Below are 72089 nucleotides of genomic sequence, written 5' to 3' on the forward strand. Positions count from 1 at the left end.
TCCATCCAATCAAAATTTTCTTGGACATATTTCTTCTCATATCTTTCCCCATCACTCCACTCCATCAAACATGGCATCTTCATCGAACGTAGCATCTTCATCAAACAGGACACCTCCGAAACTCATCCCTGAGCAATCATTTCAGGCCATGATGGATTCCAATACTTATGGACTTCATTTCCGTGATTGCATTACTAACATCGGGTGGTCTTCCCTTGTTATTTAATACGACCAAACTTATTCTCCAAGTTTGGCGGCCTACTTTTATGCTAATATGGAAGATACACCAAAGATTCAACGCTTTCATGGTTTTTCTTAGACGGATTCACAATCAAAGTTGGTGGCACAAACCATGTCTTTCGTGAGGCAACACTTGCCCCGACTTTAGATCTTCCATATCGCGAGTCGGCAACAACATGGCCATACATTTATCACAACTCTACTCGTTCCTTTTCATGGCCTCGCTTACAAGCAAAGATACGGTGACGGTCTTGAAATTAAAGATGAAGGAACTAAACTTGGCGGATGGCGGACATCACCATTCCTTAGCCACATGACCATGAACATGGGAAATGCGATGTTGTTTGTCCTTCTTAACATCATGGGAGATTGGCATTTTTCTACCGCCAATGATCTTTGCGCATGTAGTCTTCACGCGCTTGCTTTCGAGGTCATACATTCTTTGATATCTTAAACCGTGGTTATCCAATTTGAAACGAGCTCGTACTTTGCCGGGATCGGTATATACTTTTACACTACATCGAGAAAAGGCCAAAACGACGGAAATTGGCGCCTAAATCGAGATTTTGACGGAAATGGTGTTCTAGAGTTCGTCGCGAATATTGGTCGTTAATATTAACGACGGAAAATGCGTTGCAAAAGCGAATTAGAAATGCGACGGGTGTCGCGACACTTAAAGCTGTCGTTAATTATAGGACATTCAAAACCGTCGCAAATTTTCTTTTTGTTAGCACTCCATGTTTTCAAATCTAGAACGTACTGAACCGTCGTAAATTTTCGTCCAAGTAACAAATTTTCATCCAAATAACGATAGTAATCCCCGTCGTATTTGTTTAAAGTAATTTTTTTTAAATAATTAATTTTTTTAGTAGAACCTATTTTCCCCCGACACCGCTACTAATTACTACATGATTCTCATATCATAAAATCAATTACACAAACATACTAAAACAACACATTTCAAAATTTGATATATTATACATTGGTTTTCCAAAATTTACAATGTTTTCAAGCTATTGATTGCCAATAAATAAGTAGGCTTTTAAAGTACACAAGGCATAATAAGAACATAATGGAAAAAAAAAACAATTTGTGCTTTGAAATTCCTATCTTCATCACCTTTATGCAATTTGGTCTTTCATTGAGTCACACAACCTTTCATGACTAAACAATCTCAAGGGCATCAGAAGTTCTATTTGATAAAAGAGAAGCCTAAGATCCGTCTCCGTCCTCTTTAGAAGTTGGTAATGGAGTCACACTACGGCGGCGAGCACCCATGCAGGACCACGACGATAGAGATGACGGGTCGCGGATAAAGATTACTGGAAGTACCCAACATATAATCATAATGACAACATGAAAAACAAAGTTCATACTTTAGATCCAAGTTAAACCTAATAATAATAACAAACAAGAAGCCTCGTGATCGGGCATCGGGACAAGAAAGACATTTTGTTTTCGCTATGTAGCAAAAAAAATTATAGCCTAGCAAAAAAAAAAAATTGTTTAGCCTAATTAATATCGAGAAACATTTGACATGGTGTGTGTTGGGTGTGTTGGTTTTCGACATGGCGACCTATATGAAGTAGGACATAGCTAGGTAAAAAAATATTTCAATTCTCTAGTTACACAGATATTTCTTGGGGTTAAAACCTTATAAAGCGCCTCCTTACAAGAAAATCAATGCTAGGGGCATCTTATGGAATTGTGACTATGTTAACAAAGAGTGTTCTTAGTCTATCAGGGTAACCACAATTAGAAATTTTATGCATCAATGTGTTTGTGTCCACACGGATATGCGGATACTTATCTTATTGGGCACAGATTAGCATTTGTTTCGGAGACACAACACAAACCTTTCCCTACTAGAAAGATTTTTTTTTTTTTGTAAGAGTCAATTCATTATTGAGGCTTTCAAAATATGAAGTGTCCATGTCACATAGCTTAATGTGCTACTAAAGTACCAAAGAGAAAGGCCAAACCACCAAGGCAATGCCTTGCAATTTATGATCTCTGCGGCCTAATACTTGTTCGGCAAAGACAATATTATTTCCTCAAATTCTAACAGAAGCATAAGAAGTTTGTAACATCAATTGTTCGAAAAAATCATTTAGCACAATAAATCACATCCCTAGCTCAAAAGCAAACATAAGTTCTCAAAGTTGCTACATAGTTACCTCGAGTACTCACCGAGATCGGAAGCAAAATGGCACCTGCCCCAAAGAACCCTTTGCTCTTGTGCTAGCTATAGAGGGTAGGCGTGATCCTAAAGCGGATGCGGTCGATAAACAACATTCAAAATTCTAGTATGCTTGACTTGATCCCGCAGATCACTTAACTAAGATGATGTAGTGACCTGCAAGAAATTTAAGGATTCTGATGTTAGCTAGCATGGTATGATAAAAGACAATCACAAAAACCACTCGCCATAAGCAGTTATTACGTATGAAGAAGGGCACCTCAGAACGAAGGACATCAATAGAAGCAGTTGAGAATGTCGGCACCAGATCAAAGTCGTTGATAATTGTTGTAATGAAGTGCTTCCCGGATTCTGCCAAGTCCCACGTCATACAGGCAGCTAGAATTTCATAAAATGTTAGCACAACACCTTAAAAGAGCATGGAAAGCCAGCTCTTCCGCAAAGAACTGGACTTGCTTCCCTAGGATAAAAACTTGCACTAGTGGTTGGAGCTATCCACTGACAGAAAGGGGAGGAGCACCGGCCGAGCGCCCTGAATGAATAAGAAATGTATAGCCAGGGAATCCATGATTCTTATAATCTTATCACAATTCATTCAGCATCCTCTCATGAGCTAAGAAGAAAAGCCAAACATGAAAATTAATGATAAAGAACCATTGCTCACCGTTAGAAACAACAGGCTGGGAGAAAATATCGATCCAAATCCATGGCCTTTCTTGAGATCTTCCAGTTACTCTTTCAGATCCAAAATATCTTCCGGATCTCTGTCGTGCTCTTTCTTGAGATCTTCCAACTACTCTTTCAGTAGGTCTGATTCTTTTTCTACATTACTAGTTCTGCATTCCATCCGTTCAAGCTAGAACAAGAACAATCAGCTATAAATAATGATGAATAAGATAATGTTTGTAGTTACTCACATTTGCACTTATTTGATACTTAAATACTATAATAGTGAATTCACTTAACATCACACCGTACGTAATAAAATTATCATTTCATGTCATTTCACATGCTCTTGGCATGTCCCCTATATGACCGTGAACTTAAATAGCAAGAGCAATTGACTTCTTAATGACCAGGGAATCCTGCGTCAAAACTGTATGTGTTGTTCAGCTATAAGTTGTAGATGATGTAAAATAACATAGCCATTAGTACAAGGTAAATTGGGTTTGAAACATAATTAAATTACCTACAACTAATGTTTAGACCATGAAAGCAGATTCTTAATAGAAAATTCACAGAACGCGACCAAACACAGAACTTAGTCATAAAAATCCTGACGGACTTCTCTGTAATAAAACAGTCTTAACTTACTGTGTAGATATTGAAACGAGGTGAATCCAACTGTATTGGAAAGAAGAGTTGTAGATCTAAAACTCTTATTCAAGCCCTGAGACCTCATTCCCAAGCATGATTTTTCAGGACTCTTCTGAACCGACCACAGAAAACTAAACCAAGAAAACTACTGCTTACATACAATATTATCAATTCATCTTCCTACACATATATGTTATGACGAATAGAAAAGCATCATAAGATAAAAATAAATCATACACATAGTTAACATAAACAAAATACTAAGTACTCACTAGTTTCACTTAATAAGAATCAAAGAGGGGTTGTTCTTCACGAAAGTGACCACGATTGTCGAAGTTTCGCCATCCATCCTCTCTCTTTTCCTTCTTCTTCTTTTTTTCCTCCTCTCTTATTTTCTCTCTCTCCCTCTCTTTTTCTTTTCTCTTTCCTCACTTCTCTCTTGATCTCTCTCCCTCTTATTTCACTTTTTTATCTCTTTTCAATCTCTTTTCTTTTTCTTTCTTTCTCTCCTCACTCCTACCAGTCAACTCTCTCTGTCTCTCTTCTGTTTTCCCTTTCTTCTTCTCTTTGTACACCATCTCTCTATCTATCTTTCCTTCTTTTTCTGTTCTCTCCCCTCCCCCCCCCCCTTCTCCACTCTTCTGTTTTTTCTATCTCTTTTTTTTTGCCCAAAAAATCAGATCCGAAATTTAACAAAAACCCAAAAAAAAAAACAGGTTTTTCTAGAAAGGTCCCTAAAACAGTTTTTGGGATTAAGTACCTGAAAACAGTTTTCACATAAAACCCCTATAATCAAATTTTTAACGCGGTGACTCGTCTTTGCGACAAAACCATCCCAACACCGAGTTTACCGCTTGCCACCTTTAATTGGAAAGTACATACCTTACCGTTTACTCATGTAATGGTGGAGCAACTGAATTTCAACATGCACCACTAGAATACCGAATTATATCTCAACAAGGCAGCCATAATATTAGAATGGAAAGAAAACTATGAACCAAACACCCATATCCACTAGAGTAAAGCCATGGACCTTCTACTGGTACCTAATGACTGCCATAGCTTTGCTCATGGTTTAAAGATACTTATATATTCACTCAGGTAACAAAAGTATAACCTTGAAATTTGGTTTGGAAATTTTTACGAAATGTTTATGTTGTTTTGTTTCTTTGCATAACAAGAATTGGTGTTTGTCCTCTTCTCTAGCCAAACTCCGGTTTTCCATTTTCCTTTGTTGCTAGCTGCTCAAGCCTCATTTCCTTACCAAAAGAAAAGATAAGTATTAATTCACCCCACCGATCTTACTTTTCTTAAAGAAAGAATGTCCCTTTTATCCAACCATACGACCTAGGAACTCCTTCATACAAATATAAGAAAAAAAATAAGGTATTAATATTTCATTAACATAATGAAAGATATGAAGGCCGAATTCATGCAAAAACAGTAAGGGATTCATAGCTTTTCTTCAACTACTCATTAGTAACACCAAATACAAATCAATATTTCCACTATGTTATTAAAGCTACTAAAGAATTGATAGGGCAAAATTACTGGAAATCTAATCTGACTTTGCCAATTCAATCAATCATATACAATTTCCACCCATCCAACTAGATAACAAAGATACTAAAAATCAGTTTACAACCAAATGACCAATCAACACAACATGCCTATATGAGAACCAATCAGTTCGCATATATGGTTCTCTTCGACACTTTTCATCAAGTGTTTCAGATGGTACACACGACTAATGGGGTCTACTTAGCCTGAACAACATAGAACAACACCCACAATTTATATTACACAAACTAAATTAGCTCTTGCTTCCAGTACCACAGTCTTGGCACTTGTTTCAAATCAAGTGATAAAGAACTTTATGTGCGACAAGGATTTAATGCACAATAACAATCTAAAATTCAGCAATTGTTCAGCACAAGGTCTTTTTCTTCCTTAACATACAAATTAGAATAGTTAAGCTTCTTACCAAGTCAGCAAGGTAAACTCCACAATTGTGATTACGCCTTCTCCACTAAATTCCTCAAACCACTATATCTTAATACCCATTGTCACAATCAATTACCCAATTCAATCCTTTGAAATATATCATAATCTAACGAAATTTAACACTAATTCAATCTAATCTAAATTAACTAATTGAGAGATAATTATTCTAACCTTTCGACTAACTTGACGAAGAGAACAAACTCAAATTTTGCTCGTGTTGAAACGATAAAACTCGATCTGTCACACTATCCACACGTACCACTCAATCCCAGTAGCTTATAAAAGGGTTGTTGAATTAAAAGGTGAACTACGGAAGAAATAAAGAAATTTAAGTACTTACACTATAGTACTGGTGCTACTGACGGAAGAAGATAAAGATGGTTCATATCTTGTCTTTTAGTCTTTGCTTCTTGGTAAGTACTAGGTAAACAAAAAGAAATATGTAAGGCTTGACAATAGCCAAGGCCCAAACTTACCAACCTACTAAATAAGCTTCAACAAAGATTCAAACTTATACTTATCAACAGAGAAAAACTATCAACTCGCAAGCTTGTATCATGACATCGATATCTAAGGAAAAAAGAGATCTTTAACATTCAATTATTATTCTTACAAAATCCTTGACGATTTAATTAGGTCTGATAAAATTAGCATGTGAACAATCACATCAAAATACTACAACAAAGACACAAGCTGTATACAAATTGCTTTAAAATTCTCAAACAAAAAAAAAAACACAAAGAGTAGAACATACCAATTTAATTGACACCTCCTCTCCACTTTGTATGCTTACAATAATGCACAACCCTAGAAATTGGGGTTCATAAATGATTATCCAAACAAAAAAAAATGGGGTTCAGAAAATGAGGTACTGAACAAAAACGAAAATTGATGAAAGAGAGAGAGGGATACAAAAAGTTGAGATAGAGATGAGGGGGTTACCAAACTTGAGAGAGAGATAGATGTAGCTCTTGCCGATTTTGCTCTAACTTACAAATCATTCCCACCAAAGTCTCATTTTCCTTTTACACTAGGGTTACTAAAAGAAAGAAATATTGGGCGGAATGGTGAAAATCTTGGGCGGGATAGTGAAATATTGGGTGCGTGAGCAATACATTCTCTCAAAATAATCTACGACGGTCACCAAAACCAGGAAAGACAACTTGTCTCGTCTCGTATTTGGGACGAAAACTAATGTCCTGGAGTCAACTTTAGTCAACCTAAAAAAACAACTACGACGGATTAAGACAATTTAAGACGGCAATTATCGTTTTTAATTTAAGACGGGGTATATAGTCCTAAGAGTGTGTCCTATTTCTTGAATTCTGGTGTAGTGTTACCTATAACTGCTTGCCGAATTATGAAGACACATTTCCCACAGTTTTTAGCTACTTTTCATGACTGGGTCAAAGTAGATTCTATGTGCCCAGCAAACAAGATAATTCGTTCATTAAGGTTTAGGCAATGGAAACGTCCTGCACGATACTTGAGACATGTTCGTTGTTATCCAAGCGATGATAAAATGATGAAGCATTTGAAGCGAATCGGTGAACAAGAATGGGCCACCATTTGGGAATACGTTATCTTTTGGCGATACTAAGGAAATGCATTTCATTTGAAGAAGAGGCCGGACCTTCACCACATCCCTGGATGGTAAACTTGAGTAGGGAATTGTACATATATCTAACTGTATATAATTGTATATAGTGTGCTACTTGTTTTTCTTTGTTTTGTTTTTCAGATAATATATTATGTTACCATGAACTTTTGTTCCAAAGCAATCCAACTCTAATTTTGTTTACGGTTATCGTGTAATTCCTTTCTTTATCTATTTCTATTTCAGAAGACTAATCATCACTCTGTTTGAGTTATATATATATATATATATATATATATATAGGTATAAAAAAAACTTGTAGTGCGTATATAGTTTCTATTTTCTCTTGTTAGTAAATGTAATTAGTGACAATGTCTTGTTTCTTTTCAATGATGAAAATTATCTAGAAGTCTCACATTAGCATTTGAATTATGATTCGCTTTTAAGAAACTTAAGCTAATACGCATTACAATAGTTTTATATCTTTTATGAGTATTCATGCACCGAGTATCATTGATTGTACATGACAATAAGTTTTCGAAACCACGGTTAGTCTACTTAAACTATCAATCCGTGGAGAATCTAACCAAAAGCCTCGATATGAGTGATTTGTGAGTAATGACCACGAGAGGAGTAGTTTTTCGAATAGAGAAAATCACGATCGACTTACTTGATCACCATCCCAACCTAACCTAGAATTTAGGCATTCTTTGGATCGACATAGCTATAAATTATTACGTTACAAATTTTACCGCTAGTCACTAATCGAACCTTTCATCAAACCTTTCACTTTCACCAAAAATTCCTTACCCATATATTAACCCCAAATAAAAGAACCTACCTAAGTGATGATGAAATGAGAAATAGGACGAAATGTAGAAAAATAAAAGAAGACTTGTTCCAAATAAAAGTTAGTTACCTGCTTCAAAAATAAAAATAAATAAATAAACAGGATCATGTTTCTAAAGCCTAAAAAAAAAAAAAAAAAAAAAAATGAAATAAGGCTTAAGAGCAAGGTAGGAAAACTCAGGTAGGAGCAGGAAAAGAAAACAATGATTTCTCAAGTGTAAATATCTTGAAGACCTTATTCTCTTATACTTATCATTTTTTATCTTCCACTTCCATTTCTTTCTACACTATCACCTAAGCCCCATAATACCTAATAAAGACCTCTAGCTCAATTAGGAGTAGGATGGTGTGATAATAAGTAGTAGATGTGATTGATCGACCTCGGCTCCTCTATTGACTGTCATCGAGTATGTGAGGAAAAGTGTGCCCACGCATTAATGGAGTTAACAAAACCCGAGTGGGAAAATTATGGCGAATTTGTGTTTCTACACATACATGTGAGAACCCATTTAGGTACACTCTCCAAAGAATCTAGAAACAGCCCCGCTTGTGCAATTCAATGTAAATTCAATGAATCGCATATTCATATGTAGATGTTTTAATTATTGTATGCATATTAACTTGAGTTTGAAAAGAATTAATCCTCGTTCCCCGCTAAGGAGATGTATAGATATCCGAGATTAATTTAGGAAACAAGCTTTTGTTACTAAGTCATTGTAGTATAAATGAAGTTTGTGAGTATCTTCCGGAAAACTCTCACGAGGCTATAACTTCGTCCACTAGGGAATTCCTAGTGGTTTAAGGCCTTGTTGCGTATACGGTCAATGCAACCAGCTCTGCTGAAAACGAGACTTAGCTTAGAATGCACGTTTTGGCCACTTATCTGTTTTAATGTCTCTTCTTTGCAGCGAGGGACAAGCAAAATCTTTGTTTGGGAGTGGTGTGATAAGCACCCAAAAGCGTATTATAAAACCTGTAGAGACATAACATTTGGTCAATTTTGTGCTTAATAATCATGAAATAATCGCATCTTCGTGCTTTTGCGGGTTGGAGCAACTAATGTAAAATTATGATAAAGCCAAACATTTAAGCCGCGGAATAGGAGTATACACATGCCTTCCGATCAAGCCCATGTGAAGCCCAACAAATTCGGACTAAAGCCCAAAGACTCAAAAAAATAATCCAATCGAAAACAGGATTACATTACGCGAAGCATCAAACTTCCGAAGCTCATATCTCTTGAACCGGGACTCGAATCGACGAGTGAGTCGCTCCGACGATCGGTCGCGATGAACTCTACAAATAGGCGGGAAGTTGTAAAATGCCAAAAGACCGGATCGCCATTGGACATCAGACGTGGACCCACTAAGCGGGCCCATAAGATTTGATGAGTCATCATGCAAGTCAAGACAAAGGTGCAAATAATTGGTGCAATTTTGACACCTTGCATGAAGTTAATGAGTTAGTTGGATTTAGGTGATGATTATCTAAAAATGAAAGGTGTCAAATGGGAGTTAGTTGTGGATAAGTGAAAAATAAATGAGAGGAGAGTGTTTCACGTGGGAGAAGAGAAAAAAGGCTCTCTTATGTAAAGGGGGCTGATTTTGGGAGTTGGGAGCTTTTACTTCCTTGACTTTTACTTTTCATTTACATCCATGTCTTTAATTTTGTTTTTAGTTCTTAGTTTTTAGAAAAGCTTGTAACTTGTTAATGGGGAACTCTCTCTAGTTTTAATAAACTCTTCTTCATTTAGGTAAGCAGGTTGTAGTTTTCTTGTTTCATTCTCTTTTTTTTTTCATTTCACATATCTTCTTGTAGTTTAATTCAATCACAGGATCATGAGCTAAAACTCTCCCGAGGGGAGGGTTAATGATGCTCATGTGAGGATCATCTTCAAATTTAGGATTCCAAAATCACTACTTAAAAGACTTAGGTTCTATTTTTCATCCCGTCCCAAAATGACGGAGATTGACAATTATCGATCAATTATTGTAAAAAGTAGAACTAGGAGTTGGAATGATATTTCCGGAGATGAAATATCATTTCAATTCTACATCTTAGCATGATATGTTTAGAGATAGGTATATTATGTTAGGGATTTGAGATGGTAGTGACTGCTTTTAAAAGACTTGTAGCTAGGCCTTGCATGAGTAGGATTAATCCTTCCCTATCTCTCTCTCTTTCATTTAACTATAAACAAACTTACAAATTTTAGATAACTTGTGTAAAAAAATCTATCTATAAAATCCTTCTCACTTAGTTCTCCAAAGTGTAGATTAGGTTGTGATCATTTAAATTCTTGTCTTAGAAGTTGGAGCGAAATCCTACTTTCGAACGGGGACCGACATTCTCAAAGAAAAAAAAACAGTGAGTAAGGAATTATTGAGTTTTAGCACGTAGTAAGTCAACTTCTAAAAACACTGAAAAGTGCAAAGATCAAATTACCGGCATTCAGATAATCTCAAAAACCATAATTCCAACAGATTCCAATTTAATATATTTCAACACTATCCATTCATTGAAATCATTTAACCAAATTACTCGCATTTAGGGGGTGGCAATTGGTCATGTTGGGTCGGGTTCGTGTCGTGTCATACTCGGGTCACGTGTTAGGAGAGCAAACCCAAACCCGACCCAATTACTAATCGTGTCAAGTTTGTCAAACCCAAACCCAACCCGCATATATAATGGGTGGCCTGCTAAGCCATCGGGTCAATTTCGGATCGGGTTAACAGATAACCCGTAAGTTATATTTTTTTTTTGGATAAAGAATATTTATTAATCTAAATAATAAAATAACTTGTAAAAGTGCGCAGAGTTGTTGAAGCACATGCATTTATTGAACGCTTGAACCAAACAAGTGAAACAACCTATTAGCCAAACAAAAAACATAACCAAACTAGAAACAACAACTATGCATGTCCAGTTTGTCCACTTTGCTACCTCGTGGGCAAACCTATTATTAAATAAATGCAAATATTATTGTGACTTTGACGGTTCATTGTTCTCTTAATATAATTGAGACTAGAGTAAGGGTTCAATGTTAATGTATGTGATCATATATTTTATTGAATGAATCTATAATATTCTATATGCTGGATTGCCAGCTGATCCTTCTAAATCTAGTTGATCATTTTATGTTTAGTATTTTCTTTTAGGTAATTGGGATTATGAGATTTTATAAAATTCGGAAACATATATGTTTAAGGACTTAAAACAGGTCATGGGTTGATGACCCAACCCATTGGACCCGAAAACTAATCGGGTATACTAATAGGTTACCCGGGTTAACATGTGTGACCCCAATCCAATCCTTTTATTTGACAGGTTTGGCGGGTCAACTCTTAAATGACCCAAAAGCCTTTTTTTCCAACCCAAACCCGCTAATTTCGTGTTGGGTTAGCGGGTCGTATACAAAACTGTCACCCCTACTCGCATTCAATTAACGGCAAATACATTTAACGGGTACGAAATCTAGTACATAAACAAAAGTCTAAAACAGAAAATTTACAAAAAAAAAATCCAGCTCACACATACGTGTCACATTCTCAATCCTCAACTAAAAACATAAAAACTTACTCCCACAAACCACCAGATACAAAAAAAACAAAAAAAAAATTCCTTTCTAATAAACCAGCCGAGCCACTCAAAGTCTGAAACCCAAAAAAAAAAAAAAAAATGAGAAAAAAAATCCCCTCTCCAAATTATTAAAACCAAAAAAAAAAAAATTATTCGATCAAGGATGCAGAATACTCACGGGGGGGATCTGGATCGACAGATCTCACATTTAATGGAATGTAAACCGTTAGCAGAAGGTGATGTGAAAGGATTATGTGAACAGGCACGTGCTATATTAGTTGAAGAATGGAATGTTCAACCGGTTAAATGTCCGGTCACCGTTTGTGGAGATATACATGGCCAGTTTCATGATTTGATTGAGTTGTTTAGGATTGGTGGGAATGCTCCTGATACTAATTATCTCTTCATGGGTGATTACGTAGGTTAGTCTTTTTTTAATTTATATCACCTCTAATTAATTATATTTTCAGGATGGTGTTAGATAATTGAAAATGAGGTGATGGGTCCCCTCTCCACTTTGTGGGATGATGATATAATGCTCTATTTGGGAAATTTTCTGCAACTTAGGCTGAATTTAGATATTTTTTATCCAACTGTGTATCATTGTTGATACTCCATTGCGTATAGTTTAAGCTGAATTTAGGTAATTTTTGTTGTTTCTTTTTATCCAAGCGTGTATGATTGTTGAATACTTCATTGCTTATTTGAATAAAGGTGTGGTTATTTAATTTGTTTTGTTGTTTTTCAATGGTTTATATTTTTATTGAATTTTGAGTCTGGCTATGTTTGTATGTGATTGTGCACCCAGTCCTGTTTATAGCGGTTTCTTCGTAATGAATTAATTTTAAGAGATGAAAGTGTTAGAGATACTCTTTCATGGTTTCCGTGGAAACTCCGTGTAGCATGTACTCTGCTTTTGTAATTGTAATTCAGAATAGTTTGTTATATTCATTGCTTTGGAAACTAGAATTGACTAGCTTTTTAGATTGGATGGTGTGCAGCCCCCCTACCCCAAACCCCCATTTCAGGTCATCGTAGGGAACTAGTGTTGCCTTGTTTGTGTTTCTGCCTAAACTCCTTCTGGTTTTCACCCAATTAAGATTTTTAGATAAGTGAGCAAAGTGAGGGTTTCCCAGAGGTTTTTCATCTACCATACCCTTCACTAGGCAAGCCCAAGTGACAGCAGGCGTCCCAGGCTCTTGGGCGTAGGCGAGCCTAAGTGACACTAGGTGCCCCCAGGAGCGGTCCTAAAATGCCGTAGGCGCGAGGTGCTTGAGGTGAGCCTAGAGCCTAGAGCCTAGGTGATGGGCCTAAGCACACTTTTTGAATGGATTTTTTTGTTTTCTGTCTTGCAAATGTCACTAGACGAAAATATAGTTTTGCTTCGGGGTTTTCTTTATTCTCCCTCTTTTAGAGTTATATATAGTTATATACACTAAAAGATGGGAACTGGGTTTAGATGGAGGGAATGGATCCGAGTTTGCGTGAATAATATGCTCGTTTCTTCAATTTATCAATGGTTCTTTTGAAGGATTCTTCAAAAGTTATGTAGAGGTACGGCAAGTTGATCCAGTTTCTGCATTCCATTTTATTATGATTACCGAGGTTTTCAGTTGAATCCCTATAAATAGGTGGAGGAGGGGGGTGATTGCTGGTTTTAAAGTGTCTCCAAGAGAGTACTTGGCTACTTTCTAGTTGATGATCTTGTATGGTATTATGTTTTCTGGAGAGAATCTGTTGAAAGAGCTCAAGCATTAATGGCGTGTTCGGAATACCAATCAAGAACAAAACTTCAAATACTTCTACCCTGGTCCTGTCTGGAACTTGTGAAAACCAACAGTATTCAGTGACTGATCTGAAATGTGTAGATTCAACTATTGTTGAAAATCAGTGTCCATTATCAACAGTGTCTTTAATATATTTTTTTTGATAATCATAAAGTAAAACTTTGTAGGTTGAGATATCCCACTCCGATCCAACAAAGGGAAATACAAATACAAGAGTGGTACTAGACAAAGCTACAAGTGTGAAGGAAAACCTTAATGTTAAGCCTGTATTATCTTCTGACCCATATGTTTGGGGCGGAGTGGAGGAGCAGTTTTAAAAAAAAATTGCGGTCTGCAAATTTTTTTATCGTCTGAGCCATATGAATATAACTTCTTATTCCTGTTTCCTTTGTTATATCATCTTGACCTCTCACTCTTTGTTTCTCCATGTTTCTATCATCTCTTTTAAGTTTCAGTATATTGTGCATTCCGTGAAAATTTCTTATAGCCTTTTAATGATAATAACATTAGCACCTCTCCTAATATTTTTCTTTTTTTGTATGCAGATCGTGGTTACTACTCAGTGGAAACTGTCACACTTTTAGTAGCCTTGAAAGTTCGATACAGAGATAGAATCACTATTTTAAGAGGAAATCATGAGAGCCGACAAATAACTCAAGTGTAAGGCTAAAAGTGTGTGTATTTGTGAACTAATTAATCATCAAGAATTGTTTTAGAGTCTACTATTCAGCAACTTCTGTGAGGAATTGTGATTGTTACTCGGAAAAATCGCATGGATATTGACTTAATTGTGGAAAATTTTATTTCAGGTATGGGTTTTATGATGAGTGCTTGAGAAAATATGGAAATGCCAATGTCTGGAAGTATTTTACTGATCTTTTTGACTATCTACCGCTAACAGCTCTGATTGAGAGCCAGGTCTGATTTATTAAATGATGCTAACCATTTTTACAGATATCCAGCTTGTATTGCTTCTAGACTTCTAGTGATTATTTATTATATTTGTTGTGTTACTTGCAGGTTTTCTGTCTGCATGGTGGTCTCTCACCATCATTAGATACATTAGATAATATCCGTGCCTTGGACCGCATACAAGAGGTTTGCACACTCTATTTCCTTTGTTCGTTTCAGTTTGGTCATGTCTGTATTTTGAAAGATGAATGATATTAAAGTTGAGCTTGGATAAATTTGGACATCTTTGTCACTTTGTTGCGACGTTTTTCTTTTATCCTGCCCAGATTTAAACACTTGTACAGACACTTGCATGGGACATAGGATGCATTTCTTAATTTCTTCATATCTAGAGCAGATATCAAATATGAAATATGTCAATGGTATGCTTTATTGATCTTTTCATATCTAGAGCATGGGAAATAGGATGCAACTCTTATTCTCTTCATATCTAGAGCAGATATCAAATTTGTCAATGGTACACTTTAATGCTTACCTTATGTAGCCATGTCATTACATTTTTACTCTATGATGCACGGATACGGGTACGGGTGGGTACCGACACGGCGACACTGGTACGGGGTATGATACGGCTTTTTTGAAATATTAAGATACGGGTACGGTCTATGGGTACGGCTAATTAATATTGAATATTTTAAATATATGTGTATTTTGAAAATTATGTTAGTAGTTCTTTGAGTAAAGTTATTCAGGAACATGTGAAAAATTATAACACATGTTAAAGTCAATACAGCTTGAAGCCTCAAGAACAATTTACATTTTAATGGAGTAGAACTATGGGATCAAGTCTATTTCAGGGATTCCAATACCCTAGAAGTATCTAGTATCCGTATCGGTCAGGCTTGATGCCTCAAGAACAATTTACATTTCAATTGAGTAGAACTATCACATAAAGTCTATTTCAGGGATTCCAGTACCCTAGAAGTATCTAGTATCCGTATTGGTATCGTACCCGACCGATACGGGTGCAATTACATTTTAGGAGTATCCGTGCATCATAGTTTTTACTATATTATGTTCAATAGATATTTCCTTATGTTGAATAGACCTTATTTCTCAGCGCTTTATGACCATCTAATATCTCGACAATCTGGAGTAAAGTTTGTTGCAAGATCCCATTTTGGGCATTTAGTGACAAGAAAAGCTGAAAAGTTATCACATCGTAACCGAAATTTTTAAGTACTGATGGAGTGATATAGATAGGAAATAGGATGGTGGAAGTGTTTAAGTATCAATCGCTTGAATCTCTGATCGGTAATCAGCTGTCTGGATATCATGGGCTTCAATGGCCTTTGCAACTCGTTGTTGTAGATGATTAGAATGGATCTCAATGGCTCTAAACTGCTAAGAATACCTAGGTTCTTCTTTGGGAATGACCAGTATTTGGAAATCAAGAAATTCATTTTGGATCCTCTGTGCTGTTGTCTATTAGTACTGCGGCAGGAACACAGATAGTCTCAAAATTAAGGTCATTATATTGAACTACGAGTAATCCAACGTAGTATACCTAAAAAGGAGATGATTTAAAGCTGAGTTTAGTTGCTGCTTGTCTGGTCAAAGGAATGAGGAATTTCAGCTTTTCTTTGGATTAGAGAATTAAAACAGTCAAAGTAAAAAGCTGTGTTAAAATAAATAACGAGAAAGCCTGTTTAAATCGCAGGTTAAATGGAGAAAGGATGTCAAAGGAAATTGTAGTCTCAGTTCCCATTGGTTTTCTTTGTTTGAAATCTTGTTGGGGCCTGTACCGACAAAGACATATTTGTGTTACTAACATATTGGTTAATGTCTTAATGACATCTTATGGATTTATTTTTCTCATGGGAATGTTTGTGATAGTAACTACCATGGTATGATATGGTCAAGACTTTTCAGAGTAATCCAATGAATTCAATCTTTAGTTTGTACCAGATTATATCTCAGATGCTATTTACTAGTTTTAAGCCATATCTTTTAGACACTTGTTTAAAAAAAGTTAAGATAGATTGTAGTTGCTTATTGAAATTCTAAATGCTAATGAATAGCATTACCATAATCTGAAATTAGTCGTGGCTTCTAAAATTGATTCCGTGTAAGATTACGATCATATGGAATGGGAGTTACCTAGACTTTATGCTTGGAAACAAGATTTTGATAGAATTCAGGACGGTAATTCAGGACGGTATTTACCAAGCAAAAAAATAGTGTACCTTTATAAACCCTTAAAATTTGGTTAATTTGGTTAATGATAGTGTATGGTGGGACTTCTAGGCATTTAGACAAGGAAAACTGTTAGCCCATCTTTCCTGGTTTATGGTACAAGGCTTTTGGTAGGGTAGTGTATAGCTATTTCAGTTGGCGTATTATGAAGAGTTTGAAGTCTGTTCTGATTGTCTAAAGAATCAAATGCAGGTTATTGCTAACTGATTTTTAGTTGCTGGATAAAGGAATGAAGGATTCTGCAAGGGTACCATTCCTTTGGTGATAGAGGCATTAGGCAAGGGGATTTTTTGTATTCTTGTTAACGGCTCACCAGCGGATTTCTTCAAAAGGCAAGGGGATCTTTTGGTCTCACTTCTTTTCCTGTTGGCAGTTGAGGTACTGGAAAAGAATAGTACTTATTTTGGTCCCACTTCAAAAGGCAAGGGGATCTTTTGGTCCAACTTCAAAAGGTACTTATTTTGATAGAATAGTACTCTTTGATAGAGCTGACCGATGAAGAGCTGTTGAGGGTTTAAAGTGGGCCGGAATAAGATCATCATGACAAAGAGTACTATTCTCGGAGTGTGTGTGTTTGGGGTTGAGATGAATAGTATGGCCTCTGCCGTGGACTGTGAAGCCGGATTTTCCTTCTGGTTGGGTATTCCTTTGGGGGCTGCCAAATAGGTCTTCAGCCCCACACTGTTGAGAGAAGATGCTTGCAGGTTGGAAAGATTGTTTCCTCCAAAAGTGACCAGGTTATTTTAATCAGAGCACTCTATCTAGCATCCCTATCTACAGTGCATGTCTTTTTCCGCCTGCCCATGAGTGTGACCCATAAAGTGGAGAGATTTTCTTTGAGATGGCACTGAGGAATAAGACAGGTTCCGATTGGTGGAAAAGGCTCTGTATGGTCTACGCAGGCAGGTGGTTTGGGTGTTAGAAGCTTACTTGAGTTCAACTTGCGTTTTTGGGTGAACGGTTATGGCGTTCAAAGAGGAGAGGGAGAATTTTTGGAGGAAGGTGATCACCTCTAGGGTTGATCTGGGTTAATTAGTGATCTTGGCTTTGTTCCTTGTGGTTGTGAGTTTTGGAAAGGCAACTAAACAACGGGGGAGGTTTTCCAAAAGAACACTATTGGGAGCGGTGAGAGGTTCTGGTTCGGGGAGGATGTATGGTTAGGTGAGAGGCCTGTATTCCGAGTTTTTCTAGATTGCGTGCCATATCTGATCTTAAAAATCGCCCGCTTAGCTTGTTCATGTGGGAGGAAAATGGACATATTGTTCGGGGTCTGAGAATTTATAAAGTTCTCTCTGATAGCAACATAGCGAGTGTGCTCAGTTAGGAGTTATTTAGCACCTTAGAATATGTCCCCCATCTAACAAACATACAATTCAAGTAATGTTTTGTCTCACTCTCGCTGTCCTTCATCTCTCTCTCACAGTATTTGTTAGGGGTGTGCACGGGTCGGTTTGGGTCGGGTTTGGGTTAAAACCGATCACCGAACCGACTCTTTCGGTTCATGTTTATCAATAACCGAACTGAACCGATAATCTGGACTTAACTGAACAGAAACTGACCCGACCAATTTCACACACAACCTTTACCCAATCCAAACCAGACTGTGTTACGGTTTAACTGAAATTAACCGACCCAATCTGATATCTAGTACCTTCTTCTTGCCAGCAACTCCAACACCTTCTCGCCTGCAACTTGCAATCATGGAACTTATTGAAGTTTCATAAACAAGTTTTAAGGAAACCCCACATACTCAAAAGCATCCAGAAAAACATTCAATCAAAGAGCAAAATACAAAGAGTGGGTAATCAAATCCATTCAACCCCATTAAATTAGATCCAGAAAAACAAAAAATGGATTTTCGAAAAATGCAAAGAATGAGTAATCAAATCCATTCAACCCCATTAAATTAGATCCAGAAAAAAAAAAAAAAGGATTTTCGAAATAGTATCATTCCAATAAATAAACATCAAATAGTGAATCAAATAAGAACCCCATTAGATCAAATGGGGGAGAATCAATCAAAAATCAAAGAATAAAAAACAAAAGAATATAATGGGTAATCAAAGAAATGGAGGTCTGGTGGCGGCTGTTAGCTGTAAACAAAGTGTAAGCTATAAGTTATTAGGTTAGGACGTAGCTTCTTATCATAGTATATATACTTTTACATTAAATTAAATACTTCTATTCTAATATATTAGTATATAGGCGGGTCGGGTCGGTTTTTTCCGGTTATCACAAATATAACCGACAACTGAACCGACCTAATCGGTTTTGCCATATTTTTAACCGATCCGAACCGATCTTAAGTAGATAACCGACCCGTATGGCACGGTTCAGGTCGGGTCGGTCGGTCGGTTTTGTCGGGTCTATCGGATTTATGCACACCCCTAGTATTTGTACCTCTAAATTGCTATCCTAGTATCCTGCATAACAAGAACCTAATACAGTACTACTAATATGGATATTTGATGCAGTCCCTCTTCCTTTCAAACATCTCTAGTTCCTTTCTATGAAAGCCTTCACTCCTCTATGTAGAGAACCATCTTTCAAATCCGGTATCCATTAGAGAGATCTTGTGAAAATCCTAGACGTATTGTACAAGTTAGAGTATTCTGTAGGTAGGGATGGACCCAGGTAGTGGCAAAGGTATTCAGTTGTATACTGTCAATTTTTGGGGAAAAATCTTAATATATATACTTGAGTCGCATCCTTGCATCAACAAGCTATGCTTGAGATTGGAATCATCTTATTTGTGTTTCCTTTTGTTTCTCCAATTGATCACATGCAAATTCATTGCATAGTTCACACGTTTGTATTTATACATTCAAAATCATGCATGGTATTTATCCAACACGTCAACAACTTAATTAAAATTGATATTCCAATCCTGCACAAGCTAGATACATGCTATTATGATCGTAATACACTTGGTACAAAATAGTCCATTTTAATGTTTCGTCAAGATGTAGTATAATCGTTTCATCAACGAAAAGCTAGCCTTACCATAAGCTTCAGCTACCCTGGTAAATTTTATTGAAGATTTTCTCCTTCACTATTAAAAATGTATAAAAAACGAAATACTTCATCAATATTTTTTTAATGAAGTTTACCGAGATTTTCAGAAATTCGACCGTTTTACTTGATTCTTGGTTGCAAACTTCTTAAGGTTGATTTGAAATTTTGTATACCCTCATGAAAAATCCGGGTTCCCTCTGTCTGTGGGTGGATGTAAAAACTTTAATCCCCATCAGAAATGGAACTTGAAGAAGCACATGAACGTATTATTCCTCATTGCTGCTTTCCGTGGAATAAATATATAGTGATATGTGTCATTGCTGTCTGTGTTTGTTTATGTGATTGGAGAGTGGGGGGGGGGGGGTTACTGTGTATCATAGTGTTATTCTTTAACTGACACCATTTACCATCTTGATACAATTTTTCAACATGCTTAAAATAGCCCCTTGTTTTAGTGACAAATTCTGGTTTTCTGTTTGGGGTATTAGGTTCCTCATGAAGGTCCAATGTGTGATCTCCTATGGTCTGATCCGGATGACCGGTGTGGGTGGGGAATATCTCCTCGAGGAGCTGGTTACACATTCGGGCAGGATATTGCCGAGCAGTTTAACCACACCAATGGACTCACTCTTGTCGCTAGAGCGCATCAACTTGTGATGGATGGTTACAACTGGTGTCAGGTTCTGATTGAGAACTGTGTTCTGAAATTTGGGATTTTATTTAAGGTAACTAGTTGTTTCTTACTATTGTCTTTGTAATATATTGCAGGAGAAGAATGTTGTGACTGTTTTCAGCGCACCAAACTACTGTTACCGCTGTGGAAACATGGCTGCAATACTTGAAATTGGAGAGAACATGGATCAGAACTTCCTTCAATTTGATCCAGCCCCTCGACAGATTGAACCTGATACCACTCGCAAGACTCCTGACTATTTTTTGTGATCTACCTATATCTTCCACCTGTTGTTAATGCTTCTTATATCTTGCTGTGCGTCTGTAGATGTGTTTTAGAAAAGAGTTTTGGTGTTTGGTGGGTGAAGAGAAAGAGAGACAGACACTCAGACAAACATAAAGATCTTCTTCACTATTCTTTTGTTTGTAGTTATCCATCTCTTGCGATTGTTAATGCTCTGTTTAGTCAGGGAACTTATGAGAGGCATTATTTGTATGGTATATACAAAGAAAGAAGTTGCAATAACAGGGTGTCTTGTTATATGGTGTACTTGTACTTTCCAACTTAGTAAACCAAACTTTTTGAAAGGGAAGTCTAGACGACTATTCCCGATTGATCCTTACCTCTTTAGTCAGATGAATTCGCCATTCTGTAAGTAGTACTTTCATTGAGACGATTTCAGCTTGTTTTGTGAAGAATGAAGAATGTAAAGCAGTCACTTCAAATTGTGGATGGTTTATCAGGTTATCTAAATATGATATAATATAAACACATGAAATATAAGTAGATGTATGGCATGGATGTACAGTGTATATGCACATAGAACTGATAGAAGAATAGCAACTCTTCTGCTACTAAATCTCTCCAGTTTGGCATGTTGGCTACTTGGGTTGAGCTCATCTTAGATTTGAGTATTCAGGGTTCTAATTCAACAGAAGCCCTCATACAATTATTCATAAGGGAGCGACTCTAGAGGACAAATCAGCCAAAAGAGAAACTCTAGAGGACACGTTATTTTTGTAATCATTCACAATGACGAAATAAGAACGGTTCGGGTAGATGAAAGGCCAAGTATACTCCTGAAGAAAAAAAATAAACGGCCCGACCCAACTGAAACAATCCGGTTATGAACATTGATTGTTCATACCCACAATATTGTTCATACCTATCCATATATGAACAATAGCTATGAACATTGATTGTTCATATCCCAAATTATGAATATTAGCTATGAACAAAACAGATATGAACAATAAATGTTCACACTCAAAACAGATTTGAACATTGATTGTTCATACCTTATTTGGGTATGAATAATCCGTGTTCATATCCAAAAAAAAAACATGAACCCAAAACAGATATGAACATTGATTGTTCATACCCAAAACAGACATGAACATTGATTGTTCATATCTATTGGAGCTATGAACACTCATTGTTCATACCTTTAAAAAGGTATGAACAATAAATGTTCATAGCCCCAATTATGAATATCAGTTATAAACAATGATTGTTCATACCTATCAATGTATGAACAATAACTATGAACATTGATTGTTCATACCTATCTATGTATGAACAATAGCTATGAACATTGATTGTTCATACCCCAAATTATGAACATTGGCTATAAACAATATGTATGAACAAAACAAATATAAACAATAAATGTTCACACTCAAAACAGATATGAGCATTGATTGTTCATACCTTCTTTGGGTATGAACAATTCGTGTTTATACCAAAAAAAACATGAACCCAAAACAGATATGAACATTGATTGTTCATACCCAAAACATATATGAACAATAAATGTTCATACCAAAAACAGACATGAACATTGATTGTTCATACCTATTAGAGCTATGAACACTCATTATTCATACCTTTAAACAGGTATAAACAATAAATGTTTATAGCCCCAATTATTATGATCATCAGTTATGAAAAAGGATATAAATAATATGAAAATTAGTTATAAATAAACAGAATATAAATAATAATAAGAGAATACATTAAGAACACCAATATTTAACTTTCATAAACAAAATATCATTGTGCACAAAAAAATATTTGTGCACAAAAAATACCACAAAATATCTAGAGTCGCTCCCTGTTTATAAACAAAATATAATTGTGCACAAAACACACCATAAAATATATTGTTTTTTGCCTTCCTCACATTAATTCAGTAAAACATTTCCTTTCTAAAATCTCACATTCATTCAACAAACATTCCCTTCCTATAATTTTCTTGAAAATCATGATTTTCTTTACTCCAACTTCTCGGCAAGTCTGAAAGCATTCTGCATGCAATGTGAGGGCGCAGCTTTTGTATTTCCTCTTCATTTATAAATTGATAGAAATCCATATGACCTTGTTCATACAAAATTTTCATCATTTTACAGACATGGAGCCCACAATCAACGCTGCAATTTAGAGAATACACAATCAGTGCTAAAATATAAGGAATCATTGTATTCATACGTATTGGAGTATAAACAAATATTGTTCATAGTTCTTATGGGTATAACTATGATTGTTCATAGCTATCTGATGCATGAAAAGTCATTGTTCATACCTATTGTATACCTAAATTTAGAGAGTACACAGTCAATTTAGAGAATACATAGTCAAATCACAATCATATCTAAATATGACGAATCATTGTATTCATACCTATCTGAGGCATGAACAACCAATGTTCGATTCATAGCTATCTGAGGTATGAACACTCATTGTTCATACCCAATATGTATGAACAATCATAGTTCACACATGTAACACATAAATAAATAATTACCTATTGTTTTGCTGCGGATATTTTGGTGAAAGTATTCTTCCTTTATTACTGACAAGCTGGATTTTCAAATCCCCCTTTCTGATAAGATTGTTTATTGACTCAACTAGTATCTTCTTTTGCAAAATTACAATAAGTTATTTTTTTATATTTCAACATATAAAATTTTATATAATTTAAGTGTTTATTGTCGAACTCACAAATTCTTTTGCAACTTCCAACCCCTTTTTTGTCTGGCTTAGGGAGTTGAAGTAATACCATCTTGCTTGTTGTCCGTCTACCAACTCCAAGACAAGAAGAGTCCAATGATTGTTCGAATGAATTGGAATGACAATGAATTTCATATTGAAGTCGATGCTCTTCAATATGGTTTCCAATCCTACTTCTTCCAACAATCTTTGTGCAATAATTGTGTGAAATAATAAGAATGTGACAATAATAATAGATGACACAATATTTTTTTTTTAATAAAAAATTAACCTTAGAGTTTGCAGATACTAGACAAGTCTTTGCTTTTCCAGTCTTCCTCTGTTGAAGTTCTATCGCCCACCAATCAATGACCTGTTGAATGGATAAGTTTTTTTTTTTTTTTAAATTGGCATCACATAAATAGCTTATGACTATGAACAATGAATGTTCATACCCATTGCTGGAGTATGAACAAATAATGTTCATAGTCCAATTGTGGTATGAACAATGAGTGTTCATAGCTACCAGATTTTTGGCAAGTTGCTCGAGTATGAACAATGATTGTTCATACCCATTGTTGGAGTATGAACAATGATTGTTCATAGCTAAAAACTATGTTCATAGTCCAATTGTGGGTATGAATAATCAGTGTTCATAACTAAAGACTATGAACAATGAGTGTTCATAGTCCAATTGTGGTATGAATAAAATTTACATGGTGATCAATTTCTCTATCAAAGAGAATATCTTCAACTAGAACACCTTGAATTTGTAATGTTCCATTTGACCAAGCAATAGCTCTTCAAAAACCATAAGAAATAACCATTAGTCAAACAACATATTTACTCAAAATATTATTTTTTGGCATCTTAAACTTACCCACTGTCCGCAATTTTAAAGAACGTGTCAATGACTTCTTGATGGTTTTCTTCCAAACCCACATAGTATTGACACGTCTTCAGGTCAAACAGAGAATGAACGGTATTGTTATCAACAAGAGTTTGCTTGCCAGTGTCACCTTTCTTATTCTTTTTTCGCCCATCTCCAGTGAAATCCTCGCCAATCACTTTACTTTTCCTTTCTTTATTTGGCTTCACTCGCTTTACAAGTGAGCAAGGTTTCTTGGCTCCCTCGACATCCTTCCCCTCATCTTTATCTGAAGGTGACAAGGTTAGGCGTAGATCAAATGATGGACCATCAAAGGGTTCTGCGACATTCTTACTCTGCTGAACTTCATCCGCAACTTCAATTGTGACTTCGTCGAATGCCCTGCACTGCGCCGCCATTTGATCCGTGACTTCATCAGGATGCACCTGCTGCAATTCTTTAGATGGGGGGACTTCATCAATTACTTCAGTTGTGACTTTGTCAGAGTGCCCCTGCTACACTTCATCCACTACATTCATGACTTCATCAGGATGCACCTGCTGCAATTCTATAGGTGGGTGGACTTCATCCATTACTTCAGTTGTGACTTCATCAGAATGCACCTGCTGCACTTCAGCCTGGTGGACTGCATCCGTGACTTTATCAGGATGCCCCTATTGTACTTCTTTAGGTGGGTGGACTTCATCCATTACTTCATTAGGTTGCAATTCAACCTCATCAGACATATCCCTCTCTTGCTGCTCCTTTAACTTTTCAATTTCATCTCTGGAAGACATAATTTGCTTTTCAAGCTCAATGACCCTCTCCTTCAGTTCTTTGTTCTCCATTTTCAATGCATCAATATTTTCTATAGTAGCCTGGACTGTTACTTCATTGTTTGTGACTAAATCACTATACATGTCATGAAGTAAAGTCTTTTCAGCCTCCGTTGCTGCTTCAGCATCAACAATAATCTGACTTGCAGCTATTTCTGTTATTGGTGTCTTTCGAACGCATCAAGCAAGGTCTTCAAATTCCACCTTGCACACCTTGGGAATTTGGTTTCATGGTTCTCTACCTTCTTGATGACTACAGAGTGCTCACAAAACCAAAACTGCAACGCATGTGACGAAAGCCATATTAGTTTACACACCAATAAACCAAAACATTAAACCAATCAATGTTCATACACTAATAATATATATGAACATTGGTTGTTTATACCCAACAATAACTAGAACATTGGTTGTTCATACCCACTAATAGCTATGAACATTGGTTGTTTATATCCACCAATAGGTATCTATGTATGAACAATCATTGTTCATACCCACCAACAGCTATGAACATTGATTGTTCATACCCACTATTAGCTATCCGCCAATAGGTATCCATGTATGAGCATTCATTGTTTATATCCACCAATAGCTATGAACATTGAGTGTTCATACCCACCATTATCTATGAACATTGGTTGTTCATGCCCACCAATAGGTATCCATGTATGAACATTCATTGTTCATACCCACCAATAGCTATGAATATTAATTGTTCATACCTACTATTAGCTATCCACCAATAGCTATCCATGTATGAACATTCTTGTTCATATCCACCAATAGCTATGAACATTGAGTGTTCATACCCACCTTTAGCTATGAACATTGGTTGTTCATACCCACCAATAGGTATCCATGTATCAAGATTGAATGTTCATACCCACAAATTATTATAAAAATATACAAACAACCATAAATTAAGGATATTGAGTTAAAGAAATATACCAAAAATATTATAGTGCATCCATTGATCGTCTGTTTTTTTGCTTCTTTGTATTCAATGGCAGCATCAATTAACTCCTTGTGTATGGGAGTTGGCCAAGACAGACTTCTAAGTGTATCTAAGCTGTCAACAGCCTTGATCAATGGCCATAATGCTCTGTAATTGGCATTGCGATGAAGAAACATGTAACCAGCATGAAAAGCGACATCAGCCTTGCAAAATCTTCAGTTGCAGATTGCTCATTAGTGGTTGCCAAAGTCCTCATTATGCCATCTTCAACATGAGACTTGGAATACCTGGTGTTGCCATCACCAAAGTACTTTTTAGTGAAGCTGGTTTTCTTTTCATCAACTCCAATAGTCCTATTTAACTGAACCAAAGTATCTGTGATAGGCAGCCCAAACATGAGACTAACCTCCTCTACAGTTAGCTTTACCATTTTTTTTACCAATCTCAAATGCCTCCTCAGGTACTGATTTGAAATTGTCCAAGAGATAGAATATTTCTTTGTTTGGCTTGAATTTGTTTCCTTCAACAATCCCACTGTTGTATAACTCATAAAACATAAACCAGAACGGTGTCTTCTTTATTTCATCAACATACTTTTTTGGAATTCCCACTTCTTTGAGTTTTTGTACCAAACTTATCATGTGTGAGAAGGTACATCGTAGCTGCACAGGTGTTACTATGCTACCTTTAACATTCTCTTTCTCATCTTCCTTCTCTTCCACCACCTTCCCTTTTCCTAGTATTCTTAACCACAACCTTCCCTTTACTAGTATTTTTTACCACAACCTTCCCTTTACTAGTTTTCTTTGTCTTTAGTTTTTTCGATTGGCTGGCAGCGCTGCTCGATTCTAGTTTCCTTTTTTTGGATGCAGATCTCAAACACAACTTTTTGTTTTGTGTGTCAGATCTTAACTTTCTACTCACACTTCTACTCACAGGGGACTTATCGACTTTCTTCTTCTTCTCCATATTGCTTTTCTTCCTTCCTCGGATTAAGGATTACAAATAATTGAAGGCCAGACATGCAAATTATAAACATAGTTTTGTTATTGTAAAGGTATGAAATCAATGTTCATACCCAGGGACTATGAACAATTAATGTTCATCCCAATGGACTATGAACAATTAATGTTCATACCCAATGTACTATGAACAATTATTGTTTATACAGAGTTATGAGTAATCACTAATGTAAATGTACCTTTAATGGAACCTCCAAATCATCTTCTCCTCCATCTTGTTGTTGCTGTACTTCTTTCTTTCCAGCATTCAAATCCTACCATGCAAAACAAAGTTATGAAAAATCAATATTCATACATATTTACTATCATGCTATACTACATGAATATGAGTATTCATAGTCTAATATGAGTATGAACAATAAATGTTCATGCCTATTTCCTATTCTACGCGGTTCTAACATATTCAAATCCTAACATGCAAAAAACACACGTATGAACACACATTGTTCATACCAATTTCTAGTAAAAAATAAAATCAATAATTTAAAAAAAAAAAAACCTCTAAATCTTCTTCTTCTTTTGCATCTTCTTCCCCTTGTTGTTCTTTTTCTTTTCCTTCTTGTTCTTCTTCTTTTTTTTTCTTCATCTTTTTCAGCATTTCCATCATCATCATCGGTATCTGTTTTCCTGTCATCTTCACTTCCAACAACTCCTTCTTTTGGTTTATCCTCCTCCTCATCTCCTCCACCTTGCTCTCCAACAGTATCATTTACAATACTTTGTACGACATTTGATATTTCTTGTTTGTGTTCTTCACAGTAAATGTCGTTCTCATACCTAGGGTTCTTACAATTTTCAGTATTGCATAACATTTCATCCATTTGATATATTTTGATTCTGATTTTAGAGACAATTTTGGTTTAAAAAGGAATCTAGGGTTTTACTATTTTTGTGTTAGTTTTCTTTTTGCTTTCAGTGTTTTTTGGAAATGTGTGCAAAATGAGAAGTTAGTTTTGTATTTGAAGTGGACACGAAACCGTTTATTTAGGACATGACACGTAATACCCTAAACTAAATTTGGTGGGTATGAACATCCATTGTTCATACACGAAATAGGTATGAACACTTATTGTTCATACCCAAACAATCACTGTGTTTCTCACTGTTTCACATCTGTATTAATATGAGTATGAATAATGGTATGAAAAATCAAAGTTCATTGTTCATAAATAGGTATGAACATTGATTGTTCATACCTACCAATTGTTATATCCATGAATGAATTGATATATGAACATTGATTGTTCATACCATAAATAGGTATGAACATTGATTGTTCATACCTATTCATGTATGAACATTGATTGTTCATACCCACCAATTGTTATATCCATGAATGAAAATTGTTATATCCATGAATGAATTGATATATCAATATTGATTGTTTATACCCTAAATAGGTATGAACATTGATTGTTCATACCCACCAATTGTTATATCCATGAATGAAAATTGTTATATCCATGAATGAATTGATATATCAACATTGATTGTTCATACCATGTATGAACATTGATTGTTCATACCTATTCATTTATGAACATTGATTGTTCATACCCACCAATAGGTATGAACATTGGTTGTTCATACCCTAAATAGGTATCATGCAATCAAAATTAAATAAATGAATGAAATCATAAGAGACTTTAAAAATGAATTCCAAACCTGTATTAATAACTATCATTCAATCAAAAAATATTTAATACAAAAACATCAAACAGCCTCACTAGTGCTTCCCACATCAAAAAATTGCCAAGACCTTAATACCATATCACCACTACCACTAGGCAACTCAACCCTTGCACTAGAGAAGTCATCCCTTGCTCTAGATTCCACATCAGCAGTGTCAGAAGTTTTCCCACGGCAAGTCTTTCGGTCGTGCCGGTCGGTTTTGTGGCATTTTCTGCATTTGTGGGCAGTATAACGCATAGCACCCGTGCTCTCAATCCTTTTAACTCGTGGTCTACCCGAAGCCCTCTTCACATCTGGTGGAAGAATTTATACTTCATCAGAAACATTCGAACAGATCTCATTGCAACTAATTGCAGTGATGCCATGAGAGTACGTGTTGCTGAACGAAGTGGCGAGAAATGCAACCTCAATGTATGAATACACTGAATCCCTTTTGCAATAAATACTCGCAATTGCATGCCGGCAAGGAAACCTGTCTATGCCCCAATTATTACAAGTGCAATATCTACTAAGCAAGTCAACCCGATACTCATGCTTCTCCGTAACAACGTGAAACACGTGCTCATCTAACCTTGCCACAGTCACAGAACGAGCCTCCTCAATCCTCTCAGCCAATTTCACTTCCATTTTAGGACAAAAAATAGTTTTCCAATTCTTGCACTCCATCCTCCGGTCCGATGCCATTTTCATCATCTTCATGCGAATTTCTTCTAATATGGCTGTGATGGGCAGATGACGCTTTTTGTCTATCCAACTATTGAAACACTCTCCTAAAGAAGAGCACATCTCACCATACCGGGCGCCACAAAAGTATGTATTAGCCCAATTATCATAAGGTGCCCTAGATAGAAAATTAGATACTGCATCTCCACCTATATTTAACAATTCAGCCATGTGCTCCTGAAACTCCTCATGTGTGGAAGCATAAGCACATTTCTTGAATAAGCCAACCAAATATTTCGAAACACCACATGTCTTTGACAAAGCTGTTCGAAGGTTGTTCTCCATGTGCCACAAGCAGAAACTGTGATATGAATCAGGAAATACAAGAGGAATGTTCACAAGCAAACCATGATGTCTATCACTCAAAAAGGTATACCTTCTCTCATACCCAAAAGCCTTCTTAAACATATTGAGAAACCAAAACCAATTTGATTCATTTTCAATATCAACAACACCAACAGCAAGAGGGAATAATCCTACAAAACCATAAAAAATAACCAAATATGAGATAATTGAAAAGTTATGAACAATACATGTCCATATCCAAAACAGATATGAACAATGAGTGTTCATACCCAAAATAGATATAAACAATGAGTGTTCATACCCATAACAGATATGAACCCACAACAGACATGAACAATGAGTGTTCATACCCAAAATAGATATGAACAATGAGTGTTCATACCCAAAATAGATATGAACAGTCATTGTTCATACCTCTAAGCAGATATGAACAATAATACATGTTCAAAAATAAAACATGAAAGTAAAAATAAAGGAACATCTTGATCTCCATTTTTGGCAGTAGCAGCCAACAAACACCCTTTATACTTTGATCTCAAGAAGGTTCCATCTAAATACACCATTGCTCGACAGTATTTAAAACCATTGATACTCGATTCAAAAGCAACAAACACCCTCTCAAACTTCCCACTCTCTTCATTCACCTGAAGATCAACACAATTCCCAGGATCTCTTTGCTTTAACTCCTTCGTATATCACAAAAGTTCATTATAGGATAAAGCAACATCACCATACAACTCTGTCAATGCCAACTTCTTACCCGCATAACTCATATGTTTAGAAATCTTCAGCCCATACTCACGACTATAAAAAGAAGTAATATCTCCCAATGACAAAGATGGTTTATCTCTAGCAAAATCCAAAATATGAGTAATTACAAGATAAGAAGTGAGAGGAGGATGGTTGTAGTCTTTAAATGCAAAACCACAAGTGTGTGTGAGATTAATCTTCTTAATTTCAAAACTTCCATATGTATCGCAAGAGTGTATACACCATTCACAGTTTCCCTTCTTCTTATTCTCACAAACCGTGGTCACTTTAAACTCGTCATTCTTGATTAATTCATATTTGTAACCATTGACATTTGAATACTCTATCAATTTACAACGAAACTCAGGCGCACCTAAAGCAAATCGCTGCCCAACACTACCATCAAAGTTTCTTGCCCAAAAATTAGACTTGAAAGGTTTACGAACAATAACCACACCATCACTAACTGAAGAACTTGATGAACTTGAAGAACTTGCAGAAATAGAACCACTAGAGGTAATCAACGAAGTGACACAAACAACCACTCTGATCTCAACAATTGCAATCTTCTTTGCAAAACAATAATAAGCTAAAGAATGCAACTCCCCATCAGATTCAATCAGGTTATCTTTCTCGTCATGGTTGAAACACATATTATAGCATTTTAATCCCAACTCAGGCCATTTTTCATGTAACTCTTGTGCAACACCACCAATAGAAGAATCCAACCCAATACGAATGGAAAGACTACCGCCATTGTAACAAAAAACTCCAATCACACTATGATCCATATAAACTGCAAAATCATAATAAAATGTATCGTCAAATGAATTTACAACTATTATGAACATTGGTTGTTCATAGCTGTTTGGGTATGAACAATGATTGTTCATACAACAAATACGTATGAATAATAATTGTTCATACCAAAAAACAAAATCAAAACCTAAAGTTCAATTAAGAAAAAATTCATCGTCAAATATATTTAAAACTACTATGAACATTGGTTGTTCATAGTTCTTTGTGTATGAACACTGATTGTTCATACAACAAATACGTATGAACAATAATTGTTCATAGCAAAAAAGCAAAATCAAAACCTAAAGTTCAATTAAGAAAAAATTTATCGTCAAATGTATTTACAACTACTATAAACATTGGTTATGTTGTTCATAGCTGTTTGTGTATGAACAATGATTGTTCATACAACAAATTCGTATAAACAATAATTATTTATAACAAAAATCAAAATCAAAACTTAAAGTTCAATTAAGAAAAATACATAAAACAACATTTTCAAAACAAACATGATATTAAAACTATATCATTGGTATAAACAAATTATACCTCCAAAATCACAGATCTGATCTAAAAAACAAAACATGATATAAAAACATATTCGATTATAAATACAAAGTTTGAATAAGAACCTTTTTAGACGGCAAGAAGAAAAAGCTATAGATTGAAACCTTCAGTTGAGGAACCTACTCGATTTTCAATTGAGGGAGAAGAAGTAATCGATTGAAACCAGAACGCTTTGTTTATTTCTAATTTTGAAAACATTTTCGATTTATAGCTTAACACACAAAAGGATAAAAAAGATATTTAATAAAATTATAATGAACTGGGCCAATCTAATTTGTCCTTGAGAGTTATTAAAATAGAAAAATTGAGTCCGTGAGTTATTTTTACGTGGGAAATGGGTCTAACAGTGATTATCACAAAACACTGTTCTCTACAGTTGTATTGAATTCGGCCCAATTTCTTGATTATTCATTGAGAGGTTCTGTATAGGACAAGGATGCAATGAGTGCATGGATCGCGACCCCATCTATCGCTTCTGTTAAGAACTTAAGATTGTTTTGCGGACAAGATACAGACATATTTCTGAATGCAAAGACGTAATAGTCACATGGGATACAGGAACCAGTTACTAGCATGTGGCATGCTTGTAGGTCCAACCAATCCATTAGCCATTTAGTCATAGATATTTTTTTTAGATGAAAACTGCAGTTCACTTAGATGCAAAGAGGCAATACAGACTTTGGGAATTGCAAAGACCACAATTCAAAACTTCCCTGTTCCTCACTTACGCGGTATAATGCTTGAATATATTGGTTACTGGTTTTTAATATCATCACGTGAGTCGTTGATGGACTAAATATGTCTCATTCACTTCATAGTTTCTGTCTCGTACTAGATGTCCTGATGTCCAGTGTCAAAGTGAAGGTCACACATCAGTGTCATAGTTTGTGAACATTGCTCGGCTAGATCAGTTTCACACTTTCACCTCGACCACCCCCCGGAAAAAGGAGCGTTAGCATCCAATGTCCTGGGTCACGACCATCAAGATTTTGGCACTTACATTTGATATTTTTCTGCACACCCATATTTCCTCAAGCCATACAGAAGTGGGTGCTCCAAGTGGAAGAGTACAAATCCCATTTATACTTCCACAGTAAATGCAGTAAGGCAAAGATAGTGTGCGAACCACCCAGCTGGATAAACATTACACGGGCCACTCTTATCACAAGTACACCAATCATCAGACAAGGACTTCTGAATTCTGATAACTTTTGGGTCAATGTGGGATATGTAAATAAAGATCTGACAGGAATAATGAATTTGCAAATGGAGAAATCAACTACGCTATCTAAAATAGAGTGAATTAGATTTTCACCCCTAGCAACTTTGCAAATTAGATTTCCGTCCCCAGATCTTTTATTATTAGACTTCCACCTCTACTTTCAGAGCAAGATGCATTCCGTCTGTTTGCTGCATGTGCAAGTACATATCTACCCCTCACCAGGTAAAATGACCAATAAACCTTTTGACTCCCCCAAGACCAAAACCCATCCAATTGCCACGTGGCATCATCACACCCATTTAATCCAACGAACCTAAATTTTTTGCCTAAATGATGTCGACTACTCCTGCCCACCTAAAATACCCAAAATAACCTCACTCAAGTTTTCTCAATCGCCACGTGTCAACATCCTAACCAAATCCATCAACGGTGGAGAACAAAATATGCACAACACGTCTGATCAGAAAACATTTTTAGTGGCACATGTTACTCTTCTTAGCTAAGCTAAGCTAAAGAAAAAAAAATCGTTGAATCATCCTAAGTTATCTTCTTCATTGTGAACTCCAACATGATGTAAAACTCCATCTTGACAAACCCAACTTTATCTAGTTTACTAGACAAATCCATATAAACAAGAACTCAAGAACTCAAAGCAAGTACACTAAAGCAAGTAAGTAGGTGGTAGCTGGTTTACTTACACGTGATCTTACAAAAACTTCATGGTAAGTTGCTTAAATTTTGCACTTTTAATCAGTTTTAACATGTTTTTAGGTGGTTTATGTTGTAAGCGGATAAAGAAAACAATAAAAGAGACAAGGACAGAATAAAAGGTAATAACCAAGGCGCAGATTAGGCTGTCCTTAAGGAAAGATTTCGCCCCTTCCAATGGTGTAGAAAGGCAATAGTGGCGTCTTCCTCACAGGATTCAATAGTTAACAACAGCTTGACTTTGCACTAGCACATTGCGGTTAAAACGTATCTCAAAACTACCTCTAGAACAACAATATAACTCTCAAAAGGGCGGCGGGGAAGAAAAAAGAAGAATAAGATGGGGTTCTCGTTTCTCCAGGGGAAGGGTGAAGGTCCGTATACACGCACGAAGTTACTCTCTCTCTCTCTCTACGATGCGTAATGGATACTACTATATGGACGCACACAACAATGTTTATATAGAGAAAGCAGTCGGTTACCAGATAGGAGAAGGACTCCTCATAGTCGGTTTCACAAACAGCTAAGAAAGCAGAAACTAACTTGAAGTAGGACTCCAACCGAAACTTCCTGCAAAAGCAAAACAAGTTTAGGCAATTGGTAAGCCACTACCCACTAGACAGTAAGAAGCCCAACTTCGACCGACCGGAAACTCATATGCGCTTAGATATGGGGATTTGTTGACTATTGGCGATGTGGCTTTGGGTGAGTCCTCCCTCCTAACACAAAAGCCTTTGTACCCTAAGGGCACGCCCCTATGGTAGAGGAATTCCTCATATACCTCAGTTGCTAGTGGTGGTTCACCAATGTGGGACTAAACACAATGCACTAAAGTGGAGAGAACACACATAGTTCATCTGCTCCACTTTGCACACACACACAAGTATTTTGAAATACTTTTGGAGATTCCAACAATCCCCCACTATTTCAAAATGCTAATAGTCCCCCACTATTTTGGAATAGGATATTATAAAAGAAAAGGGTTAACGAAATGCCAGAGAGAATCGAAAAAACAATGCATAAGATACTGGTGCTTTGAGGAAGGGTTTGAACGGTCATAGGATAACATGTTTTATAATACGTGAAAGTGGTGGATTAAAAAATCTTTGAACCAACATTCCCTTGTAGTAAAATAGAGCACATGCACCTACATTGTTCTTTCATTATATGACTATTCTGCGGTGTTGCGCTTTTTGGCCCTTACACTGCTTGTGTTCCATGAATGCTCTAGAGTACTTGCCAGAATACTCATAAAAACCGACCCAGTTCTACATTCATGTAGGTGGATATCCATCAAGTGCACATTGCAGTTAAAATACACTATCTCAAAAAATAATGGACTATGGATTCCAATAAGAGTAAAATAACTCATCCTTTCTCATTACAATTCAAGTTATACAAAGTATACAAAAATGCTATCTAGTCATAGGGTGGGATATCTCAAAGAAAGACAATAGCGTACCAGAGCGACGAGGTGACTTGTTTTTCCCTTTGAACCTACTTCATGGGATCTCCAATCACATAGGTGGGGTTGCCGTCAGTGTCGCTCTCTATCTAAGGCAAAAGTCCCATCCCCCTCGACCTTTCAACCACTTGTCTCCTGTTAAGCGGTTTTGTCAGAGGATCGGCTAAATTTAACTCTGACCTCACATAATCTAGAGCCACAACTCCAGATTCTAATAGTCGCTTTTATACAAGTAGTCTCGCATTTAATATGCTTGCTTTTCCCATTATACAATTTGCTGATTATTTTTCCCTTTGCTATAACGGCCTAAAAAGATCATACCGTGTTTTGGAAAAAATGCATGAATATTTTCCATGTTTGTCCATGCACTAACCTGGTAGAGGCGGTTTTGTACCAATAGGAAGATTTGCCAAGAGGTTTCTAAGCCACTCAGCCTTAGCACTTGCTTTATCTAAAGTAATAAGCTCGGACTCCATGGTTGAACGAGCTATCAAGGCCTGCTTAGAAGATTTCCAAGCAACTGCACCTCCACCTAGGGTGAAAATATAACCACTAGTGGACTTGATATCATGAGAATCAGATATCCAGTTTGCATCACAATAACCCTCTATCACAGGTGGAGTTTGTTTAAAACGTATGCCATAATCCATTGTTCCTCTCAAGTACTTGGCTAGTCTCTAACGCACTCCAATGTTTCGGCTGGGGACAATGAATGTATGATATCGCTTAACCTGCTAACTGCATAAGCAATGTCAGGTCTAGTGCAATTCATCAAGTACATGAGACTACCAATAATTTGGGCATATCTAGACTGAAGGACACCATGTTGAGCATTTTTCTGAAGTTCACTATTTGCCTCATAAGGTGTCGACACAGGCTTACTATCATAAAAGTTAAACTTCTTCAAAAACTTCTCAACATAATGCTCTTGTGAAAGCGTATAGCCATCACTGTTTTTGATGATTTTGATTCCAAGAATCACATCAGCTTCTCCCAAATCCTTCATTTCAAATTGGGAGGATAAGAACATCTTGGTGTTTCTCACAACATCAAGGCTAGGACTCATGATTAACATGTCATCCACATATAGACATATAATCACATATGTATTTACATCAAAAGATTTAAAGTAAATACATTTATCAAAGCATCATTTATGTGATATCCATTAGACATCATGACACATTGTCAAACTTTTCATGCCATTGTTTTGTAAATAATTTTGTTTCAACCCATATAAAGACTTAACCAATTTGCATACTTTTTGCTCATTTCTGCGGTACTATCGTACCCTCAAGTCTTGCATCATATATATTTCTTCATAAAGATCACCATTCAAAAATGCAGTTTTACATCCATTTGATGAATAAATAAATTATGAATAGCAAGCGAGAGCCATTAGAACTCTTATAGAAGAAATCCCCTAGTTACAGGAGCATAAGCATCAAAATAGTCAATGCCTTTTTCTGGGAGAATCCCTTGACTACTAGTCTAGCCTTGTATTTTCAATGGAACCATCTAGCTTTAGTTTCTTTTTGAAGATCCACTTGTAACATTATAGGTTTAGCCCGGAGGTAGATCAACTATCTCCCATGTGTGATTAGCTATAATCGAATCTAGTTTTTTGAGTTTATAGCATCCTTCCAAAAGGTGCATCTTGAGAACTGATTGCCTCATTATCGTCCGGGATCATCATCAAGAAGAAGCGTGTAAAAGTCATCACCAAAATTGGTGGATTTTTCTCTCTTTTACTCTTCCGAATTTCTTGTTCAGAAATTTCAGGATCTGTTAATTGTTGTTCACTAGGAGCAACCAACCTCTCAATGCCAATTTTCAAAGGAAACAAATTCTCAAAGAAATCAGCATTTTTACTCTCTATAATAGTGTTAGCATCGACAAGGTTATTATCAGATTTTACTACTAAAAATCTATATGCGGCACTATTATGAGCATAACCAATGAACATACAATCAACAGTTCTTGGTCCCAATTTTCTCTTTTTAGGTTCGTTCACTAGAACCTTTGCAAGACACCCCCATATTTTGAAGTATGTCAGGTTAGGTACATGACCTTTCCATAACTCATATGGTGTTTTATTCTCTGTTTTCTTGTTGGGTATCCTATTCTGTATATGGCAAGCAGATAGGATTGCTTCCCCACAAGTTAAAAACCGTGGAATCGGAACTTACAAGCATAACATTCATCATCTCTTTTCGAGTTCTGTTTTTCCGTTCGGCTACTCCATTAGACTCAGGAAAGTATGGTGGAGTAGTCTCATGAATAATGCCATTCTTGTCACAAAAGTCCTGGAAGGGGTTAGACTCATATTCTCCACCCCTATCAGATCGAAGTCTTTTTGATCTTCTGATCAAAGCCGGTTTTCAACTTCGACTTTGTACTTGAGAAACATCTCACATGCCTCATGCTTGTTTCTAAGTAAATATACCATGGTGTACCTAGAGAAGTCATCTATGAATGTAATATAATAAAACTTCCCCCCTCTAGACATGGTACTTCTGAATTCACCCAAATCCATATGAATAAGAGTTAATAATCCAGTTTTATCTCTAGAAATAGTTCTCTGGGGTTTTTCTTTGTGGCTTTAGTCTCAAAGACATATCTCACATTTATCATTAGAAAAATCAGATATATCAGACAATAAACCACATGCTTTCATCCTTTTCATATACTGAACATTCACATGTCCTAGTCTACCATGCCATATATTAAAAAAGTCAAGCAAGTAAGCAGAAGCAGATTCATTCTTATTAATAATAATGTTGTCAAGTACATTCAACATGAAAAGACCACTGTTATTACAATAACCTTTCCCAACAAAACCCTCATTCTTCGCCAGAACGAACTTGTCACTCTCAAAAGTCACCTTGACGCCAGCTTTTCCCAATAAGGACACAGAAATCAGATTCTGACGAATCTCAGGAACATGAAGAACATTACTAAGTGAAAGGGTTTTCCCTGAAGTTAACTTCAGAAGAATCTTGCCTGTTCCCTCAACAGGAACAGACCTTGAGTCACCCATATAGACCTTTTCATCTTTCACTAGTATGTAGTCTGAGAAGGCTTCAACATCACCACAGACGTGGCGGGTGGCACCAGAATCTAGTACCCAATTCTTCTTCCCAGTGGCCATGAACACTTGTGACACCACAGCAACAATAATATCATCTCCCTTAACTATATTAGCATTGGGAGGATCATCAATGTCTTTCTTGTGCCTACACTGAAAAGCCCTATGTTTAGGTTTACCACAAACATAACAATTTCCATTGCTAGTACCACTCCTTTTAAAAGAAGTGCCTTTGACCTTGAAATTCTTATTTTTGTTGTACTTCTGCTTTTTAGAGGTTTTGTTAGATTTGCTGGGATTACCTTCAATGATGTTGGCTTTAGAATAGAATTTCTTAGACAACACATCATCTCGAGTCTTGTTCTTTTCCTCTATGTGAATGTGTATGATCACATCCTCAAGAGTCATCTGCTTGCGCTTATGCTTCATACTATTTTTATAGTGTTTCCAAGACTCGGGGAGTTTCTCAATCAAACATCCAGCAACAAAGGTTTTAGGTAAATCAATACATTCAGTTTTCAAATCATTAATCAGCACATGAAAATCATGGATTTGAGACGTTACATCTCTATCCTCTCTCATCTGGAACTTTAGAAAAGTCCCGATAGCATATTTCTGAGTACCAGCATCCTTTATTATGTATTTCTTGTTCAAACTCTCCCATATATCATGTGCATTCTTATTTGAACAATAAATATCAAAAATTTCATTGGACAAGGTACTCAAAATAGCATGTCGACATACCTTATTCCCATTAAGCCAAGCAGCTTGATTTCTTTCGAAATCATTAGAACCCTCCACGGGTGCTGTATCAGTGAGATACTTTGCATAGTTGAGTACATCTAGGGCTGTGAATACCTTTTCTCTCCATCGCTTGAAGTGTGAACCGTTGAAGGATTCAATCTTTGACACATTGGGTAAGTTGCGAGCATTCAATAGAGGTGCAACATCTCTCATAGTCGAAGTAACTTCCATGACTCCAGAATTGGTTTCTTTGATCGGCGTGGTGTCAACAGATGTAGCCATCTTGTTATTTCCTTAAGATTGTTGTAAGCGGATAAAGAAAACAATAAAAGAGACAAGGACAGAATAAAATGTAATAACCAATGCGCGGATTAGGCTGTCCTTAAGGAAAGATTTCGCCCCTTCCAATGGTGCAGAAAGGCAACAGTGGCGTCTTCCTCACAGGATTCAATGGTTAACAGCAGCCTGACTTTGCACTAGAATAGACTACCCTCTAGAACAGCAATATAACTCTCTCTGGCGGTTGACAGGAAGAAGAGAATAAGAATAAGATGGGGTTCTGTTTCTCTGTAGGGTGGGGTGAAGGTCTGGTATACACGCACGAGTTCTGTCTCTCTCTCTCTACGTCTGTAATGGATACTACTCTATGGACTCACACAGCAGTGTTTATATAGAGAAAGTAGCCGGTTACCAGATGGGAGAAGGACTCCTCATAGTTGGTTTCACAAACAGCTAAGAAAGCAGAAACTAACTTGAAGTAGGACTCCAACCGAAACTTGCTGCAAAAGCAAAACAAGTTTAGGCAATTGGTAAGCCACTACCCACTAGACAGTAAGCCCAAGCTCAAGCCCAAACCTGACCCGACGCCACCTCGCCCGGTCTATGGCGCAAGGCGTGCAGTGGCTTTGGGTGAGTCCTCCTTCCTAACACAAAAGCCTTTGTACCCTAAGGGCACGCCCTTATGGTAGAGGAATTCCTCATATACCTCAGTTGCTAGTGGTGGTTCACCAATGTGGGACTAAACACAATGCACTAAAGTGGAGAGAACACACATAGTTCATCTCCTCCACTTTGCACACACACACAAGTATTTTGAAATACTCTTGGATATTCCAATAGTTTAAAGTGTGTCAAGTGAGAAATGTAAAACTTTTAGTCCAATGTTTAACTTTCATGATAATGTTATTGTTAAAAACCTATGTTTGAGTACAATCCATTTAAGTTTTTGTCATTGTAACATGCGTTATTATTTGTATAGTTGAAAACGTGTATAATGGTGGAATGTTTTGTTTTATAAATATGTTTGATTCATGCTTGTATTGTAAGCTGGATATTTTGTTTGTTTGGTTGTTATAATAATCAGATGGAAAGGGACTGCTTGGCTAAAAGAAACTTGATCCTTCATTATCATGGGACATTTCAAGAGGCACCTGATGGTTCACTATATTCCCAAGATAATTATCGAGGTGGTGTTATGGAGAAAATGAGGAATGTGGACGGAGATAGGATAAATTTTATGGATTTAGTAGATGATATAAAGGAGAACTATTTGTTTGATATTAGTGTAGGATTTGAAATATTGTACACTTTGAATAGTGAGAAGGTGTATGTTAAGAATGACAATGATTTAATGCAAATGTGGGCTAACATGGAGGAAGATATAAGGGGGTGGAGTCATGTATTTGTTGAACTTGAAGGGGAAATTATAGAGCTAGTTGAAACTATGATTATGCCAACTCCAAAGTGTAGGAAGCCTACCAAGAATGTAAAGAAAATGAGTACAAGGAGAAGAAGTATCACTAAGAATAAGTCTAGCATTAAAGATAATGATGATTTTTACTCAAAGAAGTGTATTGGTACATTAGATGATTCTGATGGAGAGGATGACTGGAATCAGGATTTACCACCAATAACACCTCTAAGTTCAGGTCCACAAGCTGATATATCACCTCCACCACCACATACAACCAATGCATCTACTCCACACATTTCAGGTCCATCCTTTATTTCAGATTCCACAACACCCATTTCACATGCACCAACACCTTTTTCACCTCCACCACCACCACCACCAAGACCCATAGATGAGATTGAGGATGATGAGGGGTATATGAGTACACATTCTTCTGAGGATGAGGAGGACCATGTCATTGCAATCAAAGTAGACTTCGTTGACTTCATTGTAGGGACTGACAATATTATTGATATAGATGAGGGAAGTGAGCAGTCTGTGAACAAACCATTAATTTGGGAGGTAGGAATGGAGTGGCCTAACATTGATGTTTTGAGAGATGATATAAAAGATTTTTGTATAGGAAATAGGTTTGCTGGTGACTTAATAAAAAATGACCCATTAAAAATTAGAGTGGTTTGTTTAGGGGAAGACAAAAAGAAGGTACAATGTCCATGGGTAGCTTATTTTAGGAGAGATGAAGATGGATTCACAATGAGGCTGAATACATTGAAGCCAATATATACTTGTCATGCTGATTGTGATATGTTGAATAGAATGGCCAATGCAAATTGGGTAGTCAAAAAAATTCAAGATCAAATGAAGGTTAAGTTAATTATAAGTGTGTGGAGTTTAATTATCTCATATTTGTCTTTTTACATTGGAGTACTCTTTACATTGTACTAATGTAGTAACTCTTTGATTGTTTTGTCCAAGGTTCATTTCAAAACCATGACTCCTGTTTTCATAAAAGAAGAAGTCATGAGGGTTTTTCATGTCAATATAAGTTATTGGACAGCTTGGAATGCAAGAATCAAGTCTCTACAACAGATTTATGGTGATTATGAGGAAAACTACAACATGATCCCAGTGCTATGTAACATGGTATACACTTTATAAATGTTTACACTTTGTGATTTCAACTGTCAAATTGATTGTACTAAGTAATTGCATGTTTATTACTTGCTTGTAGATTCATGAGAGTAATGGTCTATTTACTATTGCAAAATACTCCAGAGATGTTGACACACTTAAGTTTGAAGGAGTGTGTATTTCATTTGATGCTTGTATTCAGGGTTTTTCAGTTGGTTGTAAGCCATTAGTGGGGTTGGATGGTTGTTTCCTTAAAGGGAAATATGGAGGCCAGGTGCTTAGCATGGTTGCTTTAGATAGAAATAATGGTTTATTTCCATTGGTTATATACATTTGTAAATCTGAGTGTAAGCAGTCATGGAGTGAGTTTTTGAGTATCATGGCTGAGAAGCTAGAACTACACCCTTGGCTTGTTATCTTTACTTCTGACAAGCAAAAAGGTTTGATTCAAGCTGTTAAGTGCATATTTCCTAGAGCACAACATAGGTTATGTTTCAAACACATGTATAAGAACTTCAAAAAGTTGTTTAAGGGTAGTATATGGAACAACTTGTATGGGCTGCCTCAAAGGCATATAAAAAGGAAGACTTTGAGAGGTGGATGGAAGTGATAAAAAAAGAAAATATTGAAGCACATAAGTGGTTGCAAAAGGAGGAATATGAAACATGGGCTAGGTCTCATTTTGCTGAGGAACTTAAAGCTGAACAAGTATGCAGTAATTTCTCAGAGTCTTTCAATAGTTGGATCTTAGAACTGAGAGACCTTCCAATTGCCTGTTTACTTGACAAATATCACCTTTTGTTGATGAGTTTGATGTACAAGAGGAAACATGCTTGCAAAGAATGGGATCAAAATGGATTGGTCCCTAGAGTGAATAAACACATATCCAAGATGATTGAAGTATGTCCCCACTACACATTTGAAGGTTCAGATGATCATCTTTTTGTGGTGAAAAATTACCATGGTGATAGGTGGGCTGTCAATATTGTGAACCACCCTTGTGAATGTAGGGTATGGCAGATGACTGGGATTGTGTGTGTTCAGGCGGTGAGAGTGCTCTTACCAAGGAGAGTTGAGTGGGTTGAGTACTACAGCTCTTACTTTTGGGTCTCAGAGTACAAGCTAACTTACACAAGTAATGTCAAACCCATGAAAGATGTCAAAGATTGGCTTAAACCTGTAAGTATTTATTTATATATAAGTTTTATATATTTGCCAAGTTTAATGTTCTTCAAACAAATTTATGTTCTTCAAACAAATTTGTAAAGTGTTTTATTTTCTTAGGATCCAACCAAACATGTGAAACCACCTCCTTTGGTGAGGGGTATTGGAAGGCCTAGAAAGGAGAGAATGAGGGCTAAGGATGAAAATGGCAATGAAAATGGGCATGTCCAAAAAAAGAGAAAAATGACTTGCAGCAAATGTAAAGGAGAAGGCCATAATGCAAGGTCATGTAAGGGTCTTGCTGCATCAGAAGTATCAAACAATGGAAGTAATGGAAGCAATGCAAAGAAAACAACACTAAGACTGAAACCTAAACCTTGGACAAGGTCTAGAACTGTGACAGGAGAGTCCACTGTCATGGACAGGGAAAAGTAAGTTCTGATTGTACTAGGTACTTCATTGTTACTAAAATGATACCAAATCTAAATTGTTTTTGTCTTGTTTTGTAGAAAAATTGTGCGGAAGACTCAGAGTGGTATTAAAAAGGCAAAATACAAGGCATTAAGAAATGACAGTGATACTCCTGCAAGTGATGCACCTGCAAGTGATGCTCCTCCAAGTGACCCCATAGCAGAACCACCAAGCAATGCACCAGTAAGAGTGGCACCACCAAGGCATGAACACCTAAGGAAGAGCCAAAGCAATGGACATACCTTTTTCAAAGCACCAGAGCACAGACATACTATGGGTGACTTGATCATGAAGCAAGGAGAGGGGCAAAATAATAGTACAAGTGTTTTACATGCTGATCATAAAACAAGGAGAGGGGAAAAAGAAGAAAAGAGTACTTAGAAGAAAAAGAATACTGCTAGTGTTAGGGCTCCTTTCAAGGCACCAACAGTTGTGAGTAGGTCTAGATCACTATAGTTGAGAAGCCACCTGTCAAGCCAGTGGAGAAGCTATCTGTGAAGCCTGTACAACCTAGACCAAAGTTCAAGGTGGTTAGGGTAGTTGTCTGTGAAGTCAATGTATAGTTGGATGAGTACTCTAGTTGGATGAATGATACTTTTGTAAGTTAGTATATTTGCATTTGTTTTGGTTATTTTGGACTCATTTTGGACAGAAACATGGCGTATCTTGGGTTTTAAAACTCATTTTGGCTACAGACTGATGGATTGACTCAATGTATAACTCATTTTGGTTACAAACTGATGGATTAATGGCATATCTTGGGTTTTAAAACTCTTTTAAAATTGGCAGTTATGGATTTATGGAATTAAGTTAGTATATTAAGAAAGAAAGTTGTGATATTGTGTTGAGTTTGCATATATAGAAATAGAAATATTGTGATAATAATTTTATTTCAGTTTTCTAGGCTAGCTAGTCAATGCCTCGTGAATAAAAATTGTTCATCTCTGTTCTATAAAGGCATAACCACCAAGCACAACTCACATCACCCATCACATCTCTCATCTCCTCACACAAAAAATGCAAACAAAACAAACTCAACAAACAATGGTGAAAGCAGGAACAATGACAAAATTTCAGTTAGATACCAAACAAATTGAACAATCTTTTGAGCAAATCAAGTCTTTGCTCAAAGACAAGAAAGATCAGAGGGTGTTCTTGGAGATGGAGAACGATGGCAGGTTAAGTCTCAAAGTCTATAAGCACTGCAATTGCATGTGCTATTTACAGTTGGACTCTTATTTTGGTCTATGTGAAAATGAATTAGGATCATATCCTCCACCTAGCTTTGCTCCAAAACCAGGGTTTGCTCCTCCACCACCAGCCAAGGGTTTTGATTTGAAATTTGCATCATAACCAGCACCACCACAACCAACACCACCACCACCACCAACAACAACACCTCCTCTTCTTGTCAGGCGATCAACAAGAGTAGGTGGTCCAGGACCATCACAATCACCTGCACGTCAAGCTAAAGAAATTGTCTTGGCACTAGAAGCAGCTGGAGTCTGCATGAGCAAGAAGAGCAAAAAGAAATTCAGCTACAAGAAGAAGTAGAGTAATCTCAAGTTTGTCCTATTTTATGGTGTGTTCTATGTTTGAAGTTCAAGCATTCTATGTTTGAAGATCTATGTTTAGAGTCAAGTCAGGAGTTCAAGTTAGTGTCAAGTGTCCTATGGTAGTTCCAATGTTCTGCATGTTTGTCCTATTATTTTCAATGTTTAGTGTTACTATGTTAGTTTCAAGAGTACTCTAGTTTCAATGTTTAGAGTCAGTGCTAGTTTTCTCTGCAATATTGTTTTCTGTTACTTTTCTCTGTTTTCAAACATACACTTCAGACTGCATACAGTTCAAACATATTCGAGAGAGTAATAGAGAAGACTGATTGATTGAAATTGAACATTTAGAGTTTACAACATGAGTACTCTTACAACATAACTCAAACTTCATTAACAAACTAAAACTTCATGAGTACTTCATTACCAAACTAAAACTTCACTTCAAACTTCAACATTTAAAACTATCTCTAAAACTAAAACTTGACACGATTACAAGATTACAAGATTACAAAACAACAATACTGATAAAACAAAGAGTACTCTAACAAACTAGAGTACTTAACCAAACTCAACCCTTCCCTTTCCCTTACAACATAACTTCATTACAACATAACTGAAAACCAAACTCAACCAAATACAAACTTAACCCTTCCCTTTCCCTTTCACAGTCACATTTGCCTCGAACCCATCACACAAATTATCCATTTCTATTTCAACTAAAACTCTCCATTTCCCCTTAGAACTCCCTACAGAAGAGCTCCCCCCATCTACAGATAACAACTTACTAGGTTGTTGCTCGATTGCCTCCTTCAAAGCATCCTTCATCCATTGAAAGCCCCGTCACTTTGGGTTTGGGCAACTCAAGAACTTTTGACCAAATGAATGAGGTTGTTGCGAAGTTCTCACAACATGACCAACATCGCATCTCTTGCAAGGAGAGCCGTTCCAGGGACAATTCTGAATCCAATGATCAAGCTTTCCACATGAGAAGCAACCACGATCCTAAAATTAACAAAATTTAAACTCTTTAATTACTAATCCACCCACCCATCTCAAATAACTAATAAGTAACAAGAACAAAGTGGAAATACCTTCTCCAATGTTGCTTTTGACGAGACTAATTCTCCACCACCTCCCAATTTTTATGTTTTTCTTCTTCCAGTTCTTCCTTTTTTCGCTGAGTGAAGTGAACAATGGTCACGTTTACTTAAAGGTAGTTTAGAACCAAACGGCTATTTTTGCCACGTGCGGACTGATCAAGTTAGTTAGGATGATGACACGTGGCGGTGATGGATTTGGTTAGGGTGATGACATGTGGAGATTGAGAAAACTTGAGTGAGGTTATTTTGGGTATTTTAGGTGGGTAGGGGTAGTCGACGTCATTTAGGCAAAAAATTTAGGTTCATTGGATTAAATGGGTGTGATGATGCCATGTGGCAATTGGATGGGTTTTGGTCTTGGGGAGTCAAAGGGTTTATTGGTCATTTTATCTGGTGAGGGGTAGATGTGTACTTGCACATGCAGCAAACAGACGGAATGCATCTTGCTGTGAAAGTAGGGGTGGAAGTCTAATAATGAAAGATCTGGGGGTGGAAATCTAATTTGCAAAATTGCTGGGGGTGGAAATCTAATTCACTTTCTAAAATAAAGATATGGTTATTACTGGAGGTGCACTAACACCCATTGAGTGCATATTTCTCAAATAAAATGTCAAAGCATTGAGAAAGTAGTGGCTGAAAACCAAAACAAATGGAGTCACAAGATTGAGATGAGAGTGAACTGAGTTTATAACTATTTAGTACTACAAACTTTCATTTTTTTTTTTTTTTTTAAATGGTACTCGAATGTTTTTTTTTCTCGCCTACCAGTATCATGAACTTCTAATTTTTTACGATTTGGTACGTTTAGACAATTTGATACTTTTATCAGACCAAAATGCCCCTACCTATTTTTTTTTTTTTTTATAATTTGTAACTAAGTGTATCTTCTTCATCCACCTTTGGCACCACCTCCACCCCCGCCACCACCAACCAAAACTTTTTTTTTTTATCTAAAAAAAGATAGAGTAGTTGATGAAGAAAATATATAATCATCATCGGATTCACAGATTAATTCTATTGGGACGAATTAGATGATTGTCATTCTATTGGGACGAGTTAGATGACTATAGTAACTTAAGTGATGAAGTGACAATTTGAAAATTAAAGACATAAAGACATTTTGGTCAAATAAATGTATGAAGTACCAAATTGTAAAAAATTAGAAGTTTGGTGGTACTGATAAGGTAAGAAAAATAGTTCAGGTAAAAAATTAAAATTCGTAGTACTAAATAGTTATAAACTCATAAATTAAGATAAGAGCCAAGTTTAGAAGTATGGTAGGCTAATGCCAATGGTTGAGTTGGATTGCATCAGAATTTCCTGGTATATCTTCAACATGAATTTCTACAACTTTTATCATGGAGTTCATTACAAACATCAAAGCTTTGATGTTTACATCAAGAGAACATGTTTCGTAAAATACAACAAAGTACAATCAGTGAAGATTCTTCGATCACAAAGACCTGCCCAATCAATAGAGATCACAGTAGAAAAGCATGTCTATCATACAGTTCCTTGACAAGCTGGGACCCCACATCCTTAGACTGCAAATGATACATCACGCTTTCCTATCTTTCTGTTCACGAGGTTGCGCTGTAAATCCATTTCTTGTTTGCCATAAATCAGTGGAAATTCATCAAACTGTTCGGAGAAATTGTGACATTCACCGATGGATCTTAATGACTGATAAACCTGGTACATAGAAGGCCTGTCTTTGGGCCTCGAAAGCACACAACTACATGCGACTCCCAGAAACTGCAGAATTTCTTCGTCATAGTCAGTCCCATATAAAGATTTTTCAACAGTTTCCTTCATGCGACCAGAGTTCGAGAGCTTATTGACCCAATCTACTAGGTTTCCTTTGAATCCTTCCCCAGCATTACTGACTTCAAGAGGCTTTTGCCCTGTAACCAACTCCAGAAGCACTACCCCAAATGCATACACGTCCCCTTTCAAAGAAGCAATCATGGTGCTTGAGTATTCAGGGGCAATATATCCCAACTCTCCTAAATCCCCATTAACGAAAGTACTCTCACTGGAAGTACCAGAACTCATCAGCCTAGCCATTCCAGAATCTGTTACCCGAGCATCAAAATCATCGCTGAGGAGAATGACGTTTGAGCTTATGTTCTGGTGCAGAAATGATGGTTGGAAACCATGGTGAAGCCATGCCAACCCCCTTGCAGAACCAATACCAATCTTCAGCCTTGTTACCCAATCCAATGAACCATCCAGACTGTTAGTAGTAAAGCCATTACCATGCAACTTTGAGTACAATGAGCCATTAGCCATGTGCTTATAGACTATCAGTTTTTCCTCGTCTACAACACAGAAACCCAATAGGGGTACCAAATTAGGGTGTCTAAGCTGTCCTAACTTGTTCATCTCTGACCTAAATTGCTTCTCACTTAGCTTGCAGTTATGGAGTCGTTTGATCAAAAGAACTGACCCATCTTGCAAAACTGCCTTATACGAAGTTCCTGTTCTAGTCGAAACTATAAGATTTTCGATATCAAAGTTATTAGTTGCAGCAATCAAATCACCCAACTTGATCTTCACAATAGGTTTTTGAAACAATGTAACTTGAACAAGCTTTAGCACTCTAAGTCGCTCAACCCAGCTACGACTACCACTACCATCATCTTTGCATACCCCAGCACCTCTTCTCTTTCTACATCGACTACTCCCCCTAGCGTAAAACCACCACCAAAGCCCAAGAGCTAACATTATCGATGCAACAGAACCAAACACACCAGCAGCAACTATAACAACAAAACTTTTCCTTCCACCACATTTAGACCCAAGTGGTCTTCCACATAATCCACTATTCCCATTAAACTCATTCGCATCAAAGTCCGATAAAAACAAAGGAATCTGTCCAGACAAATCATTATTCGCAACGGAAAGCTTCTTCAGCCTATTTAGCCGGGCAAACTCATATGGTATTGAACCAGAAAGTTTGTTATCTTTCAATATCAAAGTGTTCAAGTACTTACAATTAACAAACTCAGAAGGAATCGAACCCGAAAAGTCATTGTTAGAAAGATCTAAACTTACTAAATAAGGTAACCACTCACAAATTTGACTAGGAATGTTCCCATATAGTGCATTACCAGAAAGATCAAGTGACTGTAAACTTTTGCAATACTTAAGTGATTCAGGAATATTACCTTTAAGCATCATTGAAGGAAGTTGCAGACCAATCAGTCTATTTTCTTTCTGATTCCAACAAGAAACACCAACAAACATACATATAAAACCCAATGAAGTGTTGGTAAAAGACCATGATGCTAGTTTTGATTCTGGATCTAAAAATGTAGTCTTTAAGCCTTGTAGACACTTAAAGTCATCTTCTTGAGCTAAAGAAATGAGAATGAGATGGAATGTGATGAAAATAAGGAAATGGAGCTGGGGCATTTTTCTTGAAGTGGTGTTGCTCATTGTGAAATGGTGAATGTGAGTGTTTGTGGTTTGTGGGTTGTGTGTTTTGGGTTTTGGAAGTGTTGAGTGTGTTTTTTAAGTTTTGAGGATGGGGAAAAATGGCGAAGGCAAGTAGAGATAGTGCCACTGCTACTTTGACAGTTTGACTGAAGTAATAGAAGAGAGAGAAAGAGACTGAAGACAGATAGGACAAGGGAGTTAGTAAATTGCCAGTTAGCAACCTAGGATAAAAGAGTTGCACCTGTGCCACACTTGGATAAAGTAAATTTTTTTAGGGTAATCTTAAATACACTCTTCATTTCTAAGAGGGCACTCTCCATCCTAAAATTTGTTATTACATTTGTGTCCCAACTTAAAACCCATGTTTTCTAAAATGGCACTCCCCATAAAAAATAGTTGTAGCCTCCTATTGCCTTTAACTAACTAATTTGCACTATGCAATTCTATACACTATCAAAATACATTCTCTTTCTCCAATTATCTACATCCAACTCAATTTTCCTTTACTCCGCTCAACTCAATTTTTCTTGACTCCACTCAACTCAATTTTCCTCTACTTCTCAACTCTCAATATCTCTATATTTTAACTCTCAAATGGAGTATGTATCATTACACAACTCTCAAATGAACGATTTATCGCAATACAACTACCCACATCTCAATGTCGAATAAATTGAAGATTATATGATGTTAGAATAACCAATTGAACATGAAAACGAATAAATTTGATACTAATGTAATTGAAATTGCCTAATGAAATTGAAACTAAATGGATTACGATAGCTTGAATCTTAGATTTCAAAATAAATTTTGTGTAATCTTGATGTATGTGCTATTTTGAGGAAAGGTAACACATTGCCGTAAAATACCATAAACCATGGTAACGGGTTGCTGAAACATAAACATAACAATAAATTACAGTGTCGGGTTACCATTTACCAAGTAAAGATACAACAAATAGACACCGAAAATTCTTAAACCCTAAACTTAAGTGTTTAGGGTTGCTGAAAATTCTTGTTGCTGTGTTGTCAAATTCCAATATTTAAGTGTTTCATCATCTATTTGATAATAATTTGATTAATAATGATCATATTTTAACTTATTTGTAGTTGTTTTAGGTGATAACTTAGTTCCAACAAGTAGAAAGCATTTATGTTATAATTTTTTATTTTCGAATTGGTAGCAATTGTACATGTCTCTAGGGTTTAGGGCTTGAATAAATACAATTACTAACTAGACTTTGAATCTAACATCTAAATTTTTACCAACAAATTAAAATTGGATTATATAATATAATTTAAACCAATTATCAAATCTATAATAAAACGTTTAGGTTATAATTTTTTATTTCGGAATTGGTAGCAACTATATTTATGTATAGGGTTTAGGGTTTGAATTAGTACAGTTCTAACTAAACTTTGAATCTAATATCTAAATTTTTACCAACATATTAAAATTAGATTAGACGATATAATCATTTAAATTAACCCGTTCTCCAATCTATAATAAAATGTTTGGGTTGTAATTTTTTATTTCAGAATTAGTAACAACTTTACTTATGTTTAGGATTTAGGATTTGAAATAATACAGTTTTAACTAGACTTTATTTGAATCGATTTAACATCTTAATTTTGACCAACAAATTAAAGTTTGATTAAATGATATAATTTAAACCCATTTCCATTCCATAATAAAATATTTTGGTTATTATTTATGATTTTAGAATTGGTATGTAGCAATTGTACATATATTTAGAGTTTAGCCAATACAGTTCTAACAATAATAGAACTATATTTCGGAGGGGGGGGGGGTTGGAAAAAAAAAACTAATACAGTTCTAATTATATTTTGAATCTAGTATCTAACATTTAGTATATTTAAACACATTGAAAGTTTACATTGGAATTAGAAGTGGAAGTTGACAGCATATGTCATGGTTTTGGGACAAAAGTTATTGTGAAAGGAAAGAAGAAAAAAGAGGAATTGTAAAATGTTGTAATCTTCTCAATTCTATGTTAATTTCAATAACTGGTTACTTTATAAATACAATTTTTAGTTACTTTACAAATACAATTTTCAGCAATTGAACACCAAAAATTTGAGCAATTTTCAACAACTAGATACCATTTATCAAATTAGTAACTGGATACCAAAATTGAGTTTTAATTTCGGTAACTGATTACCGCTTTACAAATACAATTTTCAGCAACTGAACACCAACATATTGAGTAATTTTCAACAACTAGATACCATTTATCAAATTAGGAATACCGAAATTGAGTTTTACTAATACAATTTTCAGCCACTAAATACTAAAATTTTGAGCTATTTTCAGCCACTAAACACTAAAATTTTGAGCTATTTTCAGCAACTAGATACCATTTTTAGCAACACTGTTAGTAACCTATGAAAATAGTACTAAAAACCTGCATACAAAGTCACCCGGTTTCAGGAGCGTGCCCCTCTAATTTTTTAGTAAACCGGTTGGATTACTCTTAACCAAAACCAGTTCCTAGGTCGGAGAGTGCCCTCTTAGGAACCGGAGAGTGTATTTAACAAGACCCTTTTTTTATTAACTATTTACGAAATGCAGCAGAATATCGAGTCGGTTTTTTTTTTTTTGGCTTGATAAGAATGTAAGATGCCTGAGTTTGATGAATCGGCATGATACTTTATCGTGTTGCTAACCTTGCTATAACTGATAGTTTTGGTATCTGTCGCGGCATTGAGACTGTGAATAGTTATAGTTAATTACTAAGGCATGTCTTTTTACTTACATAGAACCATGGACCAAAATATCACCGATATATCCGATATATCGCCGATATATATCGGTATTTTGGTACACCGACATCGATATTTCCGACATATATCCACCGAATATAGAATTCTTTTTTTTCCGATATATATCGGAATTTTCGATATGAAACTTTATATCGCCGATATAATCGATATTTCCGATATAATCGATATATATCGGTTGACTTTTTGACCATTTTAAAATATAAATCCGATATTTCCAATATATTTCCGATATATATCCGATATTTCCGATATTATATTTCCGATATTTCCGATATTTTAAATAGTTTGGACTGGTTACCAAAAAAATGGATATATCCGAAATATCCGATATATATCGGTTTTTGGGTACACCGATATATTCATCGATATCGATATTTTGGGCCTTGCATAGAACTATGTTGCGCCAAAATATTATTTGGTTATATAAGACTACAGGAAATATCTGCATTGTGCTTGAAGTTTTGGTGAAACATGATGGGAGATGTGGCGGGTTGGAGTACTAGTGCAACTTTTAAAATTAGTTGCTCTTTAATTTCACTCGGTTAAGTGGATACTTGATTGGATAGAGTGTTGAGTGTTGACTGGTTTGCTTAATTCTTTTCTTGGGGCAATTGACTGATGGCACCAGAATTGAGTCCATAGCTAGGTTATTAACCAGTAAGTAAATAGCAAAAGTGCAAACGTGTACCAGTAAGTAAATAGCTAGAAAACTAAAGAGTTTATGACTATTTGACTATATTTTGTTTCTCGTCTATTAGTATCATACCACATACTTTGTACTTTGTTTCTAGTCTATTAGTACCACGAACTCTTAATTTGGTTCAATTTAGTACCTCTATCTATTTTCCATCCTAATTCGTCCAATTTGTCTAACGGAGCGAAATAACCCAATTAGCCCAATGTCAAGATGACATCAGCACTTCTTAATTTGAGTTTTGATTACAATCATTATTAATATTCCTCCTTCCTTCTTTTAGGCAACTCTGTCCATTTTTCTACCTGTGTTTCACCATGTTTATAGATAAAGATTATGTGTAAAATTCAGAAAATTTCAAAAACCCGAACGAAATAATTGATTCTTCTGTGAAAAATGATGATTTTATACGAAAATTAGACATGTGGATCATGATGGGGGTAGCTCAAATTCGTTAAAAATTGGAAATTTAGGATCGCAGGAGTTGACTTTGAGTTATTTGTGTGAGAATTTTAAGATGGGTATTCAGGAAAAAGAGGTTACAGCTACAGGGAAGAATTTTTTGACTTATTTAGAAAAGGGTAGCTGTAGTAAGGGAAAAAAGTTGTTTTGGATTCTAGAAATGAAGATGAGAGGTGGGTTGAAAGAGATTTCTTGCAATTGAATGGGGTCAGTAGAGGTGGTTCGAAACGAGATATCGATCAAGAGGGGAAGTCGGAGAAGGAGAATGAGAAGAAACCAAAACTAGTCAATTTGTCTTTGGGTTTGCCTGATGTATCACTGTCCCTTAGCTTGCCTAACCGCATGCCGAAATCTGCTGATGTTCCTGTTGCTTTGAGGGTCCTTAACCAGCTTCCCTTTTCACACTCTTGACGAAGTCATCAGGTGGCAAGTACTTTTCCTTAAAAAACTTGATGAAATTAAGGATCGAGAACACATTTTCCCTCGTTAGATTATTGTTAGAAGCCAAATGCATGAGGTGCCTCCCAATGAACTGACATGCTTCCCTAAAGTCGGACATGACGCCTGATGATCAAAGGCAATCAAAACTCAAATTAAGAAGCGCTGAGTTCATCTTAACATTAGGCTAATTGGGTTATTTAGCGCCGTTAGACAAATTGGACGGATTGAGATGGAAAACAGATGGAGGTACTAAATTGAAACAAATTAAGAGTTCGTGGTACTAATAGGCGAGAAACAAAGTACATATACCATTTAGAAAAAAAAATGAAAGTACGTGGTACTAAATAGTTATAAACTCAAAACTAAACTATGTTGCACAACGTGACTGCTAGAAAACTATGTTGCACTTGCACAGTGTGACTGCCTTGAGGATGTGAATATGAATTGTCATATGTTTCTTGCTGCTCATTGTCATATGAATTGTCATCCTCATGAAAACTCCATGTTTTGGGTGCCTAATAAACACGGTATTTACACTGTGAAAAGTGCTTATGCCAAAGTAATGGAATATTTACAACCTGAAGCAGATCTTCATGCTTCTTTATATAGGAAAATTTGGTCTCTCACAGTGCCTTATAATATGAGATTCTTATTATGGCAAGCCATACATGGAGTCATTCCTACATCAGATTTCCTAGCAACTAAATCTTTCATAGTTTATCCAATATGTTATTTATGTGCACAGGCTTCTGAATCTCAGGTACATCTGTTTGATAATTGTTCTTTTTCGAGAATTGTTTGGTTTGGTCTTAACTTTGCTGAAGCTATTAATGGCACAAGGAAGGGCTCTCTTTGATTATGGCTAACAGATATCTTCTTGCTTATCAATAGTAGAGTGAACATAAATTACTTCAGCACTCTTTTTGCTGTTACTATGTAGACTATATGGTTAGAGCGAAATAAATATAGATTTCAGCAGACCACAGGTCCACCAAATCCGGTTGCTTTGATTCGTTGGGTTCATAGATTAACTGGTGAGTTGTTAGAAGTGTATTCTAAGAAGTCGAGATCAGTGGCTCCAATTCAGTTATCATCGGTTCCTATATGTTGGCAATCACCAAGTACTAATTACTTTAAATTCAACATTGATGGCTTTTCACTTGGAAACTCGGGACATGCAGGCGTTGGAGGTGTTCTTAGAGATGTATTTGCGCAATTCGTTCTGGGTTTTGCTACTCCACTCAGGCAAGCTTCTACTTTAAAAGCTGAAGATCTAGCATTGCAGACTAGTTTGCAGTTGGCTAAGCAGATGAAATTGTGCAATGTTCAATTTGAAACTGATTCTCAGGTTATCTACAATCTTGTGAAAAATGAATCACAACAAATTCCTATGGACATCAAAGCCATTGTTTTGGATATATAAGATTTGTTTGATGAAAATTCCACTTCTAAACTCTACTGAACATATCGGGAAGGAAATTTTGTGGCTAATTATTTTGCAAAATTGGGATCTAATTAGGCATCAGATCAAGCTTGGTGGTCGAATCCCATGGTTACTCGAGAAAACTTACCCAATATGCTTTCACATATGCAATTGGGTGTTACCTCTATTTGGTGTGATAGGCCACCTAAGTCTGTAACTAGTCTTTTGTTAAATGACTCGGCTGCTACTTGTACTTTTCGTACCTTTCGGTAAATGAATAAATAGAATGCATTTTACCAAAAAAAAATTTGAAGCTGGATGGGTGTGAGGGAATAATATCCACATCCAATGGATATCAGACATGTGTCCAGCACATACAGAGCTATCAGCTGATCTCATTCGCTTACATCTCCAGGTCGCTTAGACTTAACCCACGATCCCAGATCGCCTGACAGCAACTTGAACTAATGGCACGATCTCTTCGTAGAGATCGTCTCACTAGTTCGAGTTAAGCAATGACCTCCAGAAGGTCCACACCAGCTCATACTTCAACGGATAGTAATGTATACCCCAGCTAGCGCCATCAAGACCGCAACTTCAGATGCACACGCCATTACTTCACAACAACTTGCCATCATGGCTCATTAAATGAGATCAAGTCCCGAACTTGACCTGATGCGGGAGAGGAGGAAGCATGGGCATCTTGCCTATATAAAGAGAAGAGGAACTACGTCTGATTTGATTCAAGTTTGGCTAAATAACTTGATACGTAGGCAGTTCGCATCTAACCAAACTCAGTCAAAATCAAATACAACTCACATTCCTCTCTCCAATCAAGGCCTGTAAAGATTTACACCAAATCGAGCCTTTACATTGGCGCTATCTGTGGCTCGATTTCTTGAGAAACCACAGTTCATACTTTCAAAAAATCATCCAAATCTCAAGCCCACAAAGCATAGAAAGCCTACAGGAGCAAGTCCAGAACCTGGTCAGCCAACTTGGCACGATGAATGACAGTATCACCCTGCTCCGGTAGGAAAAAGCTGCACTAAGAACCCATGTCGAGTCCTAGAACCCGAACGGAGTCACCGCTGAGGGCGGCATCAACGAAGGGAATCAACAGATCAACAACCTCTCCCAGTGGATCAATCAAAATACTGTGAAGAAAGACGCCACCCAGATTGTTCAAAAGATGTTGAAGACATACAAAGCGTCTCCATTCACAGCAGAGGTACTCAGTAAACCCTCCCCTCAGGACTTCATCCAACCGCGCTTTGCGATATATGATGGCAGTACGTGTCCTGGTCAACACGTAGCTCACTACATTCAGAGCCTCACACTCTCTAATGTATAGGAGTTCGACCACTTGCAATGCTGCTTATTTCCTGCGAGCTTGAAAGACGAAGCTCTCGACTGGTTCTACTCATTGGAACCGAACACCATTGAAAGCTTCGAGAAGCTAACTGATCAATTCGCTAGTCATTATGTCTACAACAGACGTAAAAAATCTAACCTTGACTCACTCTTCCTGCTGTCCCAAAACAGTGACAAATCAATCCGTTCCTTCTTAGGACATTTCAAGACGGAGTTGCTGTCCATGGATAGCGATCTCAAGGAGTCCTTCGCCACCTTGGCTTTCACCAAGGCTATCCAGAAACACACCTGACTATACAGGTCGCTAATGAAGGAGCATCCTGAAAAATTGGAAGACATGTACACTCGTGTGTACAAGTATATCAAGCTACATGAAGCATTAGACCATGAAAATGCACTAAAGGAAGTCGCAGCAATCTCAGACGTTGCCCCATCCTCAAAGAAGCAACCTAGACAACAAGGATAGAAGTATGGTACCAGGACGCACATGAAACACGAGTTCACTGTGATTACAAGATCTCCAAGCTACATATTGGAGAAAATAAACAAAGCTGCCTATTACTGACCTGAGGTAAAATGGCCAGAAGACACACCAGGAAATCCATACCGTGCTTTCCATAAAACAAAGTGCCATGAGACTAATGAATGCTTAGGGCTCAAGCACTACCTCCAAGACCTCATTGAAGTAGGGCATATCAACCACTATACTGATATTGCCAATGGTGACTTGCGCCACAAGCTCATGGCTCGCAGAGAGCTAAGCCAAACTCCACCACGCAACAATAATAGAGAGCACTCTCTAGCTCGAGGATGCTCAAGGGAGCGATCTCGCCATGAGCACCGCCAGCACTCATCTGACAAAGATAATAACAGGACGATCAACATGATCACCTTCCAGGACGACTCTGTCACGTCCACAAAAGAGAAAAAGAGACGGGTAGGCGCTCTACAAGAAGTTTACAAGTTCTCTTCATAAGCGGCCCCTGCCCCATACACAACTGGCCGCAGCTCATGAGACATCACCTTCACTGAGGCCGACCTTAGGAAGGTGTGCCTCCCACATAATGACGCTCTGGTGGTCCATGTCAAAATCAGCGATTGAAAAGTAAAGCGTGTCCGGATTGACCCAGGCAGCTCATGTGACATCCTGTTCTATCAGACTATCAAGGAGATGAACTTGCCCAAGTTGGTAATGATAGATCCAATAGCCCCTCTTTATAACTTCAATGGATCTCGAGCTAACCCAATTGGTGACATTATCCTACCTGTCTTAGTTGGGTCACGTGAGGACAAAGTTAGCATCAACACGCGCTTCAACGTTCTGGATGTTAACTTGTCCTATACTACTATTTTAGGACTCCGTTGGATCCACAAGATGCAAGCAGTGCCATCAATACTCCATCAGGTGTTACGCTTCCCTAGCCCCAGAGGCATGATGGAGCTCAGAAACAACCAGCTCGATGCTCATAATTGTAGTAAGATCCTCTCAGTTAACAAGCCCGCTGGGGCTTCACTAAAAAACAAGGGAGAGATCGCCAAAACCAAGCTGGCCGAAGACTTCATTGCTGAAGTCAAAACCTTTGCTAAACTCACACCTACCGAACTAGAAAAGCAGAACACTGGGGGCTCAGCCAAAGGAGTCACATAAGAAGCCAAGACCCTAGAGGTTGCCCCGACAACACAAGAAAAGGAAGCACCACAAGAGACCAAGACTCCAGAGGTCGCTCCCCCCACTATTGCGACATCTCAGCCCGAACTGAAGGAAAAAGTCAACCTTGGAACTAAGAAAGACCCTAAGTTCGTTTATGTAGGAGCTAACCTTGATCCTGCTCTCAAGGCACAACTTGTAAGCTTTTTATCATTGAATAAAGATATTTTTGCTTGGTCATACATCGATATCCATGGAATTGATCCTACTGTTGCATGTCATAAACTAAATGTCAATCCAAATGCCAAACCAGTTCGCCCGCGACCTAGGAAACTATCCCTTAGATTCCAAAAAGCCATAAATAACGAGATCGACAACCTCAAAAAAGTTTGTTTAATTAGGAAGGTCGAGTACCCTGAATGGATTGCTAATATTATAGCAGTCCCAAAAAAGAATGTCACAGTTCATCTTTGCGTAGACTTCACCAATCTTAATCAAGAAACCCCTAAGGATAGTTTCCCCTGACCAAGAATCGACCGACTTGTGGATTAGACCTGTGGCCACGAACTCTTGTCATTCATGGATGCCTACAGTGGCTACAACCAAATGCCACTGGCAGAAGAAGATCAAGAGAAAACCTCATTTGTAACAGAGGAAGGAATTTACTGTTACAACGTCCTCCCGTTCGGCCTCAAGAATGTAGGAGCGACCTACCAACGACTTGTCACTGAGATGTTCCAAGACATGTTAGGAGACACCATGGAAGTCTACATAAACGACATGGTTGTTAAAAGCAAGAAAGCTGTAGATCACTTAGATCATCTCGCACAAGCGTTCTCCAGACTGCGGCAAACTCAGATGAAACTGAACGCCGAGAAATGCCTCTTTGGAGCGTCCTCTAGGAAATTTCTAGGGTATCAGGTCTCACAGCGTGGGATAGAAGCTAACCCATATTAGATTCAAGCGTTCTTGGACATGCCCGACCCAAAAACAAAGAAACAGATACAAAAGCTGTTAGGAATGGTGGCAGTTCTAAACCGATTCATATTGAGAGCGTCAGACAAATGCCGACCTTTCTTACAGATCCTCAAGAAGGGTGAACAGTTCTCATGGAACGAATAATGCCACCAAGCGTTTTCTACTCTCAAGGATTACCTGTCAACACCACCTGTGCTGGCAAAACCAATTGATGGTGAAACACTAGGGGCTATACTTAGCCGTGTCTGACTTCGCTATCAGTTTAGTTCTCTTCAAAGAGAAACAGAATGCAGAAAAACCAATCTACTTCACAAGCAAGACATTATTGCCATCTGAGAAGAATTACTCCCATATTGAAAAGGCAGTACTGGCATTACTTTATTAAGCAAGAAAGTTTAGGCCATACTTCCAAGTACATTCAATCAAAGTGCTCACCAACCTCCCACTAAAGAAGATCCTTCTTAAAGCCAACAAGACAACTCGCATGGCAATATGGGCATAAAACTAGGTGAACACCACATTGAGTTCACTCTCAGAATATCTCAAAAGGGTCAAGTCGTGGCAGATTTTTTAGCAGACTTCCCAATTGACGACCTGAACTGGGAGCCAGAGGTCGACATCTGAAGTTGTATAGTAGTAAGTGTTGATTCTTCAAAAGTGATTGTAGTGAGGTTCACCATAAATTGTTTAGAGTTTGAATGGTTAGGAGTTGAAGAAAGGAAGGTAGGATCTTTAGTTTAGGACAAGTTTTGTTTACTAGTTTATGAAGAACATTGAAGGAAAGTTAATGGTTTTAATGATTGAAAAACATAACTTGAAAGCAATGAAAGGAAATGATTGATTGAAAGAAATAACAACTAGAAAGAAGATTGATTTATTGAATAACAAAGCAAATAACAAGATTAAAATGAAAAATAATAAAATAAAATGACTTAAATGAAAAAAAGACTAGAAAAATAAATCCTACATGATACTAGATTAAGTCTAGGTGCATTCTCTCTCCCTAACTTTTAGTTTATATACCCCTACTTTATGTTTTTGACTGATTTTCCCTTCTCCATTACATTTGAGACACCTCACCCTTTACTTTATGCTTTTGCTTTTTGATTTCTTCTTGATCAAGATAGGTTTTAAAGAATGCCATATTTTATGCTAAGGACCTCCATATCTGGTCTTCTAAGTTGAGGGCTTTGACCTTTGACCTTGACTTTTTCAGCACTTTTTCATAGCAGCTTCTGGTCTTCATAATAAGCGTGATTAAGGCCCCTTTTGGTGCTAAGACGCATCTTTTAAGATAAATGGTCTGAATTTCTCATGAGGTACCAAAACGATCAGCATCGAAAATGCAACACAACGGTATAGGGTACACTCACATCCAACGGTGGATGAAAAATAGATAAGAGAAAGAAACGAAAAGGAAATATAGGGAAATATGTATAGACAACAGAAGGAAAACTTTTAATTAATTTTTTTGAGTTTTGAATAAGAACTGAAAATTTTAAAAAGGTGGGTCATTTTAAGTAAGATTCCCAAGTTGGTGTTTGACAATTCAAGCACTAGCCTTCTCTCATAGCTCGCCTCTTACGTGCGTATGAACTCTTACCTAAACCAGGAATGATTTTCGGTATATGTGTCCATATCTTCAACTGTAGTTCTCTAAGAAGTGCTTGCACACGATCATTGAAACTTATCCATTTAGTCTTGTTAGGTGGAGGGTTTTTGTTCGCTACAGAAGACATTTTTGAAAGTTTTTAGAAAGAGAGAGATTGAGAAGGGGAAAAGATTTTTACAAGAAAGGGGAAAGATTTTTTTTTAAGAAAGGAAAAAGTTTGAAAATTTGTACAAGTTTTAGTCTTTTTAACGTCAGATTCTTGAAACATAATAGAGAGGTGGAGTCAAAAGATAGAATTAAACATAGAATAATATCACTTTGGGTTACTCTATTTGTTTAATTCTCGTTTAGAGATGTCTCGGGGGTTCCCCCCCCCCCTCAAGCAAAAGATATCTCTAACCCATATAGAGGCTTTGACAAGAAGATAAAATTATACGTTAATCCGATATTATTTTGGTTACTCTGGAGCGTATAATTTTTCTTTTTATATCTTCTAGTTTTGAAAACTATGGAGAGATGTTTTAAGAAACTCGTACTCAAAAGTTGGGATCCTAGACGCTAATACTTTTTCTAGAAAGCAAACCATAACAGATAATCTCAGGCAACTTTTGTGTCGGCTCTGTGGCGAACCCAATCTAGACAGACAGAGCTTCAACTATGCGAGTTGTGGGATTTATTGCGCAAGACATGGAATGTCCTGACCCGGGCGAATAACTCGATGATATAGGTGACCCTTAGTAAACAAAATTGATCTCAAACCGCCCATAGATTGCGTTGTTCTAGGGGTTGGTCTGTGTAAATCCATTGTTCATTTTGTTTTTGAAAAATCACATAACTATTGATGTATCGAGAATCTAGCATTAACATAACAAAGAAAACAATTGTTTTATGAAAAATAATTGTAAAGTAATGAAAGGAAAATTGTATGCTCGCTCCACAGGTTCACACTTACTCAAATGATGAGTAAAAAGTATTTTACAAAGAATATGTGAGATATACGTGAACTAAGGCTCTAGTACTTACAACCACACACTCCAAATGGAGGGTCCGATTACCTTATTGATGTATTCCTTTAAAGCAAAAGATGGAATGGAATAGAGAAAGAATACATTGGAAAAGAGGATTTAATCCTCGTAGATGGGATGATTAAAAAAGAGTTTTTAGTGTTCCAGCTTCGTTCATGTCACTTGTTGCTTCAAAGGATGTGTTTGTTGGTTTAGGGTTTGGAATAGCTTTTCCGGGGAACACACCTTTCTGGGTTTTGTCTTAGGCTAACAAGTTCAGAGATTGTTGCATGGATGCTAGGATTTGGGTTTGTTGTTGCATGACAAATAGCATTATTTCAGTGGGCTAATCTGTTTTGACACTAGTTGATGGTGTAATGGGAACTAGGTATCTTTGGTTATTGATTGGTGGGTTTTGGTAGTTCTGGTTAAAATGGGATGGAACCAATGCTCTATTCTGATTATTATAGGTACCTTGTCCTTGTCCTTGTTTGAATGTATTTGGTGGTTTGTTGAAACCTGGAAGTGGTTGGTTTTGTGGAATATTGGTCTGTGGGAAGTTTGGATATGATGTTGTCTCCATGGTGCATTTGGTACATTGAAAGTAAATACTTCTTCTGGCTGAAGTGATGATAGGTTTGTGATCAAGGGACAGGTGGCATCTGTATAATTTAAGCTTAGATAGAAATTGCATGGTGAGGTATTTATGTTCATGACAGGATGAGGGGTTTGGTCTTTTTGTTTGGTTGTGAGGGCATCTATCTTTCTTGTGAGGGTTTCGATTAAACTTTTGATTTCTGGATCTGATTTCACCTCAAAAATACCACTAGCCTTAGATGTACTAGGTTGGGCTGTTCTAGAATTGTTTATGTCTCCCCAATGGGTACTTTTTTCAGCTTGGTTTTCAAGAAAGATTAAGGCTTCGGTTGCACCTCTATCCAAAAAATTACCATTACTCATGATATCGAGGGTTATTTTGTGTTCTCAGAGAAGGCCTTTGAAGAAACATTGGACAAGAGTAGATTTTTCAAGTTTATGGTGAGGACATGAATGGAGTAGGTCAGAGAATCTATCCTATGCTTTGGAAAATGTCTCACTTGGACTCTGTCTGAAGCATTGTATCTTACTTCTTATCTTTTATGTTTTCTTCGGTAGAAAGTACTTCTTCATGAAGGAGAACATAACCTTTTCTCATGTATCAAAAGAATCGGGCTTCTAAGAAAGAAGAAATGCGTGACTCTTACCAGCTAGAGTGAAATGAAACACTTGTAGCTTAACCTGATCGTTAGTGACGCCCGGATGGTGGAAAGTATTGCATACTTCATGTATCCGGCGTAGATTCTTGTACGGTAACTCGTGTTCTAACCCGTGAAAGATGGGTAGAAGATTGAACATGTTTGGTGGAATGCGAAAGTCGCTCGTGAGTGGTGTGAGCCGTATACAAGATGGAGACCCATTTTGCAACGGTGTGTAGAAGTTGGAGAGAGACTCTTCAACTTGCACTACTTCGTCGGCCATCTTAGTAGATGGAGGACTAGAAATAGAAGATTGTCTAGGACGACGTGCTCTCCTAAGTGAGTAAGTTTTATTCTTGCTAATACATGTAGTGCTTGATCGCAGTATCATGCACGATACAAAGTATGCTCAAGCAATCGAAATTTGTTTTTGCAAGTACGGAGTTTTGAAAATTTTGCTTTGGTCTATAATTTACTATGCCGTTCAATGGAACAATTGAGCGCGAGAGTAGGATAGCTCTACTACACGTCTCAGAAAAGTAGGCAGTCATTTGACCAAGTGATGTGCTACCAAGAATCTCACTCACGATGAATCTGGGGGAGGGGAGTGAGGAAGGTAGTTGGTCCACCAGAATCTGGTAACTAATTACTCTAAATCCTCGTGGCTATATTTTTGTCATTTTCTGGAGGAGCGCGACTACTTTGGGCTCTAGTTGATTGATTTTAATTCATTTTTTTTGTCTAGTGCTTCAAGAATCAAGCATCGTCAAATTTATCTACATTGGGGAATGACTACACAGGCTAAAATGCTCACTAGTGTAAAACACTCACTTCAGCTCTAACAACTACAAAACAACTTGATCACTCGAGCCCAAAGCTCTCTAGAGCCACAATCTTACTAATTTGCAAAGCATACTTTTCTAAGTTCAAATCAAATGCGGATATCAAAACAGTTGATAGGGTTATATACTAAAAGCATTACTTTTGCATTAACTCTAATTCTTTATATTTTGAATGAGAATCATATGGGCAAATGTTATGCATATTATATATGTTATTAGTTATATGAATGTGTCTAATACTTTATGTTATAGATGATATGGTGTGAACACACAGAATATCATATCATCAGTACCTTATAAAGTATAAGTAATCGTTCACAACCTAGATGGATTCAGACAAACCATTGGTACGGTTGTAGTATAATTTGGTATTAGTCTATCTTGACTATAGGATTACACTAGTACACTTTGTGTGTATTGAACATGACCAAGTGAGGTTGTTTCTCCTTATACTAACTATATAAGAGAACAAACACCTCTGTTATTATGGATGCTTGTCCTCTTAATCCGGATATAATAACGGGCACTTATATGCATTATACATTGCTTTAAATCATCAATGAGTGAGATTCATTTGTGAATCAAAAAACTCGATGGATTGGGTAATGACATTGTATGTAAGGTGTGCTGTTGATTATAGAAGGAATCCCTGCCCCGCAAGAAGTCGGGTTGATGATGTCCCCTTGAGGAGCTCAAAAAGATTGTCATGTAACCCTGCAGGTGGATTTAATCCGACATGACAATAAGGTTGAGTGGTACTACTCAAGGACATGAGAAGTTGATTAATGTAGTTGTCAGTAGCTTGACTTAATCAACGGACATTCGATATCTTAAACACGGGGAGATCCATAAGCATATAATATGGAGCCCATAAATGCTGACACGTAATTTGGGATTAGAGTGGTAGTGCAACAATGGCCTTTAGTGGAATAAGCCATTTGTTGACGGACTTGGGCCGTGTGTTCTGGGCGAACATGGGAAGCCCAAGCCCATCAGGAGGCCCAACCCTAATTTCTACTCATGGTCCCTGTTGTAGCCTATAAATAGAATACTCTCTCTGGCCGAAATTCACTATTTATTGTTTTGAAAAAGAGGCAAGAAAAGTAGATCTGAATTCGTTTATGATCTTGAGAGAAAGAAGGGGGTTGGTAGATCGTTGTCCACACAACGTCCAATCTATTCTAAAGGAATACAATAGAAGATTAAGAGGTAGATTTCGGATTTCATAAAGCTTGGATTCTCAGAGTTATCTAAACCGATTCTCAAAGGTATGTTTTCTCTATCTAAATTGTGAGAACCCATTAATTCCGCTGCACGTGGTTCTCGCGGATTGTAGAAATTTTGCATTATGAATAATGGTTCCTACAACAGCAGCCAATTGCATTCAAGACAGAAGGAAAAGGAAGAAAGCAAACACGCATGCATTTTATAAATCTAAATTATGAACTGCTTGAACAGACTCAGGAACCCAGTTTATATACTAACCGAGCTGCTGGGACATCCCAGCCAAAAAACCAACTCAGTTGGAACGCAAACATCACCATCACAAACTACCCAGAACATTCCGAGAAACTAGTTTAGCCAAGTATTAGTACAAATAAGTAAAGCGAACTAACCAGGTCACCCTGGTTACCAGCTCTTACTGTATGTGGCCTACGCCACAATAAACATAAAAAATGAACTGCCCGGGCAAGCCCAGGAAACCAGCTCTATTGTATCACAATAACTTTTCATAAAGACGAATAGACTATTAGGAGAAACAATCACTCACATCTCACAAGGCTAAGACACATTTGTCAAACTTTCAATAGCCAAAGGCTCTAGTACGCCATCCACAGTGGCTCCATCAACAACATCATCAGAAAGACAAACAACAGTATTATCAGGATGACTTTCACAAGATCAAGAGAAGAAACACCCAAAGAAGGAACATTGCATGCATCTTTAGGTACGTCTAGCACTGGTGTACCTAAAGCCCCATGTTCATGTTCATCTTTGAGAGCAAAGTACAACTGTTCCAGCTTTGCATAGTCCGCGTCCAGAACATTGTAAGCATCATTACCTTTTTAGGCGACTTTCTAACAGTGCCTGGCGTAGCTTGCAATAGTCTTGAGCTCGATCTTCACCTCGGCAAGCTCATTACCCAAAACGACCTTCTCCAAATAGGCGTCCTAGTACTCCGCCTTCAATGCATCAAACTCTTGCTTCTCAGCTACTTGACAAGTTGGACGTTCTTTAGCTCTTCCCTCAGCTTGTTAACTGATAAGCTCCCAAATATGCATTTTATTACCCGTATATTGCTGTATTACAACCTTTCTTAAGCTTAATGAAAAGATAACTCATAACTTTTGCTGCCTTTTTCAGGTTAAAGAGTATTTAAGACCACTTATCATAAAAGCTGTGTCGTAGCACCAAAAGGAGCCTTAATCATGCTTATTATGAAGACTAGAAGCTGTTATGGAAAAGTATTGAAAAAGGTCAAAGTCAACGGTCAAAGGTCAAGGTCAAAGGTCAAGCCCTCAATTCAGAAGACCAGAGATGGATGCCCTTATCTCAAAATATGATGACTTTCTCCCTAACCCTATCTTGGTCAAGAAGGCACCAAAGAGCAAAAGCAAAAGCAAAAGTGAAGTGTGAGGTGTCTAGTTTGTAATGAGAAAGGCAAATTTGTAAATGGCAAAAGTAGGGGGTATATAACCCAAAAGCAAAGGGAGAGAGAAACCATCCATTGTCTTACGATCCAAACCATTTGGTTTGTTTAATTTCTTGTCTTGTTTTTGAATTTATGTTTTTATTTTTCTTGTTGTTTTATTTCCTTTCAATCAACTTGTTATTTTCTTGTTCTTTATTTCAATCAACTTGTTATTTACTTGTCTTTGTTTCAATCTTCAATCTTGTTTGCTTACTTTCATTTCAATGTTTTAATCAGTCTTTCCTTCATGTTTTCAAGTCATTTCAATACAACAATCAAGCTTTCAAGTTTTTATTAGCTTAGAACCATTCTAATCCTACAAGAGTTTACCTTTCTTCTTCATATCTCCCTCACTAAAACTCTAAATAGTTTAGGATGAACCTCAACTTCTAAAATAAACTCTTTTGAAGTATACTCACTACAATCTAAAGCTTTAAATGGCGTCCCTGCCGGGGATTGAAGGAGTGAGAGTGATTGGTTGAGAATATAAGAAGGGAGCATCATTCTCATCTCTCCATTTCTATTTTTTCAATTTTTTGTCATTTCATTTTTATTTTTTCTCTGTACTGATCTACTTTTTTACAAATTAGGTTGCAGGACAACAAAGCTAGAGAGGAGTTGAAGAAACAGCTAAAAGATGATGGCCGTTCACCGACGTTGGCGGGAGACTGCGCGGGCGTGGTGAGGGCGACCGCCCGGGTACCTCCACAGAAGTGTGTCCAATTTTTTGGTATCCTAGTTGATTTGTGGCGAACAGTTGTACTCCGACCTTGGATTTTGTAACAGAGTAGGAGAAAATAGTAGAACTTGTTTGTAATAGTTAGTGATAAAAAGAAAAACGAAAAAAAAAAAAAAATTGGTTTTTGATTGATTTCTTATGATGAACATGAGTTAAACTTGGTTTAAATTATATACTTACCAAGGGTTAGAGTTTTAATTGCCTTGGGAAGTTCAAGTGTGTGAGATAAGTTATGGATCAAAGCTCACACACTTTGAATAAACTTGGCAATCAACACTCTAAGTCCAATTAACTCTAGTTAATCTAGGTGATTATCTAAAACTAGTTAATTAGATTAGTGTAATCTTAGTTTAGTTTTAAGTTTGAACCCTTGAAGACAAAGTTGTATAAATTCTCAAAAACCCAACTTGTGGGCTTTTTAAGTGGGCCTTTATTGTAACTTAAAACAGGGCAAAGCTCGAAAGGTTGGGCTTGATTCCCAGATTAAGCGCCAACCGATGTCGCCTTCTTGGGCGACGTCTTGGGCGGTAATTTCTAAACCTTCCCGCTACAAAGTGTAAGAGGATACTTGTGTGTTAATAAGCATGCTTGGATGATTGTGTGATTTACATTTTAGTCTCGTCTTTACATTCACGCATAAGGCTGAACCCGAGCCACATAACAACTATTGGGAAGTTATTACCCAATGTAGGTAAATTGGACGTTGCTTGATTTTTGAAAGCCCTAGACCAAACAAATTAATTAAAATCAATCAACTAGAGCCCAAAGTAGTCACGCTCATCCAGAAAAGGACAAAAATATAGCCACAAGGATTTAGAGTAATCAGTTACTAGATTCCGGTAGACCAACTACCTTCCTCACTCTCTTCCCCCAGATTCATCGTGATTGAGATTCTTGGTAGCACACCACTTGGTGAAGTGACTGCCTACTCTTCTGAGACGTGTAGTAGAGCCATCCTAGTTCAAGGCCTAACCGTTCCTCCGAGCGAGGGCATAGTAAAATATAGACCAAAAGCAAAGTTTTCAAAACTCCATACTTGCAAAAACGAATTTCGATTGCTTGAGCATACATTGCACCATTTGCGCATGTTAGGATAGTTTCGGGTTCTTGCTAAAAGTGTATGATACTGCATTAAGGCACTTCTAGTATTAGCAAGAATAAAACTTACTCAAGTAGGAGAGATCGTCGACCTAGACAATCTCCTGTTTCTAGTCCTCCATCTCATAAGATGGCTGACGAAGTAGTGCAAGCTGAAGAGCCTCTCTCCAACTTCTACACACCGTTACATGATGAGCCTCCATCTTGTATACGACTCACACCGCTTACGAGCGATTTTAGGATTCCACCGAACGTGTTCAATCTTCTACCCATCTTCCACGGGTTAAAGCACGAGTTACCGTATGAGCATCTTTGCCGGATACATGAAGTATGTAATACTTTTCATCATCCAGGCGTCATCGATGATCAGGTTAAGCTATGAGTGTTCCTTTCACTCTGGCTGGTAAGAGTCACGCTTGGCTTCTCTCACAAAAGGCCAACTCTTTCGATACATGGGAAAATGTTGTGTTTTCCTTCATGAAGAAATACTTTCTGCCAAAGAAAACAGAAGAGATAATAAGCAAGATACAGTTCTTCAGACAGAGTCCGAGTGAGACATTTTCTGAAGCATGGGATAGATTCTCTGACCTACTCTATTCATGTCCTCACTATAAACTAGAAAAATCCACTCTTGTCCAATGTTTCTTCAAAGGCGTTCTCCCAGAACACAAAGTAACCCTCGACATCATGAGTAATGGTAATTTTTTGGATAGAAGTGCAACTGAAGCCTTAACCTTTCTTGAAAACCAAGCTGAAAAGAGCACCCATTGGGGTGACATAAACAATTCTAGAATAGCCCAACTCAGTACAACTAAGGCTATTGGTATTTTTGAGGTGAAATCAGATCCAGAAATCAAAACCATAATAGAAACACTCACAAGAAAGATAGATGCCCTCATAACCAAACAAAAAGACCAAACCCCTCATTCTATCATGAACGTAAACACCTTACCATGCAATTTCTGTCTAAGCTTAAATCATATAGATGCCACTTGTCCTTTGATCACAAACCTATCATCACTTCAGCCAGAAGAAGTATGTGCTTTCAATGTACCAAATGCACCATTGAGACAACATCCAAACTTCGCATGGACAAACATTCCACAAAACCAAACACCACCAGGTTTCAACAAACCAACAAATACCTTCAGACAAGGACAAGGACAAGGTACCTATAACAATCAGAACAGAGCATTGGTTCCATCCCAATTTAACCAGAACTATCAAAACCAACCTATCAACAACTAAAGAGACCTAGTTCTCGTTACAATATCAACTAGTGTCCAAACAGATAAGCCCACATAAATAATGCTATCTGTCATGTAACAACAAACCCAAATCCTAGCATCCATGCAACAATCTCTGAACTTGTTAGCCCATGAGCGACCCCAGAAAATTTTATTTCCAGGCCAAAAAGTTCAAAACCTTCCAACCTAAGAGATTAAGGCAGTCACAACGTTGTGATCTGGCAAAACTGTTGAGAACAAGGTAGTCTTACTAGAAGACCCTACACCTGTAGAGGTAACCATTCCAGTACCAGAACCGGAAATTGAAAACCAAATACCTCCACATATCCCTAGCAATGTTCCAGTCCCTAAACTATCAATTCCTCCACCTAACCCAGTTAGACAATACAAACCAAATGCACCTTTTCCAGCTCGCCTAATGACACCCAAGGAGGACAAATTTTTGATGAAATCAGAGAAACATTCAAAAGCCTAACCATAAACCTACCATTTCTCAATGCCATCAAACATTTACCCAAGCATGCCAAGTTTCTTAAGGATATGTGTACCAACAAAAGAAAAACTAACATTCCAAAAGATGGCTTCCTTACAGAACAATTTCCATCCCTCACAGAGACCAACGGAATTGTCAAATATAAAGATCCTGGTTGTCTTACCATCCCTTGCACTATAAGAGACAAGTACACTACGACTGTCTCTGGACCATCATAAATGGTCCACATGACGTTATCTGATCCTCCTATTATGTGGCCTCATTGGATTGATTATGTGCAATGGGACATCCAGCTCAATGGAATGCTCAGCAGCACAGCGTCTCAATGGACCAGCTGGGCATGTTCTCTAGACATGGCACCCAGACTAGACCCTTTATATCTGCAGGCTTAGCCCGGGTTCGTAGCCAGGGCACAAAATGCCTAGCAGCACAACGTCTCTATGGACCAACTAGGCATGTTCCCTGGACATGGCACCTAGACTGGATCCTTTATATCTGCAGGCTTAGCCCTGGTTCGTAGCCAGGGAACAACATGGCATGTGGGCCAAGCCTTATTGTAAGCTCGTAATTAGCTGAAAACAAGGCCCAGTCGGAACCCACAGAATATGGAGGCTTTGACTCTATTAAATGTACCTAAAAACTAGGGATAAGGATCCAAATTCAGAGATTCTCTAGGTTTTCGGGTGGTTACATATTGAAAAGTTTTTCAGCAACAGACTATATTGAAAGCTTTATACTCCATAGACTTTCAGAGACTTGATCTCTCTAGGGTATGTAGGTAGCCACCGAACTAAAAAGTGGTACAGTCTCAAACATCCAAACAGACCATCCCATTACTATCATTATCATTCAATTGTGTGTGCCATTCTTTGGGTTGTGATATTCAGAAGGTAGATTTTTAAGAGTGTGGGTAGATCTATTTTGCTTAAGTTTTTGCCCCGACATCTTTTGGCACCGTCTGTGGGAATCGAACCCACGACCACGTTCTTCTCTTTTATTGAATATCAAGATCAATGGTTACTGGTAGACCCAAAAGAAATAAAAAGTTGGCTGACACCAGTCAGGCTCCAGAAATTGCACAAAACCTTCCTCTTAATGCACATAGTTGTTGACGAGGTTCATGCTCAACATTAGCATGCACGTCAGATTCCCCCACAGAATCTGGACGCTCAGCATGAAGAAGAAGATTTGGTGGAGAACCTGTGAATTACTGTTCCAATAGGGGAACAAGATGCAACTAGAGATACTCGAGTTGTCACACACAGAGACGGATTTGCATCTGCTAGGGAAAGACCTTCGATGCTTCCTCAGCATCTACAACAACGCCTTGGGCCTAGGTCGGGTGCTATTTCCACCCAATTTGGACCATCCATATTGCCTAAGCATTTGCAAGGCTGCTTTGGGCCTGAATCGGGCCCTCAGGATCTAAGCCACGATGTTCACCCATCTGATGAAGAAACTCTAATGTTTATGTTGCTCAGGCTGATAAGAGAAAATGATCAACTTAGGAGAAATGATGACAAAGCCTAGGGAAGAAAACTCTCAGCAAGAATCTTCCGTACCAAGGGAGAGCAGATCTCAAAAGA

General features: G+C 37.1%; 2 protein-coding genes across 2 annotated transcripts; one reads left to right on the plus strand and one right to left on the minus strand.

Moving 5' to 3' along the window:
• Window positions 1-11792: 11792 nt before the first annotated feature.
• LOC147497792 (serine/threonine-protein phosphatase PP2A catalytic subunit-like) lies at window positions 11793-20971 on the plus strand. Its single transcript, XM_086560095.1, has 6 exons — window positions 11793-12208; window positions 14119-14233; window positions 14383-14491; window positions 14594-14671; window positions 20245-20436; window positions 20525-20971. The coding sequence occupies exons 1-6, from the start codon at window positions 11950-11952 to the stop codon at window positions 20696-20698; spliced, it is 927 nt and encodes a 308-aa protein (XP_086416221.1). The 5' UTR covers window positions 11793-11949; the 3' UTR covers window positions 20699-20971.
• A 26610-nt stretch (window positions 20972-47581) lies between these two features.
• LOC147497793 (putative inactive receptor kinase At1g27190) lies at window positions 47582-49842 on the minus strand. Its single transcript, XM_086560096.1, has one exon. It carries the CDS (start codon window positions 49715-49717, stop codon window positions 47816-47818), a length of 1902 nt encoding a protein of 633 aa, XP_086416222.1. The 5' UTR covers window positions 49718-49842; the 3' UTR covers window positions 47582-47815.
• Window positions 49843-72089: the final 22247 nt, after the last annotated feature.

The sequence above is a fragment of the Coptis chinensis genome, chromosome 5 (genome assembly GCF_015680905.1).
Source record: "Coptis chinensis isolate HL-2020 chromosome 5, ASM1568090v1, whole genome shotgun sequence".
Classification (NCBI taxonomy): Eukaryota; Viridiplantae; Streptophyta; class Magnoliopsida; order Ranunculales; family Ranunculaceae; genus Coptis; species Coptis chinensis.

What these genes read in the sequence shown, in the direction of transcription:
- LOC147497793 (XM_086560096.1), bottom strand. Translation starts at nt 49,717, where the DNA reads ATGAGCAACACCACTTCAAGAAAAATGCCCCAGCTCCATTTCCTTATT.
- LOC147497792 (XM_086560095.1), top strand. Translation starts at nt 11,950, where the DNA reads ATGCAGAATACTCACGGGGGGGATCTGGATCGACAGATCTCACATTTA. An exon ending in CCTTGGACCGCATACAAGAG is followed by an intron (nt 14,672 to 20,244) that starts GTTTGCACACTC and finishes TTGGGGTATTAG; the next exon opens with GTTCCTCATGAAGGTCCAAT. An exon ending in ATGGTTACAACTGGTGTCAG is followed by an intron (nt 20,437 to 20,524) that starts GTTCTGATTGAG and finishes AATATATTGCAG; the next exon opens with GAGAAGAATGTTGTGACTGT.